Genomic DNA, 72,089 nt, shown 5'->3' with positions numbered 1-72,089 from the left:
TTCCTCATGCAGGGTGGAAGCCTCCTGGGCCTACCCTCATCCACTTTAGCATGTTGCTTGTTGTTCTTGTTCTGCTCAAGTTTAAGCAGTCATTTATTAAAGTGACAGCGACATTGACATAGCTTGAGAATACGAGATAATTGAAAGGGGACTTGAAGAGGATTTGATCCATGCCATTTGAACATAAATAAAGATAAGCTTCGCTATTTGATATGTTTGCAGTGCAGCATTTCAGAATAACTACTATATATCTAGATCTTTCCATCACTAGTGACTTATTTTCTGAGCACTGACAAGCACCTGAGGACGTTATTGTAAATGCATGTGACTGGGTAAAAATGTAATACTGCAAGTATATTGACAATGCAAAAATACTAGGCTGGGCAATTGAAGAATAATGTTCGAATATCTAAAGACCGTTACATCGTATTTCCAGTACTCACCTAAGTGTCTTGGTGCACTGCAGATTTTATCCGAATTACTACCCTTGACCCTTTGTATTTCTATAATAAAGTGTTCTAAAAATAATTTTAGTAAGACAGCATAGAAAAAGCTCATGGGCACAAACATTTTGCCTAAGTCTATCTCATAATTTGTTTAAAATTTTTTTTCAAGTAAGAAATAGTAGACGAGGCATTTAACGTGTCAATGCTTGACCATATTTCACGTACAACTTGTACTAAATAGAAGTATGGGTAAAACAAATAGAGTCCAGAACCCTTCAAAGAGGAGGGGATTGGATGCCTGGGTAAGTTCACATTCTTCTGAGAATGGTTAAAAGGGAAAGATTCAAATCTAACTTAGGAGAACATTAAGATATCTGGACACACATGTGAATCTGCATAGAATATGAAGAATACTGACTTGTGACTCCCTGCAAGCATGAGGGGCAACAGAATTGAGAAACATGTGAAGAGATGTGACTGACAGACAAAAAGTCTTGTTAATATGTAAATAAGACCATTTGCTAAGGAGTGAACAGGAAAAACCCGCTGAGACTTCTACAAGGACCTTTTACAAGTGGGTTTCATTGCTCTGTAGACCCATTTTCAAGGCCCGGCTTCTGGGTTTTTCTAATTTGGTGGAGAGAAATATATACTATAATTTCTTCTACAAAATGATGTTTCTGAAAGTTACTGTTATTTTGGCCATTTGAAGTTTGGTATTAAAAATTAATATAGATATGTTCATACATTCTAATATTTTGAAATAAAAGAAAAATGAAGACAAGTATAAAGTTGTTCCCAGAACTTGGGAAAAAAAAAGTTGTTTACAACTACTATGTTTGTTCCAAAATAAAACAAACAAAAACTCAAAACAAGCAAAACTCAGTATGGTTTGAGCCAAGAGTCATATATTTTGTGAATTACAAGTTACCTAAAATGGGACACTTACAGTCTGAGTGTGTAGAGAGTGGAAACATACAAGCCGTTACTTAGAGTAGTTGGATCATTTAACACATTTGAACATGCTTAGGTCAGATTTATTTTCTGGAGGTGGATTTTTCCTAGTAGGAGACTGACTATGTGCAGAATTCAAATCGAACAGAATCCAAAAAAATAAAAAAAATAAAAAAAAATAAAAACCCAAAATGTGAAAAACAAACAAATGAAACCAAAAAAAAAAAAAAAAACAAATGAATTAAGATTAAAAATGATTCATGGCATTTTACTATGTCTTAAAAAAAAAAACAACAAACATATTCAAAGTGAAATACAATTATAACTTTTCAGTGTATCTCTAACATTTGAAGCAGAAGAAAGGTTGTCTCAAAAGTCCAAGAACCTGCCAATCAGTGGTTGCATACGGAAGTCACTGTTTGGGAAGCCAGCATAGAGATCACAGGCCTCTCCATCTTTCTTCTGTGTTCATACTTACCAACCATTCTCCCAACACTCTCTCCTTCACTGTTGACACACATCCCTGAAGGTCGGCATATCCCGAGTAACAGATCTGAGCACTGCTTTCCTTAGCAACTCGACTTCTTGATGTAAATTAAGAAAATGACATCTGGCTTGATTACTATTACCCTGCTCCTAAGGTGACATTTCATCCCAGCCCGTTCCTCATGAACTACAAATCACTGAAAGTCGTGGCTTCTTGGAAGAAGTAGAAGATTTAAAGTCTCATAACAAACAGCTGTAAAGCTTGCCTCAAAAAATAGCTCCTGCTTTGGGAAGAATGGTAGTTGCGAAAATCTCTTCACCAAGAAAATCTTTTAATATTGTCCTTAAAAGTTAGAATACACATAAAACTCACCACCATCAGCCAGTTTCATTGATTCTGAATGTACTTCAGACTTTGAAGATGTTTTATTAGATTAACTCATTTGATTACAATCTGGAAATCACTTTTTTTCATATCTACTGAATTTTACGTAGTTCAACAGCCAACAGTAAGGTGATTTGTCAGTTTTCTAAGGCTGCACAAAACCTCAAACACATAGAAGGTATTAGCTTAGTCTAATTCCCCTTTTCCAGAATTGTCCTTTATATGAAAAAAAGTCCTGTAGAACCTTGAATGTTTATAAATAACAGAGGTCTATGAAGGAGGTGATGAGATGATGAGAAATAAAAAAAAAATTAGCGGTAGAATAAAGTGAGTCTGTTCTGGAAGCAGAAAGTATGGCAGTGTAATATCTCGGCCAAAGGCAAGACCTCTCAAGCATGTTCTACGGCTCTCAGATCTCAACTGCGTGGCCAGTGATCATCAGAGGATTTCTGCCATATCTTCTTAGATTCGAAGATGTGTAGCAATAATACAAAGAGGTTCGGATAGAATTTTAAAAAGAAGTAGCACATAGTTAATGACATGAATACAATTTATTGTGCTATGCACTTTGTCCTATAGGTACCTTAACTACATATGTGGACAATGTACAGATTAATATACAGAAAGCCAAAATTTTCTAAAATTAACTTCAATTTTATATTAGTACAGGTGAAATGAATCATTAAAAAATTTTAAAGTTTTCAAACAGAAAAATTTAAGGCAAATTTGCTTAGTCATCCCAACAACTGCAAACCCTAACCCTCTAGTGTTCAAGTATGTCTTGTTAAATACCCAAGCATTGATTCCTTGGGCTATTTTGTTTAGCTAGCTCTTAAAATGATGACACTGATTATCTGATCATCTAATCTTTTAGCTTGACTATAGACTTCTATACAATTTTAGAAGTCGCCTGCTAGTTCCAGAATGAGCGTCGAGGGGAAGGAAATGTTTTGTACTCTACCACTACCAATGGTGATGGCAGCTGCTTTGAAATGGGGAAGTGTTTCCCTGTCCATGGCCTGATAATTTCCTAAGAATATGCCCCCTCCTTCCCATGAGTGCACATTTATTTGTATAGGCATGTGGAAAACAGTAGTTGACATTAGGCCTTGCCTTAAGTTTTTCTCCTCCTTATTTTTTGATACAAATCTTTGTATTGAACGTAGAGCTCATTATTAAGAGTAGACTAGCAAATCCTAGGGAATTTTCTGTCTTCATTCCATCAGTCCTGACATTATAGACACAGGCTGCTCTGGGTTCTGAGGATCCCACTGGGATCCTCTTGCTCATCAGCAATCGCTTTACCCGCTGAACCATCTATCCATATTCCTTGTCTCATGGATTTAGGACAAATGATTCCATAGTCTTCCTCAGTAGTTAAGGAGTTATTAGTTCCTAGAGCAAAAATATCAGACATGTTGGGGAAGTAGTACAGAGAATTATATTTCCTAGACTAAAAGAAATACAAAATAGATGAGTTAGATATAGTTAGAGAGGTGGTTATTCATTAGTTGTTCATTCATTTATATAGATACTACATGACATGAACGGACAGCTAGACCTTGGTTCTATATACCAGATCAGGACAGTCACTCAATCACACCACAAACTCGTTGAGTTCTTAATATGCTATGTGACTTCATTGCTTGACTTGTAAACTCTAGAGGAAAGCTTCATTGCAAAATACCTACAACTGCACTGCACATGTAACATGCTTTAAGATGATGGCAATGATGCAGATTATGATGATAGAAAATATTAATGTGCTCAAATTTGATGTTGAAAAATGATGTATCAGGGAATGCATAAGTTAGAGAAGCAAAAAGAGCTGCATATTACTATACAAGAGAAGAACTGATCACTCTGAGGTCAGGTCATGGAGAAATATAAACATACTTGGTATCATCTTTAAAAACTCTTGAGTATAATTTAACATGCAATGAAATAATTCAGTCTGTGGCTGTACCACAACTTGCTTAATCATTTCCTTATGAACTCAGTTTACCACATGTATCTTGATGTGTAAATATTTATAAGTTTAGGCTGGAACTCTACATCATTTCTCAGAAGAAATTGTTTGTCTCAAAGGGCATGGTTAGTTGAATGAGTGTTTAGCACATCACATTGGTTTCTCGAAATTTGTACTACTTTATGTTCAAGACAGAAATATACAGTGACGATTAATGTAGACCTGGGTGACTAAAATGGAAAAAGGAAAGTCTCAACTACATTGTACTGACTGCTCCAAGCCAATGCTTTCACACATATTACATTATTTAAAGATCACAGATTTTTTTGTGAAACATTTTGTGGTTAACATTAGAACAAAAAAAGAAAAAAAAGAAAAAAAAAGAAAAAAGAAAGAAAAAAGAAAGAAAGAAAGATAAAACCAACAAACCAGCTTGACTGATACATAGATATTGGAAAAGAAGAGAAGATCCAGGAAATACCTTGCAGATGGCAGAAATTATTGGACCATAAAGTTGTTGGCAAATATAGTTTTGTGGTTCTCAGCATGACAACAAAATAGAAACCGTGATCTTTCTGTGTATTCTGAGCCAAACAAATGATAAGGACCCCTGGCACCCAAGGCAATGAGGAACGAACATGCATCTTCTGTGGGTAAAACTAACGTCTGAAAATGAGTCATCGAAGGTGAGTATCCCACTCCAAGGCAACATTCACCATTGCTCTCTGTAGTACCAGAAATCTTGAAAAATTAAAGATATGGAGAACAAAAGGAGCTGGACTGTAGGGGGATTGTTTTTCATCTTTGTTTCAGCAATTAAAATATTACTGATGGAAAAGGAATTTCCAAGACAATGAGAAGGCTTTGTCATTTTGTGTGGAAGCCTTCCTCCATGAAGGAAACAAATGAAGAGGCATAAGTGGTGACTTTCCACTCCTGAACATCTGAGGAGTAGCACACCGTGGCCCATCCAGTGCTGTGTGTATGACATAAAAGGCAAACTGTGGTCCTTTTTTTTTTTTAAATTTATTTAATACTTAATAATAATTCTTTGGTTTCCGGGCAAACATCCCCCTCCTCCCTCCCCTTCCTTATGGGTGTTCCCCTCCCAACCCTCCCCCCATTGCCGCCCTCCCCCCAACAGTCTAGTTCACTGGGGGTTCAGTCTTAGCAGGACCCAGGGCTTCCCCTTCCACTGGTGCTCTTACTAAGATGTTCATTGCTACCTATGAGGTCAGAGTCCAGGGTCAGTCCATGTATAGTCTTTAGGTAGTGGCTTAGTCCCTGGAAGCTCTGGTTGCTTGGCATTGTTGTACATATGGGGTCTCGAGCCCCTTCAAGCTCTTCCAGTTCTTTCTCTGATTCCTTCAACGGGGGTCCTATTCTCAGTTCAGTGGTTTGCTGCTGGCATTCGCCTCTGTATTTGCTGTATTCTGGCTGTGTCTCTCAGGAGCGATCTACATCCGGCTCCTGTCGGTCTGCACTTCTTTGCTTCATCCATCTTGTCTAATTGGGTGGCTGTATATGTATGGGCCACCTGTGGGGCAGGCTCTGAATGGGTGTTCCTTCAGTCTCTGTTTTAATCTTTGCCTCTCTCTTCCCTGCCAAGGGTATTCTTGTTCCCCTTTTAGAGAAGGAGTGAAGCATAACTGTGGTCCTTCTTAACTGTCATAGGTCCTTCTTAACATGCCAACTCTTGCTTACAAGTGCTACTGGTGAAAACCTGGGCAGTGGAGAAGCAGAACGACTTCCATTTCTTTTATAACACCACAGTGTATTTTGGCAGCTCTGTTAAATTCCATGCAAATGGATAAGACACAGTTTTTTTAAAACTATATTTAAAACAAAATTTAAGGTCCCACAGCCTGCCTTACACAAATCTCACCCAGAGAGAGCTGGTCTCAAGGAATGCTGTCACTCCTAAGCTCCTAGGTGAGACCACCACTTTTGCTCCAATAACTGGCCAAAGAGGGACCTGCCAGGAGTGCACAGGGCACAGAAACCTCAGAGCAGTCAGGCGCAGGACCTTCTGGTTTCCATCTGCGCTCCAGAGCTAATGCTGTCCCACAGCCCTCCCCACCCAAATCCTGCCTGGAGATAACGGATCTCCCAAGAGTGCTGACACATCAAAGATTAGAGCTCTCTGCATCCCATTATTGCCCAGAGAGAGCTAGTCTCCCAGGAGTGCTGACACACCTAAGAGCACAGGCTCACAGGTCCACAGGAGGGACAAGTTCCAATCAGAGACAGCAAGACAAACTAACACCAGAGATAACCAGATGGCAAGAGGCAAGCACAAGAAACTAAGTAACAGAAACCAAGGCTACTTGGCATCATCAGAGCCCAGTTCTCCCACCACAGCAAGTCCTGGATACCCCAACACACTGGCAAAACAAGATTTGGATTTAAAAATCACATCTCATGATGATGATAGAGGACTTTAAGAAGGACATAAATAACTCCCTTAAAGAAATACAGGAGAACACAGGTAAATAGGTAGAAGCCCTTAAAGAGGAAACACAAAAGTCCCTTAAAGAATTACAGGAAAACACAAACAAACAGGTGAAGGAATTGAACAAAACCATCCAAGATCTAAAAATGAAAGTAGAAACAATAATGAAATCACAAAGGGAGACAACCCTGGAGACAGAAAACCTAGGAAAGAGATCAGGAGTCATAGACACAAGCATCACCAACAGAATAAAAAAGATAGGAGAATCTCAGAGGCAGATGTACCATAGAAAACATTGACATAACAGTCAAAGAAAATGCAAAATTCACAAAGCTCCAAATCCAAAACATCCAAGAAATCCAGGACACAAGAAGACCAAACCTAAGGAAAATAGGTATATAAGAGTATGAAGATTCACAACTCAAAGGGTCAACAAACATCTTCAAAAATATTATAGAAGAAAATTTTCCTAACCTAAAGAAAGAAATGCCCATAAACATACAAGAAACCTACAGAATGCCAAACAGATGGAACCAGAAAAGGAATTCCTCTGGGTTACATGATAAAACACAAAATGCCTGGAATGAAGAAAGAATATTAAAAAGCAGTAAGGAAAAAAGGTCAAGGAACATGTAAAGGCAGACCTATCAGAATTACACCAGATTTCTCACCAGAGACTATGAAAGTCAGAAGATCCTGGGCAGATGTCATACAGACCCTAAGGGAGCACAAATGCCAGCCCAGGCTACTATACCCAGTATAGTATAAAACTCTCAATTAACATAGATGGAGAAACCAAGATATTCCATGACAAAACCAAATTTACACAATATCTTTCCACAAATCCAGCCCTACAAAGGATAATAGATGGAAAACTCTAACACAAGGAGAGAAACTACATCCTAGAAAAAGCAAGGAAGTAATCTTCTTGCAACAAAACCAAAAGAAGGGACACACACAAACATAATTCCATCTCTTAACAATAAAAATAAAATGAAGCAAGAGTCACTATGCCTTAATGTCTTTTAACATCAATAAATTCAATTTCCCAATAAAAATACATAGGCTAACAGACTGGATGCATTAAACAGGACCCAGCATTTTGCTGTATACTGGAAACATATTTCAGAGACAAAGACAGACACTACCTTAGAGTAAAAGGTTGGAAAACAATTTTCCAAGCAAATGGTCTCAAAAAACAAGCTGGAGTATGTAGAGGGCCGCAATAACATTCGCCACCACAAGATGGCGCTGGCTTCCACTGCGCCCCACGTGGAAAGCCGGGATAGCTTTCGCCATTACAAGATGGCCCTGGCCTCCGCCGTGCCAGCCGACTTCCTTTCAGGAAGTTAACTGTGTGTGCATGTGCAAGAGTGCCTTCGTGCCAGGTCTTTGCCCACTCCAGGGCGTGCCTAATGAGATCATGGGTAAGCGACCAATCAGGTGTGGATGCGCCACGCTAGGGTGTATATAAGCCGCGCCATGCCAGCGCCCCTGGCCCCTCTCTTTAAGAAATAATAAACATTTTGGCTACAGAAGGATTCGTGTGTCCCCGCGTGTGCTTGCTGGCGAGACGATAGCGCAGGACAGGAGTAGCCTTTCTAATATTAAATAAAATCAACTTTCAACTGAAAGTTATCAAAAGAGAGAAGGAAGGACACTTCATACTAATCAAAGGGAAAATCTACCAAGATGAACTCTCAATTCTGAATATCTATGCTCCAAAAGCAAGGGCACTCAGATTTATAAAGGAAACTTTACTAAAGCTCAAAGCACACATTACACCTCACACATTAATAGTGGGAGATTTTACCACCCCACTGTCATCAATGGACAGATCATGGAAATAGAAACTAAACAGAGACGCAATGAAATTGACAGAAGTTATGAGCCAAATGGATTTAACAGATATGTATGTAGAATATTTCAACATAAACCCAAAGAATATACCTTTTTCTCAGTACCTCATGGCACTTACTCCAAAACTGACCATATAAATAGGCCTCAATAGATGCAAGAAGATTGAAATAATCCCATTAATCCTATCAGATAACAACAGACTAAGGCTGGTGTTCAATAACAAGAAAAACAATAGAAAGCCCACATATACATGGAAGCAGAACAATACTCTACTCAATGATTGTAGCGCCCACCTTGTCCGGCAAGGAAGGCGCAACACCGTCGGATCCTTGTCAACAGCCTTTATTGCAGGACACCTTCATTTCTGATATGGGGACCTCAAGCAGCAGGAGTGCTCGCCTTATATAGACAGCAGCTGAGGCTATGCTAATTGTCCTTCAGGGATTGGCAGAGCATGAATTACCTCATTAGCATGGTGCTGCTCCCTCATTAGCATATTACTGGCCAACTGATGCCAGGTGCAAAGCCTGCGCATGCGCAGTACCGTTATTCACCACAGGAGGGCGCCCTACAAACGATAACCTGGTAAAGGACGAAACAAAGAACGAAATTAAAGACTTTTTAGAATTTAATGAAAATGAAGGCACAGCATACCCAAACTTATGGGACATAATGAGAGCTGTACTGTGAGGAAACTCACAGTTCTGAGTACCTCCAAAAAGAAAGTGGAGGAGCATATACTTAGAGCTTGACAGCACAGCTGAAAGCTCTAGAATAGAAAAAGCAAATTCACCCAAGAGGAGTAGACAGCAGGAAATAATCAAACTCAGGGCTGAAATCAACCAAGTAGAAACAAAAAGAACTAAACAAAGAATCAAAAAAACCAGGAGCTGGTTCTTTGAGAAAATCAATAAGATAGATGAACCTTTAGCCAGACTAACTAGATGGCACAGAGACAGAATCCAAATTAACAAAATCAGAAATGAAAAGGGAGACATAGCAACAGAAACTGTGGAAATTTAAAAAAATCATCGGATTCTACTACATAAGACTATAATCAACAAAACTGAAAAATCTTGATGAAATGGAAAATTTTCTAGACAGGTATCAGGTACCAAAGTTAAATGAGGATCAGACTAACCATCTAAACAACCCCATGAAATAGAAGCAGTCATTAAAAGTCTCCCAACCAACAAAGGCTCAGAACCAGATGGTTTCAGTGCAGAATTCTATCAGACCTTCGAAGAAGGCCTAATACTAATACTCTTCAAGCTATTCCACAAAATAGAAACACTACCCAATTCCTTATGAAGCTACAATTACGCTTATATCTAAACCACACAAAGACATGACAAAGAAAGTGAACTTCAGATCAATTTTCCTTATGAATATAGATGCAAAAATAGTCAATAAAATTCTCCCAAACTGAATCCAAGAATTCATCAAAACGATCATCCATCATGATCAAGTAGGCTTCATCCCAGGAATGCAGGAATGTTTCAATATACAGAAATCCATTAATGTATGTAATCTACTATAAAAACAAACACAAAGAAAAAAAACCCACATGATCATCTCACTAGATACTGAGAAATCATTTGACAAAATTCAACACCCCTTCATGATAAAAGTTTTAGAAAGATCAAGAATTCAAGGTCCATATCTAAACATAGTAAAAGCAATATACAGCAAACCAGTAGCCAACATCAACATAAGTAGAGAGAGACTTGCAACAATACCACTAAAATCAGGGACTAGACAAGGCTGTCCATGCTCTCCCTACTTATTCAATATAGTAGTCAAAGTCCTAGCCAGAGTGATCAGCCAATGAAAGGAAGTCAAAGGAATACAAATTGTAAAGGAAGAAGTCAAAACATCACTATTTGCAGATGACATGATAGTATACTTAAGTCTCCCCATTCTACCAGAGAACTTCTAAACCTGATTTAAAAAGAAAACTTAATCAAAATGCCTGGATATAAAATTAACTCAAACAAATCAGGAGCCTTCCTCTACTCAAAGAATAAGCAGGCTGAGAAAGAAATTAGGGAAATTCCACCCTTCACAAGAGTCACAAATAATATAAAATACCTTGGTGTAACTTTAACTAAGCAAGTGAAAGATGTGTATGACAAGAACTTCAAGTGTCTGAAGAAACAAATTGAGGAAATCTCAGAAGATGGAAAGATCTCCCATGCTCATGGATTGGCAGGATTAATATAGAAAAAATGGCCATTTTGCCAAAAGCAATCTACAGATTCAATGCAATCTCCATCAAAATTCCAACTCAATTCTTTATAGAGTTAGAAAGCACAATTTGCAAATTCATTTGGAATAACAAAAACCAAGGATAGCAAAAACTATCCTCAATAATAAAAGAACTTCTTGGGGAATCACCACCCCTGGACCACAAGCTGTATTATGGAACAATTGTGATAAAAACTGCATGGTACAGAGACAGACAGGCAGATCAATGGAATAGAATTGAAGACCCAGAAATGAACCCACACTACCTTCGATGATTTGATCTTTGACAAAGGAGCTAAAACCATTCAGTGGAAGAAAGACAGCATTTTCAACAAATGATATGGTTCACTTGGCAGTCAGCATGTAGAAGAATGCAAATGGACCTTTTCTTATTTCCTTGTACAAAGCTCAAGTCCAAGTGGATCAAGACTGCCACATAAAACCAGATATACTGAAAAACAGAACGCCAATGGCTTATGCTCTAAGATCAAGTATCGTCAAATGGGACTTCATAAAATTTCAAAACTTGTCTAAGGCAAAGCACACTGTCAGTAGGACAAAATAGCAACCAACAGATTGGGAAAAGATCTTCACCAATTCTACATCTTATAGAGGGCTAATATCCAATATATACAAAAAACCCTCAAAAGTTAGGCTCCAAAGAGTCAAATAACCCTATTAAAAATGGGGTACAGAGCTAAACAAAGAATTCTCAACTGAGGAATAACGAATAGCTGAGAAGCACCTAAAGATATTTTCAGCATCCTTAGTCATCAGGGAAATGCAAATCAAAACAACCCTGAGATTCCACCTCACACCAGTCAGAATGGCTAAGATAAAAAACTCAGGTGACTGCAGATGCTGTGGAGGATGTGGAGAAAGAAGAACACTCCTCCATTGTTGGTGGGATTGCAAGCTGGTACAACCACTCTGGAAATCAGTCGGGAGGTTCTTCTGTAAATTGGACATAGTACTAATCTCGGACACAACTATACCTCTCCAACATATAACAAGGACACATGCTCCACTGTGTTCATAGCAGCCTTATTTATAATAGCCAGAAACTGGAAAGAACCCTGATCTCCTTCAACAGAGGATTGGATACAGAAAATATAGTACATTTACACAATAGAGTACTAGCTTTTAAAAACAATGACCGTGAAATTCTTAGGCAAATGGATGGAACTAGAAAATATCATCCTGAGTGAGGTAACCCAGTCACAAAAGAACACACATAGTATGCACTCACTGATAAGTAGATAGATATTAGCTCAAAAGGTCAGAATACCCAAGATAGAGTTCACAGACCATATGAAGGTCAAGAAGAAGGAATACTGACATTTGGATGCTTTGCCCTTCTTAAAAGGGTGAACAAAATACTCAACAGAGGTAGGGGTTCAGAAGGTCTTGGGAGGAAGCAAGCAGGGGAGGAGGAAAAATAGGGGCAGGATCAGGTATGGGAGGAGACAAGGAAGATATACAGAGGGTCAGGAATTTGAATAGAGGTATGTAGCAATGGGGCATGAGGAACTGGGTGTAACCACCAGCAAGTCCTAGATACTAGGAATGCTAGAGGCTCCCAGGATCCAATGGTGACGAGATTAGCTGAAATCCCTAACAAAGGGGAGGAAGGACCTGCAGAGATCATGTCCAGAGGTTCAGCAAGGCCCCCAGTTGGGAGATTGTGCCACTCACTCATCTCCACATTTTTAACCCAGAATGGCTCCTGTCCAGAGGAAATACAGGGACAAAGTGTGGACCAGAGACTGAAAGAAAGACCATCCAGAGACTGCCCCACCTGGGGATCCATCCCATATACCGATACCAATCCAGACACTATCCTGGATGCCACGAAGTGCTTGCTGATAGGAGCCTGTTATTGCTGCCTCCTGAGAGGCTCTGCCAGGGCCTGACAAATACAGTGGCAGATGTTCACAGGACTGAGAATGGGGTCACCATTGGAGGAGTTAGAGAAAGGATTTAGAGAAAGGATTGAAGGAGCTGAAGGGGTTTGCAACTCCATAAGAACAACGGTATCAACCAACCAGAGCTCCCAGGGACTAAACTGCCATCCAAAAAGTACACATGGACAGACCCATGGCTCCAGGTTCATATGTAGCGAAGGATGACATTGAGACCAATAGGAGGAGAGGCCCATGGTTCTGTGAAGGCTGGATTCCCCAGTGTAGAAGCATGCCAGGGTAATAAGGTAGGAGTGGGTGGGAGGGGGAATAGAGTAGGGGAGTTCTGGATAGGAAACCAGGAGATGGGAAAACATTTGAAAAGTAAATACATAAAATATCCAATAAAAGATAAAACCAAATCTAAATTTAAATATATTGTGATCTATTCATTACTCTCCCATGTCTTTCCAGATCATTCCACTCACCCAAATTTAAGTTCTAAAAAAAAAAAACCCAAAAAAACAAGACAACCCTATATAACAGCCCTCTCAAAAACCAGAAGAAAACAAAATTAAACAACACCCAAACAGAAAATATAATACAATGAAACACTCCAAACTGTAACCAAATGTAAGCACAGAAAAATAACTGTAGTTCATTATATGTTGGTCAACTACTCCTCATGAGGGCTGCCCTGGAGTGCTTGATACACAATCAAAACTGAGTTGATTTCCAATGCCAGTGTCACTCCATTGGAGGAAAAATCATTTTTCTTCTTTCTGCAGGTGTAAATGACAGGTCAGTCGCTAACCTTTACACTAATGGCTAAGTTTGCATCCATTCATTCATTTATTCATTCAAAATAAAAAAGGAAAATATACTAAGAAAAAAACAAAAGCTATCAGATCAAAATTAAACGACACAAATCAACAGAAGAAGAGCCCAAACAAGGCACAAGAATCAGAGACCCTCTTGTTCACACACTCAGGAATCCCATCAAAGCACTAAACTAGAAGCCATGAAATATACGCTGAGGATTTGGTGTAGACCTGTGTAGGCCCTGTGCATGCTGTTTTAGTGTCTGTGAATTCGTAAGAGTTTTGTTCAGTTGACTTCAAGGTCCTTGTTCTCCTGGTATTCTCCATCCCTCCGATCTCTTACACGTTTTCTGCTTCCCCTTCCACAGGATTCCCTGAGCTCTGAGAAGAGTGAGTTGTTGGGAATATCCCATTTAGAGTTTTGGAGACATTAGGTTTTCAAAAAAGCATTACAACACTTCTTGCACTGGGTGCTCCTTCCTGCCATCTGTCTTCTTTACGCTTTGCTTCTGTGGACCGTAATTCGTCTGTAAGGGCAAGGCTGGCAGTGAAATAATTCTTAACACAAAAATGATTCTAAAATGATGCTTCCAAATTAGGACTGTTCAGTTGCTAAATATATGATAACATTACTACTTTAATCTTCAGTGTGAGGTGGCAGGGTGCCTCCTGTAAAAGTAAAGCCATCATGCTTCAATGTTATTTTATGCCTGCACCCAATCACTTCACCCCCCCCCAACCCCCACCACTTCACCACCTCCCCCAACCCCCACCAGCCACATTCACCTTGGTGATATTTCTGGGACTGCCCATGACCTTGATCCCGGTCCAAACATATTGTGTTGTATCTGGAAATATTGATGGGCCTTCTAATCAGATGTTTCTAGGCAACTCTAAGCTCCTCACTAACATAATGTCTCCCTCTCCCTTTCGTCGAGCACTAATGTAATTATGGTTTTTGTCTTACACACTCTCTCTCTCTCTCTCTCTCTCTCTCTCTCTCTCTCTCACACACACACACACACACACACACAGAGAGAGAGAGAGAGAGAGAGAGAGAGAGAGAGAGAGAGAGAGAGAGAAAGAGAGGGTGCTTTTGAGCTTGGACCCCAAGAGACTCAACCTGCTTTTGGTCTGGGCATGGATAAAAAGGAATTAAAACTTTTAATTGACTCGTTCAGCATTGTTTGCTACCTATCTGTTGTGGATCATTTCACTAGCACTTCATTTCATTACTGTTTAGGTCTTCATCTGAATCCTGGCTTGAGAAGATAGGATTCCATTGACAGGACAGCTTGTCTGTGCAGGACAGTTCATAGATCAGAAGTGTAGATGATGCTTGCAGGGCAGAGAGCTGGACAGAACAATGGTAGTATCTGTAGAAATGAAAGTGATGCACACTACAAAATTTGCTTGAAATATAATGCTGCCCTAAGCAGAAGGCATTGTCCCTTACAGAGTTAGATAAAGTCTCTTTTCGAATGTAGAAGAAATAGTTGATAAATGTTACTGTGCTTAATGGCTTTCTGCAGTGTTGCTACACACTTTGTATTCTATGAAACAGGTTCACTCTGGAGGCAGAAACCATTTCTGAATTCACAGAAATAGAGACCGTCTACCACCATACACACAATTAGTTACCAGAATAGGCTCATTATAGAGCAGAGATTAATATCAGCTTTGTATTTTTGAAGGAAACTTGCAAAGCTTAGACCAACTGCCCAGCATGGATTCCATTGGCAACACTCAATTTGCCCAGCAGATAAAGGACCTTAAAAGCATTACTTGGTTTGCCTTGAATGAGGGACATGCGAATCATGGGGCTCAAGTGCTGAAGGACTCATTTCACGAGGAGTTGGGGGCTGATTTAAGGCTACAGATTGTTCTATCCAGTTTGTCCCTGCCTTAACAATGTGCTGTTTTCACTATAATCTGTTACTACTTCAGAGATACAAACCACAAAAGACAACTGGTCTAGTTCATGAGTACCTGGGATGCGTCTTGGACATTTTCATGAATACTCAACGAATACATTGCTAATGACTTTAAAATATTGTTGAGTGTAATTGAAACTATTCCTCTCCTCTATGGATCACAAATGATATTCTGACACTCGGATCTATCCACGTGGGTAATAAAAGCCAAGGGACTCCTGAATGGAGTTCTGGGTGCCTGCTACTTTGTTGGGCAGAATACAGCTTTGTAAATCCTGACAGCGAGCTTCCTTCAGCAGGAACAGCTGGAGGTGGAACCAACTCTGAAGCTCCTTCACTGCTTCTCTCTGCTTAGATCTGGTTCCCTGGTCTATTTGTCCATGGACGAGTTCAGGGGATGACAGGATTATGCACATCTGCACTTTGTGAGTGTCACTGTTTTCTCCCAACAGCTTTACCATTCATCTGCTCTTCCCTCAGTTCTTTCCAGTACTGCTCTTGGGGGATCCGATATATTCCCAGCGATCCCTGAACAGCAACTGCTGACTGCCACAGAACATCAAATGGTGTGTGGTTTATAAGCATAATGATCACAGTCTTCTGCAGAAGGCTACACTTCCTTCTCCCCTTTCACTGTATCCTCTTCCTTCTTGTACTGAAAGGAACAACAACAGGAAGCACGTTCCTTCTCATAGAATGCTACCGTGGAACATCATTTCCATAGGCTAGCTAAGAAAATGGCAGACTACGGGTACATTTTAATATAAGACGGGAAATATGAGAAAATGCAAAAACAGATATTTTAAAACATTTGTGGATCTTTTGTGTAGAAGATTTTATTTGTTTGTGGAAAAGGGGTATACATATACAGAGATTATGCCTCTATGACAAAGAAGCCCCGAAGGTACCCTAGATTTAGTTCAGGTCAGTGCAAACTCTGAAGTGTTTTCGGTTGTGTTTTCCTTAATGACAGGGATACAATACCAACACCTGATCTTCACATCTCATCACACAAGAGACTCCAAAAGGCCACAGAGCTCCAAATCTTCCCTTTGTATTGCAATTACAGGAACACCTGTGTTACCTCGCTGTGCACTGAGCCCATGAAACACAATGTTCTGAGCTGTCAAAACGTCTCATTTCTTGCCTTTAATTCAGAGGCTTAATTGTGGCTGATCTGCGTATTATGTCATGCTATGCTTCATTTAAAGGCACACAGAACAAAGGCTAATGATGGAGGTTGTATTCAAAGTGCTCTTGTCAGCATTCACTGTGCTCTGGGTAGCTTCCTTTAAATATAACTTATGGTATGCTTGCAAAAGGATAGTAGGGTTTCCATAATGAAAACTAATTCCCAAATCACAAGGATGCTTGGGCAGAATGTACTGATCCAGACTCAAGTCAAGGGCTTCTCCATATTCTAACTGTAAGAGCTGAGTCACGTAGTTTGACTGCCTTCTGAAGATGAAAAACAATGTGTGGTTTGTTCGCTGACTGATATTGTCTAGGGCAACATCTGGACCAATTTGTAGTGCCATCTGTGTTTTGTTTGTTTGTTTGTTTGTTTTATGTTTTTAAATTCCAAACTGGATCCGATGATCTGGAAAGGATACCACTTAGTGAAAGACATAGTTTACACAACCGATTTAAAGAGGTAGATTTTTTTTTTAAAAATGATGTGTAATACGCTATGATTAATATGAGTAGCTTTAGGTTACTAATTAACTAATTCATTTCACTGAAATCAACGTAGAATCCTAAGAATCAATGTTTTCCTGGGATGCCCTTAGAAACAGTGTTTGCTACTTCTGTATTCAATAGTGACTATGAAGCGAGTTAGAAAGAAATAACAGATGCTGATAAACAGGGCGATAAAAGCAGATTACAGAAAGACCGATATTCTGTTATATCACGTGTATACCAGATAAAAGATGAAGATTAAATAGCCATTTTACATACTCTTTTGCTTCATATAAAATTCTCCAAGGCTAGAGTTATGCTTGGTCTCTGGGCTCAGTCCTCATACACCACTTAGATTAAGCCTTCAGATGTATGCTACGTATATTGAATTAAGATAAAATTCACATTTGATTCTTCAAAATCTCTCAGTGACTAGAGATGATTTTTAGATGCTTCATAGACACCCAGTGAAATTATGCACATTCAGTGAGCTTACACATTTGTGAGGGTGTGGGGAATATTTTAGTTGAGGTGATTGGAAGGATAGGGCATTCAGCATAGACCTCAATGAAATGAGTAAAGGGGCCATTAGGGTAAGGGGGCACTTCCAGGTACACACACACACACACACACACACACACACACACACACACACACACACACTCCATACCTAGAAAAATCAGTTAATCTAGGAGAAAGAGGGAAGTGTGAACTCTGTCATGTAGACCCAAACTTCCCATAAGTGGGGAAGGAAGAAGGGCCCAAAAGGGAGAAAGAGAAGTGAGGCAGGGGCGGGGAAGTGTGTCTGAGGCTAAGTGAAAACAGTGCACAGCAAATGAAAAAGCGTTCGTCTGTGGAGTGCTGCTGCTGGTTAAGAAAGAAGAGAAATGAGGCTCTGCCATCTAATTTTAAGCCAGGGAGATTCCAGTACACTTAATGACAAGCAGTTTTCAATGTAGCGCTTGGGCTGAAAACATGTCCAGAGGAGGTTTAGAAAGAATAGAAAGAAAACAAATAGATACAGTCATACTCAGCCATCCCTAAATGCAGCACGGTAGGTATTCATAGAAATAAACTCATTTTTTCTAATTGTTTCTGTTTTCCAATTGCAATGTGGGTCAAGGATTAGGAAGGCTAAGTGTTAGGGAAGGCGAGGAATTGCCTGCCATAACTGCATGGAAGACTGAGTGTGAACTGAACTGGAAAATGAAATGAAGGTGTCAGCACTATTGCACACACGCACAATACAGTGGAAGACATACGGAGGCGGCTTCTGTTTAGATTAATTTATTAGTGGGTTGGTTCAACTACCAAATTTATAAAGTTAAAACAAAAACGAAGTTAAACACTAGAAAAAAGCCGTTTGACTTGACATACATATATCCTTAGAAAACAAAAGACTAGTACATCAGAGATAGGCACAATTTTAAGTGTCAATTTAAAACATAGTCATTAAACTTCTTAGAACTAATGAGGTTAGCAAGGTTTCCCTCTATATGAAAAACAAGAAGTATTAGCCTTTATACCAGTGTAAAATATGAAAAGAAATGTTACATTAAAACCATAAATGAGATCTATGAAAAAGCCCAGTAAGTGTTAAAGTTTCCCACATAGGAAGAACTCTTTCTCAAAGAATTAAAAGCACGATCCGTGTTAGACCATGTTTTTCTCACGCATGTTAGCTTTTTTTCCCCCCTTGCCATCATGACAGATATTTAGCAGAAACATCTTGGGATAGGAAGGACATTTTTGGATGCAAGGATTCATGGGATTTCTGAGCATCATGACAGGAAACACATGGTGATGGGCATGGTGCAGTCCTTGTTCATGGGTGACTATTGAAGCAGGTGATATAATATTGGCCAAACAGAGAATGGGCTGGAAGCGTGGCTTGGCTTTATTCCTTGAAGCCTGGTCCCCAGTAGCCTCTGTCACCTAGGCATCTGACTCAAAGGTACAACAGCTGTGCAAACAGCACCACCATCTGGTCACTATGTTCAAATCCATAAGCCAATTGGGGACTTATGACATTCAAATCATATCAGAAGTCGATATTATGATTGTAACTACCAAATTTTGTAATTGATGCATGGTTTTAATTTTTCAATAAACACACATGTAACACATATTATGAATCATGTTAATATATTATATATATATAGATAGATATAGATAGATAGATACATACATACATACATACATACGTACATACATACATACATATTAAGATAGGGTCTCACTATGCAGACATGGCTGGCCTGGAATTCTCTGTGTAGATAAGGCTGGCCTAAAATTCATAGAAATCTTCCTACCTCTTCTTCCTGTGTACTGAGATTAAAGGAATGCCCCACTATATCTGGCTTAAGACAGTTTTGAAAATAAGAATTAGAGACTCTTTTTGTTAAAATAACACCCCACTATCTACACCTCCACCTGTCATCTGTATTAATTATATCTTTCTCTGATATAATATTGATCATTTGTCTATCATCTATCTATCTATCTATCTATCTATCTATCTATCTATCTATTCTATCAATCATTCTATCTATCATCTATCTCAATATATTTTGTTATAGAATTTATGCAAAGATACCATATCTGTATATCCTTCAGTATATACTATATATGATATACAAGATAGATATGAATTCATATACATATACATTCTACTGAATAAATTAGAAAAATGAGAAGCATAACAAAAATTCATGGATTACTCTTTTCTTTTATTGGATATTTCTTTATTTACATTTCAAATGTTATTCTCTTTCCTGGTTTCCTGTCCATAAGCCCCCTATCCCATCCCCCTCCCCCTTCTTCTATTAAGGTGTTCCGCTTCAGATCCACCCCCTCTCTCCCCCGCCACATTTCCTTATACTGGGGGGGGGGGTCCAGCTTTGGCAGGACCAAGGGCTTCTCCTCCCATCCTTTGCTACATATGCAGCTGGAGCCCAGGGTCAGTCCATGTATAGTCTTTGGGTAGTGGTTTAGTCCCTGGGAGCTCTGGTTGGTTTGCATTGTTGTTCTTACGGGGTTGCAAACTCCTTCAGTTCTTTCAGTCCTTTCTTTAATTCACTCTGGTGAAGTGGAAACAGCTCTTTGAAAGTGGTGTTTTGTCTTTGCCTTTTAAATAGTTTAAACTTAACTATTTTGTGACTTCCTGATTTCATCAAATAAAATTGCTCTATGCAAAGTATTTTTAAAATATTATAAATATTAAAGATTATGTAAAGGGAGAGGGTGCATGTTGTTGTAAAAATATAAAAATAAGGTTGGGGATTTAGCTCCGTGGTAGAGCGCTTGCCTCACAAGCGGAAGGCCCTGGGTTCAGTCCCCAGCTCCAAAAAAAAAAGAAAAAAAAAGATACAAAACAAAAAATATAAAAATAAAAAAGAGTATAGTTGTCTTTTACCCTGCTGGGTCTACACCTCGCTGCCCCAAGATATCTGCTAGATATCTTGGCAGAAACATAGCCCAGCTGCACAGTTTCCTACACTCAAACCCTCACATAAAAGAACACACAACACAATAATCTTAGATCCAATTGGTAAGATATAATTGCCCACTTAAACATACAAAGCCTGGTACTATCCATCCTTTGAGAACATTAATAACAACCTGTAAATATACAGAGCAGAATCTTAACATCACCTGCCATCTTGTCTTGCCACGGCTTCTCAGCCCCTCTCTCTCCTGTGTCTCCTTCTCCTCTTGTCTTCTCCTCTTCCTTCAAACTCTCTCCCGCCCATCGTTCCTTCTCCTCCAATGATAGGCCTCCTTCTATCCTGTACCTGCCCCTCACCACTACTTTACAAATTCAAGGGAGGTGGTTCTGGTGAAGTCACCTGAGTACTGAGTCCTTGACTAGGCAGCTGTCCTTGGGGCAGTGGAATTAGCATCAAAATTCAGTAACTTCAGGGCAAACCACAACAGGTGCAGAACTGGTATAGCCATTTTCTTCTTAAACAGTTTGGCTGTGAAATCATTTCCCTATAGTCTGCTGTATCCTTGATGACAGTGATAACTTTTCCACTGTAGATGGAGGTCAGGCAGGAAAGAGAGGCCCTGTAAGCTAAACCGGCAGACGGGATACAGCTGACCATGGCTGACTCACTTTAATGTTTGGTTTCCCATTTCCAACAGAGAACTAACTTTCCACTTCGGAATGAGTATATTTCAACAACAGGCGAGTGACGTAATTAAAAACATTAAGTGAATGATAGCAGGATATGTTGTAGCTTTACAATTAACAGAGACTGTGGACCTCACATCATCTTGGTTTCCACTCTCATGTTGCCCCGTGAGTACTTCGGATGTGAAAAGTGCTTGGTGCCCCTACTGTATTTACACAACTATGACTTTCTGGCCTTAAGGACTGAGCCTGGATTCCACACCTTGCTTCTTGGTATAGATCTTGAAAAGAGTCGATTTTTGAATCTTAGGCAGTTGATGTTTTATATTTTCATAATGGTAGAAGCTGTCATTACATTAAAAATATTCATTGTGATTTGGTATTGTTAGGAAAGATGAATAGTTTATTTCCTTGGTACTTCCATTCACATAGACAAGGTATTTTGGTCATATCTACGTCTCACTACAACCGTCCTGCCCTTCCTTCTGCTTCTTCCTCTCTGTGTTCTTCCCACTCCATGCTGGCAAGTTGACCAGTTTGATCTTGTGCTACAGATGCTGTGAGTTTATGGGAGCAAAGGTCTCGCCATGTCTAGAAGTCACTGTTTGACAACAGTAATCCTTGTCTCTGGCTCTTACAACCGTTCTGCTCCCCCTTCCAAGATAATCTCTGAACCTCCAGGGAAGCGTGTGCGATATAGATTATGGATGGACACTCCATGGTTGCTCACTCTGATATAAGGAATTTTCATACCTCGCATATTAATCATAGCAAAGAAGGTGTTGGGTTTCTAAATATACCAGTATACGTTTGGATATATTTTATAAAATTGTGAAAATGGGATAAGGTTCTTGGAATGTTAGTATACAAAGTCAGTGAATTATGTTGAAAAATTAGACAAATCATTTATCTGTGTTGGATTGCTATTATTTTGTTTCTGTTAGCTATAGCTTTAAAAACCACTTGTCCACCTAAGACAAAGCCAACTGCCCTCCTCAGAAATGACTGCTATTGTTTTTTACTGCCAGGGAGAAGTAATGCCTAATTAGAAACAGAAGTGAAATTAGGGACCAGTTTTCTCCCATTTCCTTTTTCTCCCCCTGAAGTTACAATATGGCTATAACCCAGGATTTGATCTTTCTTTAATTCAGAGAAACTATATGATGCCTCTGGAGAACGCAACTATGACATCGGCCTTCCTTGCACCATTTCTTAACAAATTCAGCTCTTTAAATGAGTATACTAAATAAAGCAAATTGAAATCATTTCTGATCACTTCAGGTGCTTACCTCAGATTTCCTCGTGCTGTGGCAAATCTCAGCTGCGTGCTTTGTCTGGAGATAGATTTGAATGTTGCACCAATAACAACACCATGTTATTAGTCTGGTGCTGAGATGAAAGGTTTTTATGCTATAATGAAAGCGATACCCCACATGCTTTCTAATTAAAAGGACCCGATTTGGCCAGAAATAAAATTAAATCCATTAAATAGATAATGCTGGCAGTTTGTGCAAAATGCTGAAATAATTAAATTAATATTAACACATGATTCTAAGTACAAATGCAAAGGTTCCTTCCTATGACCACGGATATAATACTTGGCATTCATTACCCTTTCTGTTCAGTTTTCTATCTTCCTTTTAGGCTTCTTAAGAAACATGTGCTCATTCATGCTTCTTTCAATTTGCAAGTGGAGTGAGAAGTGAGATAATTTTAGAGCTGTTCTTGAAACCATGTGCTGGGTAAAAAATATGAATAGCTCACTAGGTCTGCAGAATGGCTATTTGAGTTCAAGGGAAAATGACACCAAACTGTTCCATCTAAACTTTTCATGGCTGCAGAAGATGAGCCTCCCATTCTGTTAGCATTCTGTCTAAGCTCCACCCCCACAGTTACCTGGCAACAGCCAGGTATGCCTGACACTATAAATGGGCCTGCTTGCTCCCTCCCTTGCTCTCTCTCTTTTCTCTTGCTCTCTTCCCCACTTCCCCCTTTGTTCCTCTCTCTCTCTCTCTCTCTCTCTTTCTCTCTCTCTCTCTCTTTCTCTCTCTCTCTCTTTTTCTCTCCCTGCCCCTACTACCCTCTTAACTCCCTTCCCTATGCCCTGAATATCTTTACCATACCGTTGTGTGGCTGGTCCCTCAGGAGGAAAGGATGTCTCAGCATGGGCCCACTGAGGTGCCTCCTTTCCTCATACCTCACCACACCTCCATAGAACACAGTCCCCCCTCTCTTTATCTTTTTATACTCACACATACTCACCACATCTCTTTCCTGTCTTCTATAGCCATTGTCCTACACTTTGGGCTATGGACTGCTAAGGATTCTATTCTTCGCCTAACACAACCTTGCTTTCTTTTGCGCCTGGGCATTTGAACATCCTTCTCCCAGCCTATTTCTTAGAGTGGGATCTATTTCCCTTTCCCTGGACCTGGGACCCTCCAGTCCTTCTCCAACTCCCAAAACCATGGGCCCAAGAGTTTCCCATGTACATTGAAGACAAGACTTTTCTCCTTAAACCCCTTAACCTTATCTTCTGCCCCTAGCATCCAGGTAGGTGTTCCCTTAGGATTTTCATCCAGAAAAAGCTCCAATACAGGTACCCACAGGTTTGTCCTCACAGATGCTTATATTGGGCCTGCACTTTCCTAGCCACAGGTGGTCTCACAGACCTTGGACAGTAAAAGAAACCACCAGCTTTTCCTGGACTTGACCAACATTCCAGCTTTTTGCCCACAACCCCAAAACATTGCCCCAATGTCAGCAGAAAGTAGTCATAAAACTTTACAGTGTCCTTTATTCATTTATAACCAAGAAAACGCTGGGATGTTTGGTTTAGGATGAGGGATTGAGGTGCATATTTTATATATCAAAGCAGACCTGGCCTCAGGTTCTCTCAGCATCCTTCAGTTCTTACCTGGCATACCCTGGCCCCAACCCTGAAATTTTCCATCCAGGGACTGGGCTGCCCTTCCCCCAGAGGCTCTTCCCTGTATAATCCAGGCATTTTGGTCTCTCTGTCTCTCTCTCTCCCTCCCCCCCTCTCTCTTCCTCTTCTCTTCTCTCTGTGTGCATTCCCTTTCTCTCTCTCTCTCTCTCCTCCCACCCACTCTCCCCATGGTAATTCCCTTGGCCCCAATCCTTGGGGCCTGTAAACTCTTTCTAGAGCAGCTTCCCAATAAACATGCCTTTAATATATTCTAATCTGGCTTAAATTGGCTCATTTTACCAGCAAAGAAATAACCTATCACTAAGTATATTAACTGAGCTTTTTATACCTACTATTTTTGCAGCATATAACAAAGCTGGATAGTAAGTACAACTATAAAATTGTGAGCTGTTAATTACATTGATATTAATTTTGCATTTCCCTATAAAGTCATAGGTTCATTGTTCTTAAGGAAATGAAGGATTATAGTTTAGTAATCAGGAAAGGAAAAGGTATTGCAAAATACCACTCACTATAAGTTTATTTTTAACTGAAGATAGTGACAGATCAAGAAAAAGTGAAATATTATGAATTTTTATATAATTTCCTATCATTAAGCATAAAATGTTTGATTTAGCCTCTACTGAGTTCTCAGTAATTTAAATTGGTATTAAATAATTGACAATGACATTTGTTTTTCTCTCTCTCTATTATACTTCTACATATACATATTAAAAAATCTCTCTTTACATATATGTATATGTAACATACATAGATGAATATATATTTATAGCATATATATTTAAAGGACCCAAGTTACCAGTTTTCCACACTGATGTATGCATTAGAAGAACATTTCTTGAGTTGTGCGTCAGGAAACACTAGTGTCTTGAGAACTGTTGAAGGGAGTTTTGGGAAAATAGGGGTCTTTGTTCAAATTAGATTGTTAAATGTTGCAAGAAGAATCACTGTGCCAGCGATCTGCAATATGTCTTAAAGGCTCCAAGGGCAACCAGAGAAGAGAAACCTGCTTGGTACTGTTCAGCTTGATAGCTACTGATCTTCTTCTCGAGAAGTTAATCAGGCTCAATGATCAAATGTTGAATAAATGCATGATATCCCAAAGATGTACAATTTCACTAAGTTATGAGGTGTACTCCTTTTTAATCATGATGCAGACCAAGAAATGAAATATCTCCAGACATCTTCTTCCATACATTCCTACTCCCAAACCTCACCATTCTTAGTCCTAACACAGTGATTCCCTGTCTTGGCTGGTTGTGATAATTTGTCCCTTACATTTCCTGCTCACACAAATGCCACTAAAATCTTGTTTTATATGTATCTACCTATATCTACTAAAGTATTTTGAATTTGTTCTCTTTCTCACAAAATAGTTTCTTCACACTCCCAGTGACACATTTCTTTTCCTCACTACAGTTTTATCTGTATGTCTAAGCTCTGATTTTCCCACTTATATTATGAATTGTAAGGGTCCATGATTCACTGAAGAATGATACTCTGGGCTCAAATTGTAGGTATATGCAGAGTGTTTTATTCTGCAGAAGTCCAGCATGCTGGGTCTCCCATTACCAAGACAGAGAGAGATACCCAAGTGAGCTTGATTTAAAGCACATTAGGGAATTTTAGGGGTGGGTAAACTCTATGTTAATCTGTTGGGTCAATCTTTATGGACTTTCCATTGTGTGTGGGGACTGGAAACTTGCAGGACTGGTCTGGGAACTGTAACTGAGGAAGTAGCTGAGGAAGTCTGGAAACTGCTGTCCTTGCTACAGGCCAGGTGACTGGGACATTCCGTTACCTGGGCCTGGAGGCTGGAGGATTCTGTTAGTAATTGACTTGCCTAGTTTTTATGCCTACTCTCTTTAACAGCCAATTTGAAGTCTGTAATGGAATCATCCTAACCTCAGAACCTATTAACTTAGCAAACTACTACTAGACTAAGAATGTCATCATCATATTGAACCTATACAATAGCTTTCTCCACTTTTCTTAGGACTTTCTTATTGATTTTTAAATTAGCTTTGATTTATGACTTTCATGGTCTGTAAAACTATAAAAACTTCATGGAGCTGCCTCCATGTTAGAACATGGAGTTTGTGGTAAGGCAAATCTTTGTTCCCTGACCATGGTCACTCAAAATGGCCTCAGAACAAACAATTGTTACCTTAAAGATGAGAGCTGTGGTTTTTGTACCGACTTCTGTTTTATAGTTTTTTTCTGCCTTTCTTGCCTACCATCTAAATTGTTTACTATTGGGAGAAAGAAGATATTCTAGCTTAAAGTTTTACCCTGATAGAGAAGATAGCTCCCCTCTTCCCTTTCAACGAATCCCTAAGTGGTAGTTTTCACTGACTGTAGGTTCCCAGCTTACCTTCTCTTGAAGCAATTGTTTTTTGAAACACGCAATTGTAAAGTAATTGGGTGCGAATCTACTTAAAAGCCTCTTGCCAGTTTGACTGCCTGGAGTTGCCTCAGTCAAGGATCTGCTTTGAAGTCTAATCATCAGGGGAGTTTCTAGCCTCTGCTTCCAGTTTCTAAAGTTGCTTAGAAGCCCAAGTTTATGGGTTTCCCATAGTTGTAAAACTAGCTCTTGCCTTAAAGAGGAGAAAGTTGACTTTGCCAATGGCTAAAAGTAATTAGCAAGCACAAGTAATTTTAGTCTGTTGGTTATCAGGACATAGTCTGTGTTCTTCACTTCTCATGCATCTGAATAATTTAGCAACAAAATCAGGTTCTATTCAATTATCCTGTGTGAGTTGTCTTTAATGATAGTGTTTGCTGACTTGTATAGTGTTAGTGTTTTGAAGCATTCTGCATTCAGTTGAGCATGTTTCTAATCTTTAAATTTTGCAGTCTGTATTTACAATAAACACATGTGGTTGTATCCTGTTTATATACACATCAGACTAAAAGATGAAAAATAAATCTAGAGCAAATGGCATGTTTATACTTAGATCAAAGTAAGAAAGATATTCAATAGTAGAGTTGAGAAAAATGAGAATATTTTTGATTCAAAATCACAAGTAAAGAAAACAAAACCAGGAATAAAATAACAACTTGTTAATACTTTGGGGGAAGTGTTTGACCTGCATTCTTCATAGTAACTGCATATATCCTTCAAGTCAAACACCTTACTTTTGGCAATTTCACAGCTCTCTGAACTCCTAGGAATCCTTACTGCTGTCTGGCAGGTGAGAAGAGGAAATCTTAACTAGACCTTTCAAGGTCACATAAGTAGTGTTGCTCTTGTTCTATGTTCCATTAATTGTACACCAATTTAATGACAAAGTTCATTTAGAAAGTAATACATCAATATAATACCTCAGAGAGAATCATTTGCACAATTAAGAAAATAATCTCTTAGACCAAAGGTGTAGGAAAACTCAATGATAAAGATTTCAAATATGTGCATGGAGAAAACAAGCCAAAATGCATGTTCTCCCCCAGAGTATTAAAAGTCAATTTTCTGCCTAATCATTCTCTCTCCTTTTAAAATTGCTTTTCTTGATTGTTGTTTCCCCTTCCCCCCTGTATATTCTCTCTGATGTGCTGATTAGTTAATGGGTGTTTATCACTGTGTACACACTTGAGAGTGTTTGCATTGTTGAATGACACTTCTGCAGGCTTTCGGTTGAGCTGCAGATGTTAGGATCACGGAAAGGATAGTGACCTAATTAGGTTCTGTGGATACATTTCTAACTCAAGGAACTAAGAAGTGAGAAAATAAAGCTTATAACTACTGGGAAAGAAGATGTTATTTGTAGCTACAAACAGACGGTTATCATAGGATTATTGCAAATGTTTTAGCATAGCCCTGGTTTTCAGTATTTTAACTAGAAGTTAATTACAGCTTTACTTGCTGACAAGGTCTAAGAAGATTGGCTTATGACACTTCAAGTGGGAGCTATTTACCTTTTCAGTTGCAGCCAGAAACAGCTGATAAAAATTAGTCTCTGAAAATCGCTACACTGTCTGCGGTGCTTTGAATGAGTAATGTACCCTGTTGGCTCGGTACTTAAACTCTTGGACCTTGATTGGCAGCAATTTGGGGGTTAGCAGAGATGACGGAACTTTGCAGGTGTAAGTATGTCGCTAGGGCAGGCATCGACAGTTTATAGAACTGCCCCAGTTCCAGCTGGCTCTCTGCCGTGTTTGTAGTTGGAGATGAGAGCTCTCAGCTTCCAGTCCCTATCTGATGCCTTCTCTACCATTACGGGTCCTTCCTCCTGAACGGTCCATGTAAATAAATTCTTTCTTCTATGAGTTGCCTTGATAGCGGTATTTTATCGCAGCAACAGAAATGGACATAACACTATACATATTCACGAGTATTAAAAACAAAAACCTGCACATGTTTAATGTACAAATTTAAAATAAATTTGGTGAATTGGGAGGTAGACAAATATCTGTCATCGGAAATAACACCTTCCAAAACTTTCAGTGTTTTTTTTTTTTAATTTTCCTTTATGACAAAAATGCTTACTATGAGAATCATCTTCTTCTTCTTCTTTTTTTTTTTTTTTCTAAACCCATGTGGTCCTGGGCTCTTTTTGGTTGGGAGACTTTTAATAACTGTTTCTATTTCTTTTTCTTTTTCTTTTCTTTTTTTTATTAACTTGAGTATTTCTTATTTACATTTCGAGTGTTATTCCCTTTCCCGGTTTCCGGGCAAACATCCCCCTAATCCCTCCCCCTCCCCTTCTTTGTGGATGTTCCCCTTCCCACCCTCCCCCCATTGCCGCCCTCCCCCCAACAATCACGTTCACTGGAGGTTCAGTCTTAGCAGGACCCAGGACTTCCCCTTCCACTGGTGATCTTACTAGGATATTCATTGCTACCTATGAGGTCAGAGTCCAGGGTCAGTCCATGTATAGTCTTTAGGTAGTGGCTTAGTCCCTGGAAGCTCTGGTTGCTTGGTATATTTTGGATATAAGGCCTCTATCTGTTGTAGGATTGGTAAAGATCTTTTCCCAATCTGTTGGTTGCCGTTTTGTCCTAACCACAGTGTCCTTTGCCTTACAGAAGCTTTGCAGTTTTATGAGATCCCATTTGTCGGAGAATCATCTTCTTAAAGACTTTTAAAATATTCTTTTGTTTTTTAAGAGGATGACTAGGTAACTTTTGCTTCATTTTGAGCTTTCATCTTAATTGACTTCGAGGTTAATTTGGAAAAATACTAATCTAAACTACCTCTTCTACAGATTAATCTGAAGGAACAAGTGCACTTTGCCGATAGTGTGGCATTTGTCACAGAAGCTGAGATGTAGGGAAAGCTTTAGTGTCAACGGATGGATGGATAAAGAACAAGTCGGGGAAAGTCAGGGTAAGTCCCAACTCTCTCTGTCTTCAGCTCTGTGTCTGCTTCTCTTCTCTCTCTGTCCTTAAAAAGAAGTAAATTTTGCCACTTGCAAACATACATGATTCTGTGATTAAACCCAGAGGTCATCATCATAACTAAAACAACTTAAATACAGAAGACAAATATCACAAGAATTGGGAGAATATAAATTTGCCTCATAGAATCAGAGAGTGGTGACTGGCACTTCTTGAACTCATTAGAGGTGAATTAATTAAGGAAAACAGTGAGATGCTGGTCAAGGGACACAAATTTTCAGTTATTCAGGGAGAATGTGTTCTGGAAATTCTAATGTTTAGTATAGTGATATATGATGAGGGTTAATTAATAATACAGCATTTTGCATTTGATATTTGCTAAGAGAGTGCTTCTGACATGGGATCACTGCACCCACCCCCACAGCTAAAATATGAGGAGCTGTATATGCTTATTAGCTTGATAGTGCTATCAATTCATCATGTATCTACACATATATTGTACCATTAAAATGCTATTTTATTCATAAATTATAACTCAATAAAGCCAGAAAAACATAGTAAAAATAAAACAAATGAATACGACAAAATAATTTCCAAAGTTTGTATTTCTTTTGAGGGATGATTTTAATGCTTTTATTTTTTTTTTTATGCAATATATTTTGGCCATATTTTCTACTGTACCACTTCTCCCAGACCCTACCACCCAACTTCATGCTTATTCTCCTCCTCTCAACATCCCTGAATTTAGTATCCTACCAGACCATAACAGATTAAAGGTGGATTTCAGCAGCAACAGAAACAACAGAAAGCCTACAAACTCATGGAAACTGAGCAACTCTCTACTTAATGAGTATTGGGTCAAAGTAGAAATAAAGACATTAAAGACTTCTTTGAACTCAGTGAAAATGTATGCATAGCATACCTAAATGGGACACAAGGAAGCAGGCTAAGAGGAAAGTTCATAGCACTAGGTGCCTTCATAAAGAAATTACTAGAATACTAACAACTTAACAGCACACCTGAAAGGTTTATAACAAAAAAAGCAAACACATGCAAGAGGAGTAGAGGGAATTTTTAGATTTAATATTTTCTTTGATGTATGTATCAATTTCTTCTATGGTATCTTCTACACCTGACATTCTCTCTGGTAACTCTCGTATTCTGTTGGTGATGCTTGCATCTGTAGTTTCTTTTCATTTACATAGGTTTCCAATCTCTAGGAGTCCCCTAGTTTGTACTCTCTTTAATTGCTTCTAGTTCCATTTTCAGGACTTGAACATTTTTCTTCACCCATTTGATATTTACAGGCTTTTAAAAAAGAGAGTTATTCCTTCCTTTCTTTGTGTTTTCCTGGATTTCTTTTTTTTTTAAAGATTTATTTTATTTCTTTTATGTATATGAGCACACTGTTGCTGTTTTCGGACACACCAGATATTGGATATTGGATCCTGTTGCAGGCAGTTGTAAGACACCATGTGATTGCTGGAATTGAACTCAGGACCTCTGGAAGAGCATTCAGTGCTCTTAACTGCTGAGACATCTCTCCAGCCCTTGCCTGGATTTCTTTAAGGGATTTATTCGTTTCCTCTTTAAAGACCTTTATCACTGTCATAAAATTTGTTTTAAGGTCATTCATTATCTTGTGCTTCATCTGTGTTGGAATATCCAAGGGCTTCCTGTAGTAGGATACCTGGGCTCTGGTATATCTAGTATATTGCCCTAGCTGTCAATTGAGTTTTTACCCTGGCTTCTAGGCCCCTGAGTCTGGCGTGATTATAGGGCCAGGTGACTATGTCTGCGTTTATCTTTGCTAGTTGTATGTTTTTTCCCTTCGTTTCTGTTTCCTCTCTGGTCTTCTGGCCTGAGTACCCTGTTGTTCTAATGACCAGTGAGTCCTCAGCTCCTTTAGGGTGTCTGTATTGTGGGTTTCGTGGCATACATGACCTCTGGGGTTTTAAGTGCTTGCATTGCCAGTGGGATTCAGTAGTTCTGAGAACTGATGTGGGTTCTGACATTCTAGGTTCAGGCATGGCCTCTTGTAGAGATGAGGGCTTCTGAGGTTCCGGGTACCAGTGTGGTCTCTCAGAGATCATGTGGTTTCTGCCGGGTGTTTGGGCTGGGATATGAAGCCAAGCATAGGGCGTCTGCTGAAAGGCTCTAAGGAGTGTTGCTGGGTATGGGCAGGGTCTTACTTGGTGCTCTTGGTGCCAGTGTGACCTCTGGCAGAGCAGGAGACTTTTGCTGGAGTTGTGTGGGCCAGGATCCAAAATTCTAATCTATACAGAACTAAGAAAACGATGTTAAAATTCATATAAAAGCACAAAGTACTCTGAAAATCCAAAGCAATCTGGACAGAAAGAGAAATGCTGAGTCACGGTTAAATCAATCAATCAATCAACCAGTCATTAAACAAGCAAGCAAACATGCAGACAAAAAACAAAACAAAACAAAACAAACAAACAAAAAAAACCCCAGACAAACAGCATGAAGACCAGCAGAATGTCAGGGGAGTACAACTAATGCTCGTTAGCTACAGACAACATGTTCTTGACTAAGGAGCCAAAGCCATGCTTAAGGAGAGGTAGCAGAAGATAGAATCTAGAGACCAGTCTCATACTTTGCTCAAACATTAGTTGAAAAAACACTGAATTATAATCCTGCTGCCTCAGCTTAGCTTGGCCCACATTCACTAATGTAGTAGAAAAGAATAGAAGCAATTAGTGTGAATCAAGAGCTATCAAAGTTAACAAGGCAGCTAACTCGAGTTTAACGGATGCTGACAACTTCTGGGCCACACAGGAAGAACTCTGCCCAGATCAATGTCAGTAGACAGAGTTCTAGCGCTTGTACCGATATTTGGACCCCTAATTCACAGAGCAGCACTAGCAAGAGCAGGTGCTATATCATGGCATGTGTGTTCAGGGGAGGAATCTTAAGGTTAGGGATTCTGAATCTTTTATAATAGTCTACTTGAGCTTTCCCCAGAGAGACACAAATATGTGAAGTAATGAGGATGTCTGATCTTTGCTCCAAATTATTTGACAAATATCTGTTTCCATTCCCTCCGCCTTCCATGGCAATGAGCAGACTTGGCTCTGGATACACAAGAAAGTGTCTTTATCTCTCTGAATCTGCATGTCTATGTAGCAACTTAGACACACAAGGTTGCACGCTGACATACAAGGTAGAAAAGTCAGAGGTCAGAGAATGAGGAAGTGATAATGCTTAAGCAAAGAAGAATGGTGCATAAAACAAGATGAAAATCACACTAAGAGCAGGAGCTAAGATCATAATTTTCAGGTCGCAGTAATGCTAGGATTCTGCAGAGGAAGTTGGTCCTAAGCAAGACTCCCACAGCCAGAGCCAAGCAGATAAGAATGTGGTGGACTAGAATATTATAAGAAACAGCGATTGTCAAAACACAAACCCTGGCACTACACAGAATGCTTAGGGAACAGTTAAAGGTGTCTCGACTGGCATTGTTTACCAATCCGGTTCTGATTGGATGTGTTGGTGGTGAGAAATGGGCCTGGGAAGAGTTAGTAAGAGATAAGCCATGAACAAGGAATCTCTGAGTTATATGCACAGGACTCTCATGCCATCAATGGATCTCCCTGTGGGTGGCAAAATGTTTTAGCCTGGGATGAAGCCTAGTGATTTTGCAAAAAAGTCATTGGAAAAACACATGTATGTGTCTCTATCATTTATGAAATATTTTATAAAACTAAATACTGACACTGAGGTACAGCCCAGAATGCTGGTTTGTAATATCTCGGAAAGATGAACACACTGTGGACCGGCCTGAAGGAGCAACACTCCACGGCAGCTGAAGACAAATTTGGAGAGCTACAAAAAGATATGTTATAAATTTTTGGCTAAGCGTCGAGCTGGCAATAATTCAGACAGAAATGTGCATTGGTGCTGAGGAACTGATCAATACTTTGTTGGCACAGATCTCTGGTCCATGCATCAGGAAAGTCATGGGCTCCACTTCACCATCATTCTGAGACTTTGTTAAAGAAAAGTCTGCATTCAGGGAAAATGGAGGGCAAAGACCAATACATGGTTCAGGATTCCTCACTTCTCATTATCTCGATTATCCTAGAAAAAGGAAAAAAAAAACATCACTTTGTTTTTATGAGGATATATTAATAGTGAATGTAAATTATTGGCTGTGACTGATGGCAATTGTCTCCATCTTCTAAATTATAGTCCTGTTATGATTTGTTTGATAAGAATTTCAAGATGACTCTGGGTTTATCATGACATAAGGCAACTATTTACACAAATCCTATTATTCTGAATACTCTTATTGCCTTGGTATAACAATACTAATACATATCTTACGTTTCCCTATTTGGGTTAAAGGTATAACCTCCATCTAGACATTCTAATTTCAAAGACTGTGTACATCTATACAGTCAAGAATTCTACTAAATCTTTTAAATTTTGGCTTTCCAATCTTTTAACCCAAGATGCTGGGCTCATTATCTCTTTTGGCATTACTTACAAACTATTTTTTTTCTTTTTTAACCAATTTTGCTCTTTTCTATTCAGTATTACCACTGTCTTTCCTTAAAATGTGGTTATTTTTTTTTCTGGACTACTCATGTATATATGCATGTGTACGCAGGTGAACATACATGTGATTGTTTGTGGGTATTTTATTTCAATACTGTCCACAGTAATTTTGAAACACTATTGTCCATGAATTCAACCACTAGGCTTAACTGCCCGGACAATGAGGCTTCAGCTGTCCCCAGCCCGACAGCATTGGGTTTATAAGCATGCCCCACTTTAATATGTATTTTATTCTTTGTTTTGTTTTTGTTTTTACTTGGGTTCTTTCTAGGAAACAAACTATGTTTTCATGTGACAAATGCTTTACTCACAGAACTCTCTCTCTTTAGCTCCCAGAGAACTCTTATTCTCAAGATGTCTGCCAGTCTTTTTCTTAGAAATGGCTTATTTTGAATAGACATAATGTCTGTGGTTTATCAGGATTCCTATGTTGAAGCCCTAATTACTGACTATGATGGTTTTGGAGAGTGTGGCCTTTGATAGGTAGTCAGGGGTAGACAAGTGTGGTTCACAGTGATAAATAAGAAGAGAAAGTAGACCTGCCACTTTTTGCATTGTGTGACAGGACAGTGGTAGAGTGCCTGCTTGTAAATCAGGAAGAGAGTTGTCACCAAGAATTTACAATGCTAATACCATGATTTTAGATTTCAGCTTCAAGAATGGAAGAAATACAGGTTCTCAAAGAATATACACAGGCTGGACCTAGGCCTTCCTGCACTTACACAGCAGATGTTCAGCTTGGTCTTCATGTAAGTCTCAAACAACTGGAGTGGGGGCTATCCCAAATGCTGTTGCTTATATGTGGGCTATGTTCTCTTAGCTGAGATGCCTTTTCTGGCCTCAGTGGGAGAGGAAGCACCTAGTCTTCACGGAGATTTGAAGTGCTAGGGTCTGAGGATACCCAGGGTGGACCAGCTCAGAGGAGAAGGGGAGGGGAAATGGGAGAAAGATTGTGGGAGGGGCGTGGCTTGGAGGGCAGTGAATGGGATGTAAAATAATAAGTAAAAATATAAAATTAAAAAAAATAAGAAGCAGTTAGACCTACCACAGATCTCTACCTCTCCCTCTATTCTTCCAAATCCAGTCCCCGATCTTACCTTCAATTCTATAGCAAACTGTCTGCTGGTACAGCCTTTCTTCTCCCTATCCCCATCCCCAGTGGATCACATAGATCTTCTCCAACAGAATTCTCCCCACATCCCATTATCCAAGCTTTCAACCCCAATAAGTACTCCCTAGGATCCCTCAGGCCAGTCCACCAAAGGAAGCAGATAGGGTAATTGCAGATCTTTACCTCTTTCTCGACTTTTTCAAATTTAATTCTGTAGCTCATCTGCTGTTCTCTTTTTCTCCTGTCTAACCCCATCTCCAACAGGTCACATAGACCTTTTCTGTCACAGTTATGTCTCTCACCAATCACGGTATTCTATCCTGTATCTCCACCATGCGTTCCCTGGGAACCTACTAGGCAAGCCTGCCAGAGAAGCTGGTACATGGACTTCAGATCATCGCTCTCTTTTACTTCCATCCAATTCCCTAGTGTCATCCCCAGCTCTGTAGCAGACTATCTGGTGTGGCCTCTTCTTATTCTCTATTCCCATCCCTAGCAGAATAAGCAACTGATTCTTTTCTCCCTCCTGTGGACCCTGTCACTCCTGCTACTGCTAGTGCACCCCTATTTCAAGTGTCAATTCCAAATACGTAGAAACATATTTTACCTGGAATCCCCAATGGTCACTCTTACTAATATTCTTGAAGAATTCCAAGCAACAAATAGCCACCATAAAAACCAGAAAAGGAAGTAGGAAGCAAGAAACAAAACACCCACCCAACAATAAGATATAGCACATATAATTATGCTCTTCCCAAAGCCAGATGCCTAGACATCAGTGTAAAAACACTTTAATTCATCTAAGACAATATGTCTTTACTAGAGTACAACGACAATACCACAATAGATGAAGCATAAAATATAAGACTTTAAATGGCCTTTATGAATATGATAGAGGCCATTAAAGAGGAAATAAATAAATCTTTTTTTTTTATCCTTTCCTCTGTTGAAGGACATCTGGGTTCTTTCCAGCTTCTGGCTATTATAAATAAAGTTGCTATGAAAATAGTGGAACATGTGTCCTTGTTATATGTTGGAGCATCTTTTGGGTATATCCTCAGGAGTGTTATAGCTGGCTCCTCAGGTAGTTCAATGTCCAATTTCTGAGGAACCTCCAGACTGATTTCCAGAGTGGTTATACCAGCTTACAATCCCACCAACAATGGAGGAGTGTTCCTTTCTCCACATCCTCACCAGCATTTTCTCTCATCTAAGATTTTTATCTATACCATTCTGACTGATGTGAGGTGGAATCTCAGGGTTTGCATTTCTCTGATGACTAAGGATGTTAAACATTTCTTTTTTTTTTTTTTAATAAAACTTGAGTATTTCTTATATACATTTCGAGTGTTATTCCCTTTCCCGGTTTCCGGGCAAACATTCCCCTCCCCCCTCCTCTTCCTTATGGGTGTTCCTCTCCCCACCCTCCCCCCATTGCCGCCCTCCCCCCAACAGTCTAGTTCACTGGGGGTTCAGTCTTAGCAGGACCCATGGCTTCCCCTTCCACTGGTGCTCTTACTAGGGTATTCATTGCTACCTATGAGGTCAGAGTCCAAGGTCAGTCCATGTATAGTCTTTAGGTAGTGGCTTAGTCCCTGGAAGCTCTGATTGCTTGGCATTGTTGTACATATGGGGTCTCGAGCCCCTTCAAGCTCTTCCAGTTCTTTCTCTGATTCCTTCAACGGGGGTCCTATTCTCAGTTCAGTGGTTTGCTGCTGGCATTCGCCTCTTATTTGCTGTATCTAGTGTTACTTTGTTCTGCTATTTCTGACAGTGGCTAGACTGTCCTATAAGCCTGTGTGTCAGGAGTGCTGTAGACCTGTTTTCCTGTTTTCTTTCAGCCAGTTATGGGGACAAAGTGTTCTGCTTTCGGGCGTGTAGTTTTTCCTCTCTACAGGTCTTCAGCTGTTCCTGTGGGCCTGTGTCTTGAGTTCACCAGGCAGGTCACTTGCAGCAGAAAAGTTGGTCTTACCTGTGGTCCCGAGGCTCAAGTTTGCTCGTGGGGTGTTGCTTATGAGCTCTCCGTGGCGGCAGCAACCAGGAAGATCTGTGCCACCCTTTCCGGGAGCTTCTGTGCACCAGGGTTCCAGATGGCATTTGGTGTTTTCCTCTGGCATCCAAGATGTGTGCAGAGTGCAGTCTCTTCTGGTTTCCCAGGCATGTCTGCCTCTCTGAAGGTTTAGCTCTCCCTTCCATGGGATTTGGGTGCAGAGAACTGTTTATCCGGTCTGTTCCTTCAGATTATGGTGGTGTCTCAGGCGCAGCGGTCCTCCTGCTCCTGGGCCATCCTCTGCGGGAACCCAGAGGCCGTATACAGTTTCCTCTTGGGCCAGGGATGTGGACAGGGGTGGGCAGTGTTGGTGGTCTCTTCCGCTCTGCAGCCTCAGGAGTGCCCACCTGATCAGGCGGTGAGGTCTCTCTCCCACGGTGTCTGGGAGTGCTGCGGGCCGGGATCCGCGTGTTTGGGCCTCCCAGTAAAGACAGGAAGTGCCCGGTCCTAGAGGAATTCTGCCTCTGTGTGTCCCGAGTATCTTTTAAAGGAATCTATGAAAAAAAAAAAACAGTGGAAGAAAGTGCATAAAACAGTTTCAGTTCTGAAAATATAAATAGAATCAATAATAATGACAACAATAATAATAGTGATATTAAACAAAACTGAGGGAAATCAGAAAATGAAAAGTTAGAGACATGAATGGGAATTTTAGAGGCAAATTTTACCAATAGAATAGCAGAGATAGAAGAGAAAATCTCAGGCACTGAAGATAAGATACAAGATATTGATATCCTGGTCAAAGAAAATGGAAAATCTAAAATAATTCAGGGAAAAAATGCCCAGGATATCTGGATACTACACAAAGACTAAATATACAAATAGTAGGAATAGAGGAAGTAGAAACTCATGTTCAAAGCACAGAAAATATTTTAAACAATATTATAGAAGAAATTTTATTTAACTTAAAGAAGGAGATGACTATCAACACACAGGAAACATAAAGAACACCAAATAGATGGGGCTAGAAAAACTTCCTCTCAACACATAATAATTAAACCACAAAAATATAGAGCATGGAAAAATATTAAAAGCTGCAAGAGAAAAAGACCAGGTAACATATAATGGCAGGGTTATTAGAATTACATCTGACTTCTCAATGAATACTCTAAAAGTCAGAAAGACCTGGACAGATGTTTTACAATCTCTAAAAGACCACAAATGACTGTCTAGATTACTATGAGCAGAAAGTCTTCAATCACAACTGATGGAGAAAATAAGGCATTCCACAATTAAAAGAAATTTGAAGCAGTATCTATCTACAAATCCAGGTCTAAAAACGGAGCTAAGAGGAAAAACTCTAACCTAAAGAGATTATTGGCACCCAAGAAAATACAAGGAATATATCATCTGACAGCAGCAAGACAAAAGAGAGGAAACACATACACATGCACACACAAACACATAACACTACCACCACCACCACCACCACCACCACTGGCAGCAGCAGCAACAGCAGCAGCAGCAGCAGAAATAACAAAAATCAACAAACATTACTCATTGATATCTTTTAGCACCTATGGTCCTAATTCCCCAATAAAATGACACAGATATCCCTTTAGGTTAAAAGGATATAAAAAGATATTCCAAACCAATAGACCTAAGAAGTAAGCTGGTTTAGCCATTTTGATATCTGCCAAAATAGATGTCAAAGAAGAACTAATAAAAAAGGATAGGGAAGAATATTCAGGAAAGAAAAAATCTGTGAAGAGGATATTATAATTCCAAACATCATTGACTGAAAATGAGGGAACACAATTTCATAGAAAAACAAACAAACAAACAAACAAACCAGCTTAAGCCACATACTGACCCTCATACAGTGATAGTGGGTGACTTTAATACCCCACTACTGTCAACAGACAGGTAGATCATCCAGACAAAAAACATAACAGAATAGCTAACATTATAAACCAAATTGACCTAACTGATATTTATAGAACATTTTACCCAAGCGCAAAAGAATATTCCTTCTTCTCAGTGCCTCAGGGAACATTTTTAAAATTGATCACATACTCAGATACAAAGACTCAAGAGATGAAAGAAAATTGAAGTAATGCCCTATATTTTATCTGACCACTAAGGAATAAGCTGGATATCAGCAACAACAGAAATAAAAGAAAGCTCACAAATACATAGAAACTGAACAGCTCACTACTGAATAAAAAAATGGGTCAAGAGAGAAATTTAGGAAAATTAAAGACTTTATAGCATTGATTTAAAATGAATACACAGCATATCTAAACTTATGGGATACAATGAAAGATGCTCTAAGAGATTCATAAGAGGTTCTAAGGAGTTCATAGCACTAAGTATCTACGTAAAAGAAAATGGAGAGATCTCTTACTAGTAACTTTAACAATACACCTGAAAGTTCTAGAAGACAAAGAAAAAAAATCATACCTCAAAAGAGTAAGATGGCAAGAAATAATAGAAGCCAGGACTGAAATCAACACAGTTAGAAACAAAAAATTTTAAAGAATCCATGAAACATACTTCAAAAATAAGTGATCTTATATGGTTGGTGAAAAGTTTTTAATATGTTTATTATTAACCTTGGGTTAGAATTTTAGTGTGAAATCTCTGGGCTTTTCCCCCGTCTTTCTCTTTTCAAAAGACTGTTCTTCCTGTGTTTGGATGTCAGTTTGGGAGTGAGGTATACAGTTTTAGACTGGTGACTCAACGTTCCGACTTTTACTGTGGTGGAAGAGATGACTCATTTCTCTGGTCGATGAACAACTTTAAACAATAATTTATACCTTTAAAACTACAATATAGTCACATAATTTACCCTTTCCCATTTCTTCTTCCAACCTTTCCCACTCATCCTCTTGTTCTTGCTCAAATTTTTAGCCCCTTTTTCTTTAATTTTTGAAAATAGATATTACTAAATACATAAATGAACCTGCTTAATCTGTGTGATATGAATAATTTTCTTCCATATACAAATCCAACTTGCTTCCCTTAATGTTAATTCTACTCAGATTAACCTGAAATAATTACATAGAAATAGTTAAGTAAAAGAGAAGACCTAAGATTTTTACGTTTTAGACAGCCTCATGTAGTCTAGCTTGGCCTCAAATTTTTCTGAACTCCACCTTCTTCATGCTAAGATTGTAGATCTGAACCACCAAACTCTCAAGTTTCTTTTAAATAGAGTAGTCTGTAGCCCAGCCTGGTCTACAATTCCACATGTAACATAGGGTGGCTTCAACCTAATCATAATTGTCTCCATTCAGACTTTGAGTGCTCAAATTTAGGTGTGAGCTATAACATCCAGTTTGAGATTTTTTTTGGTTTTATTTTTTTCACCATAATTTTTAAAATTTTTTTTTATTAGATATATTTCTTTACTTACATTTCAAATGTTATTCCCCTTTCCAGTTTCCTGTCCATAAGCCCCCATCCCCTCCCCTCCCCTCTCCCCCTCTCCTTTCCCTCCCTCTCCCCCACACAGGTATTCCCTCCACACATCCCGATTACTGCCCTCCCAATATTCCTCTGCCCTGGAGGTCCAGCCTTCCACTGGTGCCTCAACAAGTCTATTCTCTGCTACTATGCAGTTGGAGCCCTGGGTCAGTCCATGTATAGTCTTTCGGTAGTGGTTTAGTCCCTAGAAGCTCTGGTTGGTTGGCATTGTTGTTTTTATGTGGTTGCAAGGTCCTTCAGCTCTTTCAATCCTTCCTCTAATTCCCCCAAGGGGGTCCTGTTCTCAGTTCAGTGGTTTGCTGCTAGCGTTGACCTCTGTATTGGACATGCTCTGGATGTGTCTCTCAGGAGAGATCTATATCCGGTCCCTTTCAACACGCATTTTTTTTAGCTTGAACAATCTTATCTTGTTTTGGTGGAGATATATATATATATATATATATATATATATATATATATATATATATATATATATGCCACATGTGGGGCAGGCTCTGAATGGCTGCTCCTTCAGTCGCTGCGCTAAACTTTGCTTCCATATTCCCTCCTATGAATATTTTTCCCCTTTTAAGAAGGAGTGAGAGCATCCACATTTTGGTCATCCTTCCTCTTGAGCTTCCTGTGGTCTCTGGATTGCATCTTGGGTAATTCGAGCTTTTTGGCTAATATCCACTTACCAATGAGTGCATACCAAGTGTGTTTTTCTGTACGTGAGTAACCTCACTCAGGATGATATTTTCTAGTTCATTCCACTTGCCTATGAATTTCATGAAGTCATTGTTTTTGATAGCTGAGTAGTATTCCATTGTGTAGATGTACCACATTTTCTGTATCCATTCCTCTGTTGAAGGGCATCTGGGTTCTTTCCAGCTTCTGGCTATTATAAATAAGGCTGCTATGAACATAGTGGAGCATGTGTTTTTGTTATATGTTGGAGCATCTTTTGGGTATATGCCCAGGAGTGGTATAGCTGGGTCCTCAGGTAGTGGAATGTCCAATTTTCTGAGGAACCTCCAGACTGATTTGCAGAATGGTTGTACCAGTCTGCAATCTCACCAACAATGGAGGAGTGTTCCTCTTTCTCCACATCCTTGCCAGCATCTGCTGTCACCTGAGTTTTTTTATGTTAGCCATTCTGACTGGTGTGAGGTAGAATCTCAGAGTTGTTTTGATTTGCATTCCCTGATGACTAAGGATGTTGAACATTTCTTTAGGTGCTTTTTGGCCATTCAATAATCCTCAGATGAGAATGTTTTGTTTAGCTTTGTACCCCATTTTTAATAGGGTTATTTGTCTCTCTGGAGTCTAACTTCTTGAGTACTTTGTATATTTTGGATATTAGCCCTCTATCAGATGTAGGATTGGTAAAGATCTTTTTCCAATCTGTTGGTTGCCGTTTTGTCCTAATGACAATGTCCTTTGCGTTACAGAAGTTTTGCAGTTTTATGAGGTTCCATTTGTCGATTCTTGATCTTAGAACATGAGCCATTTGGTGTTTTGTTCAGGAAATTTTCCCCAGTGCCCATGTGTTCGAGACTCTTCCACACTTTTTCTTCTATTAGTTTGAGTGTATCTGGTTTGATGTGGAGGTCCTTGATCCACTTGAACTTAAGATTTGTACATGGTCATAAGAATGGATCGATCTATATTCTTCTACATGCTGACCTGTAGAGGGCCGCTGCCACCACAAGATGGCGCTGGTTTCCACTGCGCCCCACGTGGAAGGCCAGGATAGCTCCCGCCATTACAAGATGGCGCTGGCCTCTGCCGTGCCAGCCGACTTCCTTTCAGGAAGTTAACTGTGTGCACATGGGCAAGAGTGCCTTCGTGCCAGGTCTTTGCCCACTCTGGGGCGTGCCTAATGAGATCATGGGTAAGCGACCAATCAGGTGTGGACGTGCCGCGCTAGGGTATATATAAGCAGTGCCATTCTGGGGCTCGGCTCTCTCCTCTTCAAGGTGTAATAAACGCTTTGCTGCAGAAGGATCCTGGTGTCTGCGCGTCGTTCCTGCTGGCGAGACGTTGGGCGCACGATATTTGGTGCCGAAACCCGGGACAAATGCCACACCATCGCCGGCGCCAAGGAGAGCCTCCATTCGCGGAGACGGTCCAGAACTGCAGGTCGAGAGGTAAGCTCTGAGAGGCATGTTTGGTCTTGATACAGCATGTCAGAAACAGAGCAGGATGAAAGATTAAAGAGCTCAAAGAGAAAAGGTACACATAAGAAAAATGGCCCTTCCAAGGACTTTAGATCCGAGGAAGCGAGAGATAGGGGAAAGGACGCCCCGGGAGAGAAACAGGGAAAGGAGGAGAAATCCACGAAAAGGAAAATCCTTTATCCGGTAAAGGAGTTAGAGGCTTTGGGGCTTGATATTTCAGAAACAGACAAGCTTAGCCCCTCTGAGGAAGAGGATTTACAAGATGAGGCAGCTTGCTATGAAGAAGAAAGATATGGGCCTAGGTGGAGAGCCACTGTGAAGAAACCGAAAGTTATGGATCCTTTGTGGACAAGGCTGGTAATTTTGTTTATTTTTTTCTTTGTGTGGGAAGCCATTAGGACAGGTCAGAGAATCCTTGCAGAGCAGCAAGAAAGTATGTCGGAGGGAGAAAAGGTCTCGAAAGAAAAAAAGAAAAGAAAAGGAGATAAAAGGAACACAGTATTTTGGGAGAAAAATTTTGTCTTTGTGCTTGTAAAAGGTGTGATTAGGCTCTGGAAACTTCACAGAGTCATACTGATCAGATTTGATCGAGGTAGACCACCTGAAACATTTATTCAGGAGAATCAAACAAAAAGATATCTCAATTCTCAACGCCCATGCACAGCTTGATGGAGTTAATGTAATTGAGTTGTGAGTGGAAATATTCAGGACTGTGTTTTACTTCCATACCATTTGTGAATGTCAGTCGTGCTGCTCAGATATCCCGTAATATATCTCAGTATCTTACAGGAATTTGGTCTCAACACGTTGATGGACTAGTCCAGGAATTGAGACAATCCATCGTCCATATCAACTCCACTCGAGTGGAGTGTCACCGTGGAAGTGGTGGGAAAGGGGAAATCCTACCTCTCTGCTGACTCCTATTGGAATCTGGGTCCCTTTCGTGGGACATCATCTAGTTTTTCCCCTCTGTCTATTGTCTGTCCTTGGTGCACCAAGCTGTCCATGTATGTCAGTTTATGTCTGTGGTTCTTGTTTCTCGTTATTTAAATGTTTTATGTTTCATGTTCAAAAGAAAAAATAGTAAAAACTTTATCTGCTGGTCGTTCAGACCTTGACTTGGTTTTAACTCGTTTCAAAAAGGAACAAATGAATAAAAAACAGTTTCAATCAGGCCTTTAGAGCCCTGCACCTGTAGCTAGGAACATAGGTCAGCTGGAGAAGCTGCCCAGAAGCTAAGCGTCTGCACGAGGTGATCTTAAAGGCTCCAGCAGCTTCTCAGCTTCTTTGGTACAAGAGCTGCGAGCTGTTTCTCTTAGAGAAATCCCTGACTTATTATTTGACTCAACAGGTGACAAGGTGCTTCTCTTAAAATCATAGCTAAAAAGGTAAAAATGGTGTTTGGTCTAAATATTAAAGATATGTGTAGCCACTTCAATTTGTTTCTGATTGGTTTTAAATGTGTAAATATGCTCTACTTGCCTTGGTCATAGATTGTTGGCTTTTTAGTTATTGGATATGGTTAAAAAGGTATAATATTGGTAACAGAAAGTTGACATAAAACTGGTAATTTGGATGGAGTCATTTCTAGACAACATGTGGCATGAGCCAACCCAGGGAAACAGGTCTAAATTGAGATAATATTTTTATGGAATTCTTATCCTAGAAACCAGGCTTCTAAAAGAATTTAGGACAATGTCTCTTTGTTGAGGTACTAGAGACTACGCCATCGTGTGTTCATATATAGGAATTGGCAGTCAAACATTGTACTAATTTGTTGGAGGTCGAGTTTTGCTTTCCAAAGTTGTGGTTTTCCCTGAAGCTATCGGTATTTTAATGCTAATTCCACTGCCCCAAGGACAGCTGCCTAGTCATGTACTCAGAACGCAGGTGACCTTGTGGTTGTGCTCTGTTGTTACAAGGAGAATTTAAGGTTTGTGATTTAGGATTGCCAGTGTTACATTGACTAACTCAAACTTATTTTTAATTAAGAAAAAATCAAACAGGTAGAGATTGTTACAAGATTTATGAAGGATTGATGAGGTTTTTGGAACTTGTGAGAACATTACAGCCAGTTTACTTACTCCAACTGCCATTTCAAGATAGATTTAGAGGATTGATTTTGAGGTTTCATTTCGTGAGCCTGCTTATAATTTTAGAGAGCCCATAGAGTGATATCATTAAGAATGGCTAATAGCCTTATATTATGTAATTTTGTTGCTTCTTCGATGTAAGAAGTTAGAACCTTGAATCTTTCAGTGTATATGGAAATTTTTACTACAAACCTTTGCTCTCAAAATGAGCTTTAATATTTGGGGAGTAGCTGTTGCACTACTCCAGAAAAGAATATTTGAAACTAATTTCAAGCTTCTAAGGATATGTTAATTGGCTAAGTACCTCACCCTACCAGAGGACTTAGGTCTTTGTTATGCACATTGGAGATAAAGCTTCAGCTGTGTTAATACAGAATTGTAGACTAGAGTCATGGAAGTATTTTAAAAAGAAACCTGGTGAAACATATCTTATTCCAAACAACAGTTAATTGGTTATTACAAAATACTGATATTTGGCCTATTACATATACAAATTTTTCAGGCAAAATTGATAATTTTACTCTTTACATGCTTTTGTACTTCCTGTATATTTGTGCATACAACCCATAGGAAATGCGCTTAGTGCATTTATAGGCGGTTCATCTAATGAAAAGGCTACATGTATGATTGGATCACTTGTTTATTCTCTTGAGTTTCTGTTGCTTCAGTACATTATTAAATTCCGTAGTTTAGCCACTGTTTTTAAATCAAGCTTTCAATTCATATACTGATAGCCAATGTGTAGCTTGTGATTTACAATTGATTTCAATTACTTAATGCTTTATTAGAGACAGGTTTTCTACTTAAAATCAGTGAGTGATTTCAGTGTGAATTGTCTGACAACTCACTGTCCTTTCAGTGCCCTGGCTCAGACAACTAAACAAAACCATAGACCCAGCTCTTTGAAAATGATAATGGAGTTGATATGAAAAGAGGAAGACTCCATTTGCTTGCTTTCAATTCCCAGCCTCACCCTGCCAGCTCAGGGATTTCTAGTAAGACTGAAATTGGACAATATTTACAAGATTTGACATTTCTAATTAATGCTTATGTTTAGGTAAATAAAGTTTGTGAGGTGCTAGAGAAATGGCTTAGTGGTTAAGAGCACTAAGTACTGTTCCTTTATAGGACATTTAAGAACTCAAACTGGATTGCCTGGGCTCTTTAGCAAGGGAGGACATTGATACCAGACAGATTATAGGCCTTACATAGGAACAATTAGTCAAAAAATCTCATTCTTTATATATCCAAAACAATAATGCTGGAGACAATAATTTGATATACAAGTCAATTTATAAATACAAGTGCTCAGTGTCCTCAATTTAATCCTCGAGGACTTACCTTAATAAATAATATCCTTACTATATCTTAATAAATAAATAGGGAGAGTTATCCCTGTATGCTAAATGATGCTCCTTTTATTTCAATTTTAAAATTTGGATGCCAAAGTTTATGGCACCCTACAACTAGGCATACTTCTGCCTAGGTGAAATAGAGAGATCCACATATTGACATCATCCTGTCCAGATATTTTATATGGGGAAGAGGGAATGCTTGTGTTTTTTCTACAGGATGCTACAAGAGTGTGCCAGCTGCCTGAGTGGTTGGTGAGACTTGTTGATCCTGGTTGCATAAAGATTCAGCTCTCCTGGTTCGGGTCCCTGGAATCATTCCTCTGCCCCGAGAGGAAGATGGAAGATTCCCCTTCACCTTTTGTCATCAGAGATTTTGGCATTGCTGCAGTCAGTGTTACCGCTGCGTGTGTCCCGTCCCGCTCTCTGACCCTCTGTGCACTGCTGCTTGCTGAAGAAGACTGAACTCCAGCCGTTGCTGCCCCCCTCATTTTCCCTGGTGACTCTTGCTGCCTTAACTGGTCATTTTGCAATCTGTAGCTTCACAGGAATGCCACCTGCGTAAAGCTGCTGTGGACTGGGGAACTCTGCCCTGGTTGTACAGATCTCAGAAATGGTTCCATTGTCTGCTGGTTGTTCCAGAGAAAAATGACTAATCCTGAACTGTCCTGGAAAAGACCTTGACACCTTCGCTGCTATTGTAGCAGCCATTACTGCTGCAGACATTGTGTCTGCAGTGTCTGGAGTTATCCTCCCCCAATCTATTGTTAGACAAGCACAGTGGGTGAACTTTCTGGAGTAGTTACTAACAATTGGGAATTCTAAATTCTATTATAGGAGTGGCTTGACTACAGCCCTTGGTGGTAACAGCTGAGGAGAACCATATGAGGTGCCCACTACTTATCGGGAGTGGCTCTGTTTGGTGCAGCCCTATGCTGTGGATTAGTGTTCATGCTATGGTTGGTTTGCAAACTCAGATCTCAACAGAAACGTGACAAGGCCGTTATCACTCAAGCACTTGTGGCCATTGTACAAGGGGCCTTCCCTGGAATTTGGTTATCTATGCTCAGGAATTAGTCGGTTGTAGAGGGCCGCAATACGTTCGCCACCACTAGATGGCGCTGTCTTCCACTGTGCCCCACGTGGTAGGTCAGGATAGACTCCGCCATTACAAGATGGCGCCAACCTTCGCTGCGCCAGCCGGTCCCCCCTTTTCAGGTAGTTAACTGTGCGCATGTGCAAGAGTGCCTTCGTGCCAGGTCTTTGCCCACTCCGGGGCGTGCCTTATGAGATCATGGGTAACAACCAATCAGGTGTGGGTGCGCTGCACGAGGGTTTTATAAGCGCCCCCATGTTGGCGCGGCGTGGCTTTTCCTCTTCTAAGATTAATAAAGTGGTCACAGTAAGGATTTCTAATGTCCCCATGCTCCTTGCCGGCGAAAAGTCGCGCGCGGGACATTTGGTGCCGAGAATCCGGGACACAAAAAAGCTACAACATCGCCGGTGCCAAGAGGAAGCCTCCGTTTCACGGAAGAAATCCAGAAGCTGTGGAATGCAGGTAAAAAGAACTCTGAGAGACAATGCTTAGCCCTGATCTGCTCAAGCTCAGTCCCCTGCCGGACGCGGCAGGTGCTGCTATGGTTGCTCTGGCAGCCCTCGAGTTGTTTCTATTGACCTTTGAGTTTCTAGCTACCGCCAAAAGGTGTCAGAGGTCGCGTGGGAACTGCCCAGCTGTAACAGCAAAGCGGAGAGTGTTGGGGGAAGGGGGAAAATCGTCAGAAACAGAGGATAGTGAAAAGTTGCAACGAAATGATTGATCTCAAGCACCAGGCCCCCCTGCGGTCTTACCACCGCCAGGGGTGAAAAATTGGGGAAAGAATGCCCCGGGTGAGAAGGGAGGAGGTAAAAGGAACACAGTATTTTGGGAGAAAAACTTTGTCTTAGTGCTTATGAAAGGTGTAATTAAGCTCCCGCGCCAGCTCTGGGGACGCTGCGGCGTCCGGGCGCTGACGAGACAGCTTTACAGAATCATACTGATCAGATTTGATAGAGGCAGACTGCCTGAAAATTTATTCAGGAGAATCAAACAAAAGGACATCTCAGTGCCCGTGCACAGCCTGATAGAGTTAATGTAATTGGGTTGTGAGTAAAAATACTCAGGGCCGTGTTTCACTTCCATACCATTGGCGAATGTCGGTCATACTGTTCAGATAATATCTCTCAGTGTCTTACAGAATTGGGTTTCAACACGTTGGTGGACTAGTCCAGGAATTGAGACAATCCATCGCCCATATCAGCTACACTCGAGTGGATAGTCGCCGTGAACACCATCTGGCTTTTTCCCCTCTTTGTCTATTGTTTGTCTCTGGTGCATCAGGATGTCCCCATGTCTGTCAGTGTATGTCTGTGGTTTTTGTTTCTCATTGTCTAAAAGTTTTATGTTTCATGTTCAAAAGAAAAAATGGTAAAAACTTTATCTGCCGGTCATGCACACCTTGACTTGGTTTTAACTCGTTTCAAAAAGGAACAAATGAATAATTGTACATCCAAATGTAAGAATTGACAGTCAAACTTTGTAACATAATAGATAGACCTGGGGTGCCTTGGAGACTAGATTGTTTGTTGGAGGTTGAGTTTTACTTTCCAAAGTTGTGGCTTGCCCTGAAGTTATCTGTATTCTAATGCTAATTTCCACTGCCCCGAGAACAGCTGCCTAGTCACGTACTCAGAACTCAGGTGACCTCGTGGCTATGTTCTGGTGTTACAAAGAGAACTTAAAGATTGTGATTTAGGATTGCCAGTGTTACGTTGACTAACTCAAACTTATTTTTAATTAAGGAAAAATCAAACAGGTAGAGATTGTTACAGGATTTATAAGGATTGATGAGGTTTTAGAACTTGTGAGAGCATTACAGCCAGTTTCCTTACTCCAACTGCCATTTCAAGACAGATTTAGAGGATTGATTTTATACAATTTGTTTTCGTCATAACAATTGTGAGTTTTCATTTCGTGAGCTTGCTTATAGTTTTAGAGAGCCCATAAAGTGATATCATTAAGAATGGCTAACAGCCTCATATTAGGTAATTTTGTTGCTTCTTCAGTGTAAGAAGTTAGAACTTAAATCTTTCAATGTACATGGAAATTTTTATTACAAACCTTTGCTCTCAAAATGAGCTTTAATATTTGGGGAGTAGCTGTTACACTACTCCAGATAAGAATATTTAAAGCTAATTTTAAGCTTCTAAAGATATGTTAATTGGCTAAGTACCTCACCTTACCAGAGGACTTAGGTCTTTGTTATGCACATTGGAGATAAAGCTTCAGCTGTGTTAGTACAGAGTTCTGGACTGGAGTCATGGAAGTATTTTAAATAGAAACCTGGTAAAACATATCTTATTCCAAACAACAGTTAATTGGTTACTACTAAATACTGATATTTGGCCTATTACATATACAAATTTTTCAGACAAAATTGATAATTTTACTCTTTACATGCTTTTGAACTTCCTACATATTTGTGCATACAACCCATAGGAAATGCGCTTAGTACATTTATAGGTGGTTCATCTAATGAAAAGGCTACATGTATGATTGGATCACTTGTTTATTCTCTTGAATTTCTATTGCTTCAACACAGATTATTAAATTCCATGCTTTAGCCGCTGTTTTTAAAATGTTAAAAAATCAAGCTTTCTATTCATATACTGATAGCCAATGTGTGGCTTGTGGTTTACAATTGATTTCAATTTCTTAATGCTTTATTAGAGGCAAGTTTTCTACATGAAATCAGTGAGTGATTTCAGTGTAAATGTCTGACAACTCACTGTCCCTTCAGTGCTCTGGCTCAGACAACTAAACATAACCACAGACCCAGCTCTTTAAAAATGGTAATAGAGTTGATAACACACCCTCACGAAAAGAGGAAGATTCCATTTGTTTACTTTCAACTCCCAGCTTCACCCTGCCAGCTCAGAGATTTCTAGGAAGACTGAATCTGGACAATATTTACAAGATTTGACATTTCTAATTAATGCTTATGTTTAGGTAAATAAAGTTTGTGAGGTGCTAGAGAGATGGCTTAGTGGTTAAGTACACTAAGCTGTTACTTTATAGGACATTTAAGAACTCAAACTAGATTGCCTGGGCTCCTTAACAAGGGAGGACAAGATTGCAGACAGATTATAGGCCTTACATAAGAACAATTAGTCAAAAAATCTCATTCTTTATATATCCAAAACAATAATGCTGGAAACGATAATTTGGTATACAAGTTAATTTATAAATACAAGTGCTCAGTGTCCTCAACTTAATACTCGAGGACTTACCTTAATAAATAATATCTTTACTATATCTTTATAAATAAAAAGGGGGAGTTATCCATGTATGCTAAATAATGCTCCTTTTATTTCAATTTTAAAAATTTGGATGCCAAAGTTTATGGCACCCTACAACTAGGCATACTTCTGCCTAGGTGAAATAGAGAGATCCACTTATTGACATGTTCCTGTCTAGATATTTTATATGGGGAAGAGGGAATGTTTGTGTTTTTTCTACAGGATGCTGCAGGAGTGTGCCAGCTGCCTGAGTGTCTGGTGAGACATGCTGATCCTGGGAGCATGAAGATTCAGCTCTCCTGGTTCGGGTCCCTGGAGTCATTCCTCTGCCCTGAGAGGAAGATAGAAGATTCCCCTTCATCTTTTGTCATCACAGAGATTTTGCCGTTGCTGCAGTCAGTGTTACCGCTGCGTGTGTTCCCGTCCCATTGTGGCCTACACTCAGACTCTGTACACTGCTGCTTCCTGGAGAAGACTGGACTCCAGCTGTTACCCCTGTCCCTTCATTTCCCTGGTGACTCTTGCTGCCTTAACTGGTAACTGGTGTTGTCATTTTACAGACTGTAGCTTCACAGAAAGCCACCTGTATAAAGCTACAGTGACTGGAGAACTCTGTCCTGGTTATACAGATCTCAGAAATGGTTCCATTGTCTGCTGGTTGTTCCAGAGAAGAATGACTGATCCTGAACTGTCCTTGAAAAGACCTTGACACTTTCGCTGCTATTGTAGCAGCCATTACTGCTGCAGACATTGTGTCTGCAGTGTCTGGAGTTATCCTCCCCCAATCTATTGTTAGACAAGCACAGTGGGTGAACTTTCTGGAGTAGTTACTAACAATTGGGAATTCTAAATTTTATTATAAGAGCAGCTTGACTACGGTCCTTGGTGGTAACAGCTGAGGAGGACCATATGAGGTGCCCACTACTTATCGGGAGTGGCTCTGTTTGATGCAGCCCTATGCTGTGGATCAGTATTCATACCATGGTTGGTTTACAAACTCAGATCTCAACAGAAACGTGACAAGGCCGTTATCACTCAAGCACCTGTGGCCATTGTACAAAGGGCCTCACCTGGAATTTGGTTATCTAGTTCAGGATTTACTCTGTATCTGAGTTCCCTGCTCCTGCACCCCATGGATCTGTGGGTCCATTGCACTGGGAGGAGAGGGATACTCTCTGTATCTGAGTTCTCTGCTCCTGCACCCCATGGATCTGTGGATCCATTGCACTGGGATTGAGAGAGACTCAGTGTTCCTTTGATCAGCCCTTGCACATCGCTGAGGTTTCCTCATTGCACGCGATAGGGTGATCATTTCTGCTATAAAATTATATAAATTATAAGGGTGAGATGTAGAGGGCCGCAATACGTTCGTCACCACTAGATGGCGCTGTCTTCCATTGCGCCCCACGTGGTAGGTCAGGATAGACTCCGCCATTACAAGATGGCGCCAACCTTCGCCGCGCCAGCCGGCCCCCCCTTTTCAGGTAGTTAACTGTGCGCATGTGCAAGAGTGCCTTCTTGCCAGGTCTTTGCCCACTCCGGGGCGTGCCTTATGAGATCATGGGTAACAACCAACCAGGTGTGGGTGCGCTGCATGAAGGTTTTATAAGCGCCCCCATGTTGGCGCGGCGTGGCTTTTCCTCTTCTAAGATTAATAAAGTGGTCACAGTAAGGATTTCTAATGTCCCCATGCTCCTTGCTGGCGAAAAGTCGCGCGCGGGACAGTCGGTATCTGAGTTCTCTGCTCTTGCACCCCAGGGATCTGTGGATCCATTGCACTGGGATGAGAGAGACTCTCTCTCGGTATCTGAGTTCTCTGCCCTTGCACCCCATGGATCTGTGGATCCATTGCACTGGGATGAGAGAGACTCAATGATCCTTTGATCAGCCCTTCCACATCGCTGAGGTTTCCTCATTGCACGCGATAGGGTGATCATGATTTGTTATAAAATAAATGATTTGTTATAAAATATAAATAATAAGGGGGAGATGTAGAGGGCCGCTGCCACCACAAGATAGCGCTGGCTTCCACTGCGCCCCACGTGGAAGGCCAGGATAGCTCCCGCCATTACAAGATGGCGCTGGCCTCCGCCGCGCCAGCCGACTTCCTTTCAGGAAGTTAACTGTGTGCACATGTGCAAGAGTGCCTTCGTGCCAGGTCTTTGCCTACTCCAGGGTGTGCCTAATGAGATCATGGGTAAGCGACCAATCAGGTGTGGACGCGCCGCGCTAGGGTGTATATATGCAGCGCCATTCTGGGGCTTGGCTCTCTCCTCTTCAAGATGTAATAAACGCTTTGCTGCAGAAGGGTCCTGGTGTCTGCGCGTAGTTCCTGCTGGCGAGACGTTGGGCACGCGACACTGACCTCTAGTTGAACCAGCACCATTTGTTGAAAATGCTATCTTTCTTCCATTGGATGGTTTTAGCTCCTTTGTCAAAGATCAAGTGACTATAGGTGTGTGGGTTCATTTCTGGGTGTTCAATTCTGTTCCACTGATCTATCTGCCTGTCTCTGCACCAATACCACGCAGTTTTTATAACTATTGCTCTGTAATACTGCTTGAAGTCAGGGATGGCCATTCCCTCAGAAGTTCTTTTATTGTTGAGTATAGTTTTTGCTATCCTGAGTTTTTTGTTATTCCAAGTGAATTTGACAATTGCTCTTTCTATCTCTATAAAGAATTGAGTAGGAATTGGTTTTATTTTTGATATTGTAATTTAACTACAATTTCCTGTAGTTTCCTCCTTCCAAATTGCCCTGTATACATACTCCTTTTTGTTCCCCTTCATATTCATGGTCTCATAATTAATTGTTATCGAGTGCATACATATATGTATTTGTACATGCATATACATTCCTAAATCTAACCTGTTCATTGCATAGCATATTACTTGAACATACGTAATCTCAGTGCTGCCATTTGGCACTGCATGGCCAATTTATGCACTCCTGTGTAGAGGGGACTATGGCCACTCTCTTCTGTTCACCTGAAACACTATTTTAATGCAGTAGTACAATTAAAAGTACGTTGGAGTTGCCAAAAATCTCCACTTTTCATAAGACAGATGAAAATGACGCTTAAAGTTTTGCCAAATGTAGGCTGCTAGGATAAAAAGAATTATGCCTTCAAATTATATCCACCAGGACATAATTTTACATAGGAAAAGGTCCTAAATCGAGTTTCTGGACTCTTAGGACTATAATTTCAATTTGTTCACATCCTCAATGTTCTGTAACCACGTTTTTCAACTCGTTATGTTTTGAGTTTTGACAAATAATCATTAGCAGGTGTGATCAATTTAAACAAGCATATGGCAGCTGAGCTGTGTTTAAGTTACAGATGAGTAATCGCACATATATTAAATAATCGTGCCATAAAAACCCTGCTTAGCCTTGCTTTGCCATTTTTGCAACGAAGGTGATTTCCAACTCTCTTTGATGCTACAGTATCTTCAGCAGCTTGCTTTGTGCAAATATCGAGGCTTTCACAAACGTAACTGGATAGGAGCTAATGCAGTTTTCCCTGATTTCTCTCTTTACTACTCCCAGTGAGAAGTCTTACGTAATTTTATGGCCTTTTGCATTGTATACAATGTTTTGTTAGAAAGTAAGAAATTCCAAGGCTTTTTAACAAAATCAGATTTTGCAGCAATAAAAATCTTTGTAATAGAGACAGAACTGTAAACAGCTTCCAAAAATGAGGGAAACTGATAATTCTAGATTATTGCTGATGTTCTGTTCGTATGAAGGGAGAAGTGTATTACTATTTTCTAATATTGTAGATGCCTAGAAAGTATGCACATCTCCTTTAAAATATAAATCCAATAATAGAAAATAAAACTAAAATAAATTTTGGTTGCTTTCCATTTTGAAGGCTTGTCGTTACTGATGTTTAATGCTGAATATCTGATCTCTGAAGTGAAAATATCATCTGATAAAACAAGATTGCAAAAGAATCAATATTTATTTTGTTGATTAAATCAACATACACTTTCTCATTGATGTGCAGGAAGCCTCTTATATTCTTGCAAGATCACAGGGAAAAATAATGTTGGCGTTTCAAGAGCACGTAATTATAAAATCATTCTCTGTGTTAGTTTTAGAAAATAAAATAATTCCACATCTGCCAGCCTTTTATGATCTAATGTGCCATTGCTGGCTGGAATTTACTTGGAAAGAAATTTAGTTTCTGGCAAATTCTTTATGTACATGTATCTGTGTGTGTGGTGTCTGTAGTGAATGTGTGTGGATTATGAACACAGGCAATTGTGTTTGCACACAATTGCAATGCAGAGTCTAGAGGATAATGTTGGCTGTCTTGTTCTATCAATCTGTGCCTTACTCCATTGAGGCAGGGTTTCTCCAGGAATCTTGAGTTAGGTTGACATTCAACAAGTCCAGGGAGCCTCCTGTCTCAGTTTCCACACCACAGACGGAGGTGCACATAAGTCTGTGCTTATTTCAGGAGTGCAGAAGACTGAACTCGGGTCCTCTTTGTTTTCTCTCCAGCCTTACAGAAAGAAAAAAAATCAAAGGATGTGTTTTTGAATAGTTGAAGTAGATACCTTATGAGGTGAGATATGTGGTTTAGTATGATTCATACATTTGATGGCCACCTTTACCACCCCTGAACAAGATTTTTGACTCCCAATCTTAGATAATCTAAAAGTTTGTGAGAACTGGAATTCAAACACTTTTATTTGCACAAACATTGAACATCAAGCCAAATACTTCGGCTTCCTCAGTATTTACCTTATTATTTGGCGCGAAGCAAACTCCGCTCTTCTGCCTATGTATTTTCCACCCGAACCTGTGAGGCAACGCATTTTAAAGCTAGCAGGACCTCCTTTCTTAAAGTGGGAAATGAAAGAATTCACTGCATGGCGTTTTATTCTTGACACAGGGATGCTATAGTTCAATTCACTGTCACCCCAGGAGGCAGGCTCAGTACAGTGTGAGCTGTGGAGCTTTCTACCCTCGGAGCTGGCAATACCCAGCTGCTGCACTGCGGGTGGTGTGGAAATTATACTTTCAGATAACATGTCTGCCAGAGATGAATAAGAAGTGGGGTTCTGAAGACTTATAATTACTTGATATTTTTCCTGTGCCCACTCATTATGATCCTTTCCCGCAGGTGGATATCGCTGCGTCTTACCTTCTTGTCTTTCGGCACCGTGCTCAAAAGTCCCACGTGATTCAGAAGTTTATTCCCATACTCTCTTCCATTAGCAGACTAAGAAAATACTTGAACTAGAATAAGAAAAAAAAATCAAGGCAGGTGACAATGTGAAGTTTTCTATTCTCCGGCCCTATTGTCCTGCTGGAAATGGCCTACTTGGAAAAGTTAAAATGTGGCTATCTATGTCTTTGCTTTAGAGAATAACGTATCATTACTTCACATTTAGGTCTTCCCCATTTCATTCTATTCAGAAAAAGCAATTAGAACTCTGGTCCTAGGGCGATAGGGGAGCTAGCATTTACTGACCATTTTCTGTGTGCCAGGTGCTGACTATTCCTTCACGTTCATTACCAACACAACTGCCTAAGGATTTGCATTTTACAGAAATGAGGTTCAGCAACTTTAATGATTTTAGCCAAGTTTTAAAATCCAGTTAAGTCATACAGTTGAGCATCATTAACAGATGATTGACAAAAATAGTATTCATTTGGGAATAAATGTGATGGTTTAATAATCCAATTAGCATATTTTTCACCCATCCAATTTGTTATTGTTATTTGTTGTGGTTTGAATAAGAATGGCTGCCATAGGCTCATAGGTTTGAATGCTTGGTGACCAGGGAGTGGTACCACTCGATGGAGATTAGGAGTTGTGGCCTTGTTGGAGTAGGTGTGGGCTGTTGTAGGATGGAGGGCGATAAGGTTCTTTATTCTTTAACAACCTTATGTATGAATGTAGTTTTCTTTGATCAAATTCACTGCCCCATTTCTCCCCTCAAATTCTTCTTTACCAACCTCACCACTACTCCCTCCAAATTTTATGATTTGTTTTTTTTAACCCTCTTAGTGATGCCTGTATGTGGATGGGTGAAGGTCCACTATTGGAACATGAGTAATTTCTCAGAAGTCTTATCTCTGAAGACTCTTTCTTCTCTAAGAGTCATCAACTGTCAATAACTCCCTTACTGAGGTAGAACTTCATAAGTTCCCACTTATTCATATTGGCATTTTTGACTTGTGATGGTCTTGTGTATGTAGTCACAGATACTATCAAGTTATGGTCCTCTAGTAAATTCTATTTTGCTCCTGATATCTACTGCTTCTGGTTTTTACAACCTTTCTGTGCTATCTTCTGTGATGATTCGTGAGTAGTATGTATGTGTGTGTGTGCATGCATGCATTCATGTGTGTGTGTGTGTGTGTGTGTGTGTGTGTTTGTGATATGTGCATCATTTCGAGCTGAGTACTCCCTAGTCACTTATTCTTTGCACACTGGCCAGCTATGGGTTTCGGTATTAATTGCTATCCACTACAAGGAGAAGCTTCTCGAGTTCCCTGCACCCAAATCCCGTGGGGGAAGAGATCAGACCACCCAGGAGTGCAGACATTCTGAGGCTGCAGGACAGACTGCCACCTCTGCACACCTCGGCCCACATCCTTGGTCCAAGGGGAAACTGCACAGTGCCTCTGGACACAGGGATATAGGAACAGACAGCTGCTGGTACCCGTAGTTCTGGTTTGTGCCCAGGGCCGAACTGAAGCGGCCAAACAGTTCCCTGCACCTAAATCCCATGAGGGAGAGAGCTGGACCCTCAGAAGTGTAGATACTCCTGAGAAGTCAGAGGAGAATATCCTCTGCCCATAGTCCAGACCCAAGAGAGAATTCCATAGTGCCAATTGTGCCTGCGGGGTGCAAGGCCCTACATGAGCAAACAGGGACAGGAACCTTTGATTCCTGCCCCCACCTAGACCTGAAAGACAGTCTCTAGGAGAGCCGACACACCTGAAATCAGAGCACCTGTCCTCAGGAAAGGCTGAAAGAAAACAGGGAAACAGTTCTACAGGAGTGCTGACACAGAGGCCTACAGCAAGGTCAAGTCATTCTCAGAAACAGCTAGAAAGGAAATACCAGAGACAACCCAATGACTAGAGGCAAGCACAGGAACCTAAGCTACAGACACCAAGACTACTCGGCATCATCAGAGCCCAGTTCTCCCACCAAAGAAAATACTGAATATCCAAACACACCAGAAAAGCAAGATTTAGATTTAAAAATCACATTTTTTGATAATGATGGAGGACTTTAAGAAAGACATAAAGAACTCCCTTAGAGAAATGCAAGAAAACACAAGTAAACAAGTAGAAGTCCCTAGAGAGGAAACACAAAGATCCCTGAAAGAATTACAGGAAAATACAACCAAACAGGTGAACGAATTGAAAATGAAAATAGAAACAATAAAGAAAGCACAAGGGGAGACAACCCTGGATATAGAAAACCAAAGGAAGAGACAGGGAGCCATAGATACAAGCATCACCAACAGAATAGAAGAGATAGAAGAGAGAATCTCAGGAGCAGAAGATACCATAGAAAACATCGACACAACTGTCAAAGATAATGTAAAACGAAAAAAGCTCCTAGCCCAAAACATACAGGAAATCCAGGACACAATGAGAAGATCAAACCTAAGGATAATAAGTATAGAAGAAAGTGAAGACTCCCAATTTAAAGGACCAGTAAATATATTCAACAAAATTATAGAAGAAAACTTCCCTAACCTAAAGAAAGAGATGTCCACAAACATACAAGAAGCCCATGGGAACTCCAAATAGATTGGACCAGAAGAGAAATTCCTCCTGTCACATAATAGTTAAAATACCAAATGCACAAAACAAAGAAAGAATATTAAAAGCAGTAAGGGATAAATGTCAAGTGACATATAAAGGCAAACCTTTAAGAATTACACCAGACTTCTCACCAGAGACTACGAAAGCCAGAAGATCCTGGGCAGATGTTACACAGACCCTAAGAGAACACAAATGCCAGCCCAGGTTACTATATCAAGCAAAACTTTCAATTAACATAGATGGAGAAACCAAGATATTCCATGACAAAACTAAATATATTCAATATCTTTCTACAAACCCAGCCCTACAAAGGATAATAGATGGAAAACTCCAACACAAGGAGAGAAACTACACTTCACAGAAAGCAAGAATATAATTTCCTTGCAATGAAACCAAAAGAGAGACAAATAAACATAATTTCATTTCTAACAACGAAAATAACAGGAAGCGACAATCACTATTCCTTAATATCTCTCAACATCAACGGTCTCAATTCCCCAATTAAAACACATAGACTAACAGAATGGATATGTAAAGAGGATGCAGCATTTTGCTGCATGCAGGAAACACACTTCAGAGACAAACACAGACACTACCTAAGAGTAAATGGCTGGAAAACAACTTTCCAAGCAAATGACCTGAAGAAACAAGCTGGAGTTGCCATTCTAAAATCAAATAAAATTGACTTTGAACCAAAAGTCATTAAAAATATAAGGAAGGATGCTTCATAGTCATCAAAGGAAAAATCCACCAAGATGAACTCTCAATCCTAAATATCTATGCTCCAAATGCAAGGGCACCTACATTCATAAAAGAAACCTTACTAAAGCTCAAAGCACACCTTGCACCTGACCTGATAATAGTAGGAGATTTCAACACCCCACTCTCATCACTGAATAGATCATGGAAACAGAAATTAAACAGAGATGTAGAGAAACTAACAGAAGTTATGAACCAAATGGATTTAACAGATATTTATAGAACATTCCATCCCAAAACAAAAGGATACACCTTCTTCTCAGCACCTCATGGAACCTTCTCCAAAATTGATCATATAATTGGTCACAAAACAGGCCTCAACAGATACAGGAAGATAGATATAGTACCAGGCATCCTATCAGATCACCACGCACTAAGACATGTCTTCAATAACAAAAATAATGACAGAAAGCCCATATACACATGGAAGTTGAACAATGCACTACTCAGTGACAACTTGGTTAAGGAAGACTAAAGAAATTAACAACTTCTTAGAATTTAATGAAAATGAAGATACAACATTCCCAAACTTATGGGACACAAGGAAAGTGGTACTAAGAGGAAAACTCATAGCTCTGAGTGCCTGCAAAAAGAAACAGGAGAGAGCATATGTCAGTAGCTTGACAGCATACCTAAAAGCTCTAGAACAAAAAGAAATAAATAAATCCAAGAGGAATAGAAGGCAGGAAATAATCAAACTCAGAGCTGAAATCAACCAAGTAGAAACAAAAAGGACTATACAAAGAATCAACAAAACCAGGAGCTAGTTCTTTGAGAAAATCAACAAGATAGATTAACCCTTAGCCTGACTAACAAGAGGTCACAGAGAGTGTATCCAAATTAACAAAATCAGAAATGAAAAGGGAGATATAACAACAGAATCTGATGAAATTAAAAAAAAATCATCAGATCCTACTATAAAAGCCTATATTCAACAAAACTGGAAAATCTGGAGGAAATGGACAATTTCCTAAACAGATACTAGGTACCCAAGTTAAATCAGGAACAAATAAACTATCTAAACAACCCATAAGTCCTGAAGAAATAGAAAGAGTTATTAAAAGTCTCCCAACCAAAAAGAGCCCAGGTCCAGATGAGTTCAGTGCAGAATTCTATCAGACCTTCATAGAAGACCTCATACCAATACTGTACAAACTATTCCACAAAATAGAAACAGACAGAGCACTGCCGAATTCTTTCTATGAAGCTACAATTACTCTTATACCAAAACCACACAAAGACTCAGCCAAGAAAGAGAACTTCAGACCAATTTCCCTTATGAATATTGACACAAAAATACTCAATAAAATTCTTGCAAACCGAATCTAAGAACACATCAAAACGATCATCGATCATGATCAAGTAGGCTTCATCCCAGGGATGCAGGGATGGTTTAATATACTAAAACCCATCAATGTAATCCACTATATAAACAAACTCAAAGATAAAAACCACATGGTCATTTCATTAGATGCTGAGAAAGCATTTGAAAAAATTCAACACCCCTTCATTATAAAAGTCCTGGAAAGATTAGGACTTCAAGGTCCATATCTAAACATAGTAAAAGCAATATACTGCAAACTAGTAGCTAACATCAAACTAAATGGAGACAAACTTGAAGCAATCCCACTAAAATCAGGGACTAGACAAGGCTGCCCACTCTCTCCCTGCTTATTCAATATAGTACTCAAAATCCTAGCCAGAGCAATCAGACAGGGAAAGGAGGTCAAAGGGATACAAATTGGAAGGGAAGAAATCAAAACATCACTATTTGCAGGTGATATGATAGTGTACTTAAGTGACCCCAAAAGTTCCACCAGAGAACTACTTAACCTGATAAACAACTTCAGCAATGTGTCCGGATATAAAATTAACTCAAACAAATCAGTAGCCTTCCTCTTCTCAAAGAATAAACAGGCTGAGAAAGAAATTAAGGAAATGACACCCTTGACAATAGTCCCAAATAATATAAAATATCTTGGTGTGACTTTAACCAAGCAAGTGAAAGATCTGTATAACAAGAACTTCAAGTCTCTGAAGAAAGAAATTGAGGAATATCTCAGAAGATGGAAAGATCTTCCATGCTCATGGATTGGCAGGATAAATATAGTAAAGATGGTCATTTCCCCAAAAGCAATCTACAGATTCAATGCAATCCCCATCAAAATTCCAACTCAATTCTTTATAGAGATAGAAAGAACAATTTGCAAATTCATTTGGAATAACAAAAGACCCAGGATAGCAAAAACTATACTCAACAATGAAAAAAAAACATCTGGGGGAATCACGATCCCTGATTTCAAGCAGTATTACAGAGCGATAGTTATAAAAACTGTATGGTATTGGTACAGAGACAGGCAGATAGATCAGTGGAACAGAATAGAAGACCCAAAAATGAACCCAAACACCTATAGTCACTTGATCTTTGACAAAGGAGCTAAAACCATCCAATGGAAGAAAGATAGCATTTTCAACAAATGGGGCTGGTTCAACTGGAGGTCAGCATGTAGAAGAATGCAAATAGGTCCATTCTTATCACCATGTACAAAGCTTAAGTCCAAGTGGATCAAGGACCTCCACATCAAACCAGATATACTGAAACTAATAGAAGAAAAAGTGTAGAAGAGTCTCGAACACATGGGCACTTGGGAAAATTTCCTGAACAAAACACCAATGCTTCATACTCTAAGATCAAGTATCGACAAATGGGACCTCATAAGACTGCACAGCTTTTGTTAAGTAAAAGACGCTGTCATTAGGACAAAACGGCAAGTAAGAGATTGGGACAATGTCTACAATCCTACATCTGATAGAAGGCTAATATCCAAAGTATACGAAGAACTCAAGAAGTTAGTCCCAGAGAGCCCAATTACCCTATTAAAAATGGGGTACAATGCTAAACAAAACATTCTCACCTGAGGATTATCGAATGGCCTAAAGAAATGTTCAACATCCTTAGTTATCAGGGAAATGCAAATCAAAACAACCCTGAGATTCCACCTCACACCAGTCAGAATGGCTAAGATAAAAAACTCAGGTGACAGCAGATGCAGGCAAGGATGTGGAGAAAGAGGAACACTCCTCCATTGTTGGTGGGATTGCAAACTGGTACAAGCATTCTGGAAATCAGTCTGGAGGTTCCTCAGAAAATTGGACATTCCACTACCTGAGGACCCAGCTATACCTCTCTTGGGCATATACCCACAAGATGCTCCAACATACAACAAAGTCACATGCTCCACTATGTTCATAGCAGCCTTATTTATAATAACCAGAAGCTGGAAAGAACCCAGATGCCCTTCAACAAAAGAATGGTTTAAAAAATGTGGTACATCTACACAATGGAATACTACTCAGCTATCAAAACCAATGACTTCATGAAATTCATAGGGAAATGGAATGAACTAGAAGATATCATCCTGAGTGAGGTTACTGAAGCACAGAAAAACACACTTGGTATGCACTCATTGGTAAGTGGATATTAGCCAAAAAGCTCGAATTACCCAAGATGCAATCCAGAGACCACAGGAAGCTCAAGAGAAAAGATGACCAAACTGTGGATGCTCCCACTCCTTAAAAGGGGAAAAATATCCATAGGAGGGGATATAGAAGCAAAGTCTAGAGCAGCGATTCAAGGAATGGCCATTCAGAGCCTGACCCACATGTGGCCCATATATATGCAGCCACCAAAACTAGATAAGATTGATGAAGCTAAAAAATGCATGCTGAAAAGGACTGGATATAGATCTCTCCTGAGAGACACATCTAGAGCATGTCCAATACAGAGGTCAATGCTAGCAGCAAAGCACTGAATTGAGAATAGGACTCCCTTGGGGGTAGTTAGAGGAAGTATTGAAGGAGCTGAAGGGGCTTGCAACCCCATAAAAACAACAATGCCAACCAACCAGAGCTTCCAGGGACTAAACCACTCTTGAAGGACTATACATGGACTGACCCAGGGCTCCAACTGCATATGTAGCAGAGAATAGCTTTGTTGGGGCACCAGGGGAAGGGGAAGCCCTTGGTCCTGCCAAGGTTGGACCCCTAGTGCAGGGGAATGTGGTGGGGACAATAAGGGTCATGTATAGATGGAATACCCATATGGGGGAGGGCAAGCGGAGGGAAATGGGGGCTTATGGACAGGAAACCGGGATGGGGAATAATGTTTGAAATGTAAGTAAACAAATATATCTAATAAAAAATTAAAAAAAAGAAGAAACGTCTCTCATCATGCTTGAGTCACAAATCTTTGACTATAATAAAAATTCAGTAAGATTCAGTTTAATACCTATGAGCGGAATAGTACTAGCTATTCCCCTAGAGCCTATGATCTATCAGGTCATTGGACTTTAGCCCAGTTATTAATACCAGGCATGAATTCCATCTTGTAGAAAGTGCTTTAAAGCCAATCATAAAGTTGTTGGTTATTCCCATAATAGCCATGTCACCGTTATATCACTGAGCATATCCTGCCAGGGCAGTCATTACTATAGTTTTCAGAGTTCACAGCTAAGCACTATTGTTGGTCACCTTTCTTCCCCAGTGGTGTGCATGGCCCTCTTATAGCACTGTGGAAGGTACCCAGTAGGAATGAGGCTTCCAGGTAGAGATGAGTTTGAGTTCTTCACCTGTGCTCAAGTATATGTTCTCTTCAGCAAGAGGATTTTACCATAAAGTTCCAGATGGTTTCTAAAAGCAACAGAAATGGCCTGTAATTCTTGGGGGCATCTATGAGACCCCACTGACTAACAACTTGAAAAGGCATAACATATACTTGGCACCGGGATTCTTGTTTGCTAGCTTGTGATGTTTAGGCGTTGTCTCTGTTACAGCATTACTGTATATATTTTAAGAAGCTTCTACACTAGGAGTTTCCATATGGACTTTTCAGAGGTATTTTGTATTTCCCTTCATGCTCCCTCCCCTCTCCTGCCCTCCCACTACTCACTTTATTCAATAGTTCTTGTTCCATCATTCCCCTTTCTTCTTTTGTAACACCTGTGTTCTATGAGCTTTTCCTTGAAATTCCCCACTCCATGGCCCCTTGCTAGTTTCCTGACTCCTGTGTGTATTCCAATTAAAGACACATATCAAAAGAGTCATCAAAGCCAGCATACAATATGAGATAAACTATTCCTTCCATTGTTTTCTTGAATTTTGGTTACCTCGCTCACAATGATTATTTCCAGCTCCATAACTTCATTGGTAAATATCAAAGTTTATTTTTTTTACAGCAGAGTAATATTCCATTGTGTATGTGTACTGCATTTTCCTTATTCGTTTGCCAGTGTATGGTGAACATATAGGCTGTTCCCATTTCATAGCAATTGTGAATAGAGCTACAGTGAACAAGGTGAACAAATATCTCTGCAATATACAGTCCTTGGAGAATGTGTCAAGGAGTAGTAGAGCAGAATCATCTGATGAAACTGACAAAGCCTTATCATGTAGCCTAGGTTGTTCTTAAGCTCATGTCAAAGCCTGGGTTAACCTCAATCTAATGCCTTAATATCTTGAGTGCTGTGTTTACAGACATATACACCCCTCTGAGCTACCTCACAGTCGTTCTGGTGAAACATTTGAGATCTACTCTCAGCAAATTTAAAGGAGTGAATACTTGTTAATAACTGTAGTCACTATGTGGTACTGTAGGTTCCTAGTGCTTCTTCAAGTCGTGCTCTGTGCTCTTTGATCAGTATCTCTGCTTTTCTTCTTGTACAGCCACATTCTTTTCCTGTATGTGTTTGACTTTCATTACATACAACAAATAAGTAAAATCATGTAACATTAATCTGTGTTTGTCTGCCTTCAAATTTCACCTAAAATATTATGAACAGTAGAATTTAATTCCTTTTTAAAGAATGAAAACCTATTATGTATCACACTTTCCTTATGATTGGCATCTAGGCTTTTTGGATTTCTTTTATTGCAAGAGAACACTAATACAACAGGAAGTATAGATGTGCAAATGATAATAATTGTTCCCCTTGGGATAAATTGTTTACAACAGGATGGCTGAATCTTACAATATTTCTATTTTTTTCAATAATTTTTAGACACCTTAGTACTGTTTTCCATCTTTGCTATATCACTTTACATTTTCACCAGAAAGATTCCATTTACTTCATATCCGCAAAAACACTGAATGTTTTCTGAGTCCATCGTCCCATGTAATTTTGATCTGGATTTCTTTTATAGTTAGAGATGCCAATCATTCACACACCTGCTATGGCATTTTTGCACAAACTTCTGTTCAGGTCATTTGCATGTTTTTTATCAGCTCATTTGTCATATATATATATATATATACATATATATATATATATATGTGTGTGTGTGTGTGTGTGTAAAATTTATTAATCATTTTGTTTACATTTCAACTGTTATCTCCCCTCCCACCCTCTCAGTCTTCCCTCCATTATTCTCCCTATCCTATCCCCCTCGACTTTGCCTCTTAGAGGGTGCTCTCCCACCCACCCACCCACTCCTTCTAGCATCCCCCTTCTCTGGGGCATCAAACCTCCACAGGACCCAGGGCCTTTCCTCCCACTGATGCCAGATGAGGCAGTCCTCTGCTACATATGTAACAGGAGCCATGGACCATCCTATGTCTTCTCTGTGATTGGTAGTTTAGTCCTTGGGTGCTCTGAGGGGTCCATTTAATCGAAACTGTTGTTCTTCCTATGGGGTTACAATCCCCTTCAGCTCCTTCAGCCCTTCTCTTAACTCTTCCATTGGGGTCCATGTACTCAGTCCATTGATTGGCTGTGAGTGTCTGCATCTGTATTGGTCAGGTGCTGGCAGAGCCTCTTAGACAACGGCTGTACTGGGCTCCTGTCTACAAGTACATCTTGGCATCAGCAACAGTGTTGGGATTTGGTGTCTGCAGTTGGAATGGATTGCATGGTGGGGTAGTCTCTGGATGGGCTTTCCTTCAGCCTCTGCTCTATTTTGGTTCCTGCATTTCATTTAGACAGGGAAAATTATGGGCTAAAATTTTTTTAGGAGGACTCCCACCCATTTCCTTATATAATTAAGTTTGAATCCATTAAAAGATATATTTCTTCCAAGTTTATCATGCCAAAACTCATGCCTTAACCGTAAGCTGCCTTTATAATAGAAAGTCCTAAGTAGATGAAAGTTGTAAATGTAAAAGTTCAGAAAGTCATACATTATGAAAATGTCTAGATGATGAAAGCAAAAGAGATGTGAGAATGTTTGTGTACGGAGCTTGACTTCAAGAGTGACAGCGAAGCAGCCTTGGCCTCCATGAAGATTAAAGCCAGGCTCCTGACGACGATACATTGGTGAAAAAGCACAAGGGGAACTGATGCAGTCTTTTAGACTGAGAGCAAATGATATCATATCACAGGAATTGGAGAGCAATTCACAATTATTTTCTGCAAAACACATAAGCAAACATACATGTTTAAAGATTGCATTATATAGGTCAGACATTTTATTTAAGAAGGCAGAACAACTGTACAAGCAAAAGATGTATTAGGTACTCTGTATCTTATCAACGTTTTAGAAAATTAATACTAGGCGCATTTATTTTATTGTTATGAGAACCAGAATGAATTCCATCTATCTGCATTGCACCTGAAATTAAAATTTTAATTTCCACGAAGAGGAAGCACCATTGCAGGTTTTAAAAGAAGCAAAAAAGGTGAACGAGCCCAGACAGGGAGAAGAAATGTCATGATGTCATGGTCCTGACAGTATTCATACAGTGACAGAATGAGTGGCATCTAGGACTCTGCTGGCAGACGTACTTATCTCAGGTTACCAGGGTCACACTGAATTACTACCGAGGCTGCACACATATTGCTGAAGCCCCAAGACTCTTCAGTAGCTTTGAGGTCTGCTTCATATTAGAGCAGGGAAACCAGACCACTTTTATATTGTGTGGAATCTTACATGCATACACATCGCTTTATATTATTGGTGTGAATGCATTTTCAAGTCAAAAGAAAGTGAAGGGAAAACTTTAAGTTCAATGAAAGGATTCTACATTTTGTAAAAGGATATAGTTACATGGTGGTCCTGTGGTTTGGGTCAGAACAATGTTATATTGGGTCATTGTTTTCTTGTAATGGGTATATCAAGCAAAGAATGGAAAGAGAAACATGTGCCATAGGGATGCAAGGAAATAGGGGAGATTGACAAAAATCTTATGTCTCAATTTTTTTATTAACCATTTTATTCATTTACATTTCAAATGATATCTTCCCTCCCTATTACCTCTCCACAACCCCCCATCCTATTCCCTCTCTCCTCTTCCCTTTTCCTTTATGAGAGTAATCCCCCACCTCCCCATCCACTCCCTCCTCACCACTCTATCATTTCCCTACACTGGGGCATCAAGCCTCCACAGGACCAAGGGCCTCCCCTCCCACTGGTGTCAGATAAGGCTACATATGTATCCGGAGCCATGACTCCCTCCATGTATACTCTTTGGTTGGTGGTTTAGTCTCTGCGAGCTCTGGGTGGTCCAATTAGTTGATATTATTCTTCCTATTGGGTTTCAAACCCCTTCAGCTCCTTCAGTCCTTCCCTGAGTTCTTCCATTGGCGTCCTCAGGCTCAGTCTGATGGTTGGTTGTGAGTACTGTATCTGTATGGGTCAGATGTTGGTAGAATCTCTCTGGGAATAGCAATACCAGGCTCTTGTCTGCAAGTGCTTCTTGTTATTAGCAGTAGTGTGGGGGTTTGGTGTATGCAAATGGGATGGATCCCTAGGTGGGTTGGTCTATGGATGGCCTTTCCTTCACTCTCTGTTCCACTTTTTGTCCCTATCTTTCATTTGGACAGGAACATTTCTGGGTTAAAAATTTTGATGATTGACACATGGGTGAATTCTCTTAATGAATGTGAATTATATATTTTCAGTACCTGCAGCTTATTGTGCATTATACATTAACAAAATCTCTTAAAAATCTGTAAGGACTGTGACAGTTAAACTTCATTTCTCAGTCCAACTTAGTTGCTTCCATACACGTAGAAGTTCATATTTCTGTGACTCCTTCTTGCATTCAAAATGGCACCACGATGTGCTCTTTTTATCGGTTTACTTCATCTTGATGAGGGGCATTTTGGAGTCTTAAGAGATGGACATGTCTTACTAGTCATAGAGTACATCTAGAATTCAGTCTTTTGGGGCTGGAGAGATGGCTAAGCTAAGTGGTTAGGGGCACTTTTTGTACTTTCAGAGGATCTATGTTCAGCCTGTAGAATTCACATGGTGCTATGTAACTGGCTGTAACTCTGGTTCCAGGATGTTTAATGCCTTCTTCTGGCTTATATGGGCACCAGGCACACATATGGCACACATACACATCTATAGGCAAAACACTCAAATGCATATACCAAACAAACGTAAAAATTTTTTGAAAGAATTAATATTCTCCCTTTCTTTCTTCCCCACTCTCTCCTAGCTAACACCAAACTTAGGTTTCCATAGTATTTCAAAATTCTTTTAGACCTGTTCATTCATTTTATTTTAAATAATAATCTCAATTATTACATATACTTGATAGAAAGTTGACTATAGTCACTTTCCAAGTAAATCACAGGCAATCATCAGATGCAAGCCACATAGTTCCACCCACAAGATTGTTCATACAGATGCGTTTCCTCATTTATACCCTTCAACCTGACATTGAACTCCAGTTCATCAATGGGATTATTCATTAGAATTAATATCTCTAGCATCTGGATCCTCAGATAACTATTTTCCATATTTTTGGTTTTATTATAGCTGAGTGATGACAGCCAATTAGCAAATGAAGAAAGCTGTTTTGAATAGCTTGTCATTATGATAAGACACTATAAATGGAGCCCACACAGTCTTGATTTTTTTTCCTTTTAAGTAAGAAAAGAGAAACCCTTTGTTAATAAAGTTGGAATTTCAGAGAGCAGCATATGATTTAAATAATGGCATCGATTTTGATCTTCCTTCTCTCCTTATTTTTTTAATCTGCTTCTTTTTGTAGTTAGGAAATGGCTACCTTCACTTAGAAATTGTAACATTGCCATGTCATGATTCTACAGACCTAAGCAAAGAATTCCATAAGTAACCAGTGGCCTCTTTTTGAATCGTTGTTAAATAAATAGCTTAAAGTCTTGATCACCAAGCAATGCCATAAACTATGGAATGGATCTACTTTACTATTGTGTTTTTACTTCATTATTATTTTACATTACAGTTACATTTTTAAAGGTTTTCATTTTGAAATAATTCAAACCTGCAGAATTCTTACGAAGATAAAACAGAAAATTTAAAGTTCTCTATTCAGCTTCTTATTGTGTTAGATTTACACATAATGCTAAAACTAAGAAATTAACATTGGTATTATTAGAAGGATTATAGACTCCCTCCCCCAAATCATGTTTTTCCTTTCTTTTTCAGAATTAATCAGTGTGGCTTCCACTCATCCAGTTTTTCTTCATCTCCTCCAACAGTTACAGTTTTATCTGTTTGTCTTTCCTCTTATCATGTTGTATCAACCCTGCTTATCACTTGAGATGGCAACCTTGTAGCCTCGCTTTGGGCCATACTAGGATTCATCATTATAAAGGTGCTCTTCATCCTTCTCCCATTTGGTTACAGAGAACTACAAACATTTCCTGTAAAAAAGCCAGACAGTAAATATGTGCGAGTCCTAGGCTATGCAGTTGCTTTCAAAATTTAGCTCTTCCCACTAGCAGAAATATAAATAGACATCACATCATGGTAAATGAAAATCTCCAATAGGTGTCCAACAACACTGCCTCTTGCCCTGGTCCTCAGAAGGCAGTCACCAAATAACTAAGGGAAACAAAGTTCAGTACTCTCAAAGAATTTGTAGGCATGAATTAAATGCTCTGCAATGATTATTTTGACTCTGTATAAATCTCCTTCTGTTCTCAATGTTTCTCTCACTATTGTTGCCATTCAATTATGAGTTTTTCTCGAAGAAACCATTATTGTTGTGTTTTAATGGTAATTTGTGTGTAGAATATTGTAGTATATGTTTGTGGGTGTGTTTATGTATATGGAAGCTAGAAGTTGACGTGAGTATCCTTCTTGATAACAGTATTCATCTTAATTTTTGAAACTTTCTCACTGAACCTGGACTTCCTGTTTTGGCCACAGTGCTTGTCTGGAAGCCAGATGGATCACCTGTCTTCACCTCCCTATCACTGGGGTTACATATGCATGCTTTGATATATATTTTTTTAATGTGAGCTTTGGAACATAATCTTACATCTTCATGTTTGTTTAGCAGCTGCCTGAGTAGTCTCCAATCCCTAATGTGTTTGGTTGTTTTTGTTTTCTTTTGTTTTGGGGAATTAGCTATTAATGCTTTATTTCACATACTATGTAGCTTTGTCATTGAGTGTTCTTTTGGCTTGACCCCTATTTCCCCACAGCATGACCCATTCTTTCTGCTTTGAGCACTTCCCCAAGTTTCTGAAAGCTCATCGTGTGTCTTGTCTTTTATTCTCCAGTGTTAGTGTCAGCAATTTCTCCATAAGTCACCTAGCTTCCTGGAGAAAATGTAAAATTCTAGAGACATGCTCTCTCCTACTGTGGTGTCAGTGCTCCTGAGCCTCAGTAGACTGAGCCAGAAGATGCAAGTCTGGTAACGAATGAATAGACATACGTGGATATTTATTTTTATTATAATTTATTAAATTAAACAAGACTTCACACTGATAATCCAACCTTTATCCAGTAGTACCATTTATTCCCGTGAGACCAGATTACTTACTTACCTTGTTTTTTGCTCTCTGGAAAAAAATGACTTTCATTTTTTACAATGTATTTATTTATATAGTTCAACCTTAGCACACATATAAAGTAGTTTCAGAATGTGCAAAGGGCACTGCTTGGAGAAATAATTTACCAATGATAAAGCAATGTCTTTTCTTTGTCTTTTGACTTACAGCATAAACACAAAACACAATTTTTCAAAGTAATGTAGGAAATTTCTATCCCTCAACGAGATTGTGTCATGCATTTAAATTCTGCTTATTCATCTTTCATTTTTCTCTGTATCTTCTTCAGATCTTGGATGGCTGATATCTTAAAATGTACATACTGAAAATATGCAAAATTTAGTATTTTATGTGCAAATAGTCTAGATAAATTCAGAGTTAGACAACCCCTGCAGCTCTTCCTTATCTCCAGCCCCCTGCCTCTCTAATCTGTCTTTTGCTCCTTCAGTTTTGCATTTTCTGATGTGTCATATAAAGTCACACAACTTGTAAACATTTTCTGACCTACTCCTTTTGCTAAAAATTTTTTTTAAATTTACTCTTTTTTTGTATATGAATTTAGTTTGTTCTTGTAGTAATTTTGAATAAAGATACACACTGCTTCCTGCCCGCATAGTACCAGGTGTCAGAAGCCATCTAAGAAAGGCTATGACAAGCCACTGAGTTTTCTGGAGTTGGCCCACTGTTTTGCATGGCTGGCATGTGTGTGCTCTGAGATGCCGGGCCTTCAGAGACTTTCATCTCAGGATTGCTTCTTGAAGCTGATATGTGTTTCCTGCCACCCTATTGGGCAAATTTCCCGCAGAATTAATATGAAGATGAACTTTCATATAGTGATGCTGTGTAAATGAACCAATGATTTCATAATTCCTCATAGTGATTTTATAGAATTGCTAAATTGATAAAAGTAATACAAAGCCCCCTATAGAATAAAAGTTGCAAATAGGGCTCCGAAAACTTTCATGTGTCACCAGTTAATTGCACTAGGAAAAGAAAGCAGGCTTGGAACAAATTTATGCCCAAGGTTAGGAATGAGGCCACTATCTGGTAAGTAAAGGTCATAAAACTGGGAATGGGCAATTTATTGTAAGTGCAAG

The 72,089-nt window shown here is 39.7% G+C and overlaps 1 long non-coding RNA gene across 1 annotated transcript; it reads left to right on the top strand.

Moving 5' to 3' along the window:
• The first annotated feature begins 29,141 nt into the window (after positions 1 to 29,141).
• Positions 29,142 to 52,399, top strand: LOC134480961 (uncharacterized). The gene is made up of 5 exons (XR_010056029.1): positions 29,142 to 29,337; positions 29,425 to 29,546; positions 34,783 to 34,887; positions 42,710 to 42,857; positions 43,108 to 52,399. It is a non-coding gene; the product is annotated as an uncharacterized LOC134480961 (long non-coding RNA).
• The last annotated feature ends 19,690 nt before the right edge of the window (positions 52,400 to 72,089 follow it).

This window comes from Rattus norvegicus, chromosome 11 (genome assembly GCF_036323735.1).
Source record: "Rattus norvegicus strain BN/NHsdMcwi chromosome 11, GRCr8, whole genome shotgun sequence".
In the NCBI taxonomy this organism is placed as follows: domain Eukaryota; kingdom Metazoa; phylum Chordata; class Mammalia; order Rodentia; family Muridae; genus Rattus; species Rattus norvegicus.
Note: the sequence above shows the minus strand (reverse complement) of the source record. Positions and strands in the feature narration are given on the sequence as shown.